The sequence below is a fragment of the Giraffa tippelskirchi genome, chromosome 13, assembly GCF_054371585.1.
Source record: "Giraffa tippelskirchi isolate mGirTip1 chromosome 13, T2T-mGirTip1v1.2.pri, whole genome shotgun sequence".
NCBI classification, from domain to species: domain Eukaryota; kingdom Metazoa; phylum Chordata; class Mammalia; order Artiodactyla; family Giraffidae; genus Giraffa; species Giraffa tippelskirchi.
The window spans coordinates 45,227,479-45,299,567 of record NC_137287.1 but is presented as its reverse complement, the minus strand read 5'-3'; the positions used below and the strand labels follow the sequence as shown (position 1 = coordinate 45,299,567).

Here is a 72,089-nt window from a genome sequence, read left to right as displayed (position 1 = left end):
AGAAGATCCCCTGTAGTAGGAAGTGGCAACCAGCTCCAGTGTTCTTGCCTGGAAAATCCTATGGACAGAGGAACCCGGTGGGCTCCAGTCCATGGGGTCACTAAGAGTCGGACATGGCTGGGAGACAGCATGCATGCATAGGATATATACAGAAAGGAGCACAAATCATATGTATACAACTCTATGAGTTTTCACAAAGTGATCACATCCAGGTAACCCCTCCACCATTTCAAGAACATTGAAATCCCCCAAAGCTCCTTGAGTCCCCTTCCAATTAATGCCCAAGATAGCCATTACTCTGATATCTAACAACAGGTCTTCATCGGTTTCTTGAAGTTGATAAAAAATGTGTTCTCATTTGTACCTGACTTCCTATCAGTTCTGTTCAGTTGCTCAGTCATGTCCAACTCTTCACAATGCCACGGATGGCAGCACACCAGGCCTCCCTGTCCATCACCAGCTCCCAGAGCTTGCTCCAACTCATGTCCATTGAGTAGGTGATGCCATCCAACCATCTCATCCTCTGTCATCCCCTTCTCGTCTGGCCTTCAATCTTGCCAAGCATCAGGGTCCTTTCCAAGGATTCAGTTCTTCACACCAGGTCACCAAAGTATTGGAGTTTCAGCTTCAGCATCAGTCCTTCCAATGAATATTCAGGACTGATTTCCTTTAGGGTAGACTTCTTTTAATTCCTTGCAGTCCAAGGACCACTCAAGAGTCTTCCCCAACACCACAGTTCAAAAGCATCAATTCTTCGGCGCTCAGCTTTCCAACTCTCACCTCCATACATGACTACTGGAAAAACCATAGATTTGACTAGATAGACCTTTGTCAGCAAAGTAGTGTCTCTGCTTTTTAATATGCTGTCTAGGTTGGTCATAGCTTTTCTTCCAGGGAGCAAGTGGCTTTTAATTTTAAGGCTGAAGTCACCACCTGCAGTGATTTTGGAGCCCCCCAAAATAAAGCCTGTCACTGTTTCCATTGTTTCCTCATCTATTTGCCATGAAGTGATTGGACCAGATGCCATGATCTCAATCTTTTGAATGTTGAGTTTTAAGCCAACTTTTTCACTCTCCTATTTCACTTTCATCAAGAGGCTCTTTAGTTCTTCACTCTCTGCCATAAGGATGATGTCATCTGCATTTCTGAGGTTATTGATATTTCTCCTAAAAATCTTGATTCTGGCTTGGGCTTCATCCAGCCCAGCATTTTGCATGATGTACTCTGTATAGAAGTTAAATAATCAGGGTGACAATATACAGCCTTGACGTACTCCTTTCCCAATTTGGACTTTCTATAGTTAACATTTTGCTTTTGAAATTCATCCATGTTGTTGCATGGAGCTGAAGTTCTTTCATTCTCATTAGCATGGAATATTTCATTGAATATTCCAATGGATAGATTGTAAGAGTACAATCAATCCATTTACTCTTTTGTTTTAATTGAAGTATAGTTGATTTACAATGCTGTGTTAGTTTCAGGTATACAAAAAGTGATCCATTTACTCTTGATGGACACTGGGTGTTCTGCTCTGAACAGTCACGTGCACATCTTTTTGTAAATATATGGAGCTCAGTTCAGTTCAATTGCTCAGTCATGTCCGACTCTTTGTGATAGGCAATTCCCGGAGTTTACTCAAACTCATGTCCATTGAGTAGGAAATGGCAATCCATTCCAATATTCTTGCCTGGGAAGTTCCATGGACAGAGAAGTCTGGCAGTCCATGGGGGTCACAAAGAGTGGGACACGACTAAGTTCACTCATGCACACACACACACATACACACACACAGTGCATTCAGTAAGTGCTGAATGTATATCCAGAAGGAAAGTTGCTGGGTCATAGGTCATATCTATCTATCTATATCATCTATCTATCTATATCATCTATCATGTCCTGTCTCTAGTAGAGACATTGCTAAAAACCTTTCCAAATGAATTGCACTAACTTTTGCTTTCACCAGCAATGTGCCAAAATATTTATCAAATCCACCCACGTTACAGAGCAGAGAAGCAGTGTCCTTGGTGCCAAGTGGTTAAAAAGATACTTGTGCTCATGGAGATCTGAGGACTTTTCCCAGTCAGTTACTTAGCTCCCTTGCCCCACCCACGTCTTGGTAAACTTTGGTGGAGAAAGCTCACAGAGTTTTGTAGCAGTGGGTTTCCAATGAGTTTCAAAAGGAATCACTGTTCTCTAGTGGGACTTGTAAAGACAGGTTCCTCCTCTGTCATCTCTATGTATTCTGTTAAGAGGCAAAAAACTTGTTTTCAGAAGATGAAAAGATAAAAAAAAGTAAACAGACTGAGAAGACAGACTCAAACGTGTATGTGATATTTCCCACAATTGTGAGGCTTTCTCTTCATTCTGTCTCTATTTTCATACAGATACTTCAACTCAATTTCTCTCACCTGGGCCAGGGACAGCCTGTGCTCCAGCGTGGCCTTCTTCTCCCATAGCAGGCTGTGAATCAACAGACTTCTGGCTAAAATGATGTTTACTGCCATCATCAGCAAGTTCTGTTTGCTGGCAGCCCATGTCAGCTGAGTTAAGATCATAGTCAGTTATTAAGGAAGAGGCTGATTGAGAAAAGAACAGATTGTGAATACTGGCTTTGTAGCCCTTGAATTTTTAGCCCATATATTTAGAATTCATATGTTTTCATAGTGCCTTATACACAGTAGAAACTCAGGAAGAACTAATCTCATTGAGGTCTTGCCCTTTGCACTTGGGAACCAGATTTATAACATGATGACTTGGGTAAGAGGCTACATGTTCCTCCCCTAGACTGTCAGCCTTCTGAAGGCAGTGCCCCATGACATTCTCAGCACATAGCAGAGTGCCTGGCAGAAGCTCTTTAGATATGCTTCACATCTTCAGTGACAGATGTAATTAATGTCAAGGAGCAGGGGAAAATATAAAATGGTCCAGGTAACTGATAGCTAAACAGAAACCCAACTGATGAGTTGTTTAAATGATCCTCTCTCATCCAACATAGCTGGCATTCAGCCCTTGGTTCTAACAGGGACACACAGTTTATCTCCATGTGTATGTCTTGAAATTGAAGCACAGTACAGCAGGCATTACATCTATCATAAAAGCCCCTTCTTAAAACAGTACTGTGTCAGGCAAGCCTATTTGAACTTCATATATGCCAATTAGACAGGCTTATATAAATCTTTGAAGGAAAGAATTTTCCCCTAATTAGTTTCTCTCCACTATCCAATAGAACCAACTTACTCATACTTCAAAATGATCGTAAACCAAGTCACCAAGCGTCCTTTGACATATTTAAAAGTGGTAACATAATCAAGTTCATTTCAAGTTTATTGCTAAGGGATACAAGGACTGGCCATGCTCCCCAGGCAGATTCTAAAGATTTTTGGTTTATGGGGAAAAAGAGCAAAAGCAAAGACAGCTTGGGATGTCATCTCTTGAAAAAACAAAATTAAAATGTGCCTTAATTTGGATTCCCATCTGAACATTCTATTGATATCCTTTTTTACCACCCAGATGTTCTGTAAGCAAATGTCATCAGTACTTGTTTAAAAGAGACTCAGAAGTATTTTTCATTTTCAATAATTAATGCTGTGTTTTCCCTTTAAGATGAATTGTAGACTGTGACGCTCAAATTATTCAATCTACCAGCACTTCAGAATAAAGACAGTTGTGATAATACTGCTCTAGAAGAACACAAGGGCTTTAACCCTCATGTCTCCTTATTGGTTTGTCATGAGCTATTGACCACCTCTTTTTCTAACCTTGTTTTGCAGAGTGATGTGTTCACATTTATTTATTAAAGATATTACATTATTTACAGCTTATTCATAGACAGTCTGTCTCCAAAAGTGACAAGGAAACAATATGATTTGCTATCCTTAGTAAATATCTAAGGGGAAAAAAAGAAGATATTATGCAAAGCTTCTTGAAATTCACAAATGAGGCAAGATAAAAAAACTCAGCAGAATTTATAACATCTGTACTATGCCTTGATCTTAATATATTACAGCCCCACCCCCACTCACCCATCACAGTGATGCCTTCAATATTTTACTGTGCTGGCCTAACACACAGCTCACAATTTTAAACTGATAAATCTGAGATCATAAATTTTAGATGCTTTTTGCAAAACAGCAAGGCTGAGGACAGACTGGACATTCAGAGGATTATAGCCTATTCTAATTCATGCCATTTCCACACTTTTCGTCCCTTTTGGAGACTTTCAGGGCATATTTCAAACAAATATCAGAGTTTTGTGTTTATGCCATGTTATAAAGAATATCTGAAGGACAGTGTCTGTTTTCCAAATCATCTCGGTTATGGAAAGAAAATGGATTCTACTTTGAGTCCAAATGTAAGAGTAGCCCCACAACTAAACATTTAAAATCTGTCTGGGATTTGCTGCAGGACTTCCCCAGCTGTTACTAACGTAGGCTCCATCCACAGGTGGATGTAATGTGATGGGGCATCCAGGGAAAGGTTGATTGCTTCCAGATATTCTATCCTCCTCTCTTCCCATTCCCCCTTACCTCTCCCCGCCCCCAGGGCTATGAGAGTCCATGACATTTAACTGACAGAAAAGGCAGTCCCACTCCCGGGCATATACCCTGAGAAACCATGATTCAAAAAGTCTCATGTACGTCAGTGTTCATTGTGGCACTATTTACAATAGCTGGGACATGGAAGCAACCTAGATGTCCATCAGCAGATGAACGGACAGAGTTGTGGTATGAATATACAGTGCAGTACTCAGTTCAGTTCAGTCGCTCGGTTGTGTCCAACTCTTTGCGACCCCACTTAGTCATAAAAAGGAAAGAAATTGAGCCATTTGTAGGGATGTGACTGAACCTAGAGTCAGTCATGCAGAGTGAAGTAAGTCAGAAGGAGGAAAACGAGTATCATATATTAATGCATACATATGGAATCTAGAAATAGTATACTGAAAGTGAAGTTGCTCAGTCGTGTCCGACTCTTTGAGACTCCATGGACTGTAGACTGCCACGCTTCTCTGTCCGTGGGATTTTCCAGGTAAGAACACTGGAGTGCATTGCCATTTCCTTCTCCAGAGGATCTTCCCAACCCAGGGATCAAACCCAGGTCTCCCGCATTGCAGGAAGACTCTTTACTGAGTCACCAAGAAAGTCCATAGAAATAGGGTACTGATGAACAGATTTGCATGGCAGGAATAGAGATGCAGATGTAGAGAGTGGACTACCTTCCTTCTGCATGGAAGGAGAGGGGGTGACAAACTGAGGGAGCATTGACATATATACACTGCCATGTGTAAAACAGACAGCTAGCAGAAAGCTGCTGGATAGCACAAGGAGCTCAGTTTGAGGCTCTGTGATGATCTAGAGGGGGTGGAATGGAGGGCGGGGAAGTGGGTGGGAGGCTGGAGAGGGAGGGGATATATGTATATATACAGCTGATTCATGTTGTTGTACAACAGAAACTAATGCAACATTGCAAACCAACTATATTCCAATTAAAATATAAATTTAAAAAAGAAAAGGTAGATGAGGGAAGACCATCTCTAGAGTTAATTCCCTATTATAAACTCAGCTCCCCTGGGAATTGTGCCCCACTCTTAGAAAAGGCAGAGGAACCAGAGATCAAATTGCCAACATCCGCTGGATCATCGAAAAAGCAGGAGAGTTCCAGAAAAACATCTATTTCTGCTTTATTGACTATGCCAAAGCCTTTGACTGTGTGGATCACAATAAACTGTGGAAAATTCTGAAAGAGATGGGAATACCAGACCATCTGACCTGTCTCTTGAGAAACCTGTATGCAGGTCAGGAAGCAATAGTTAGAACTGGACATGGAACAACAGACTGGTTCCAAATAGGAAAAGGAGTACGTCAAGGCTGTATATTGTCACCCTGCTTATTTAACTTATATGCAGAGTACATCATGAGAAATGCTGGGCTGGAAGAAACACAAGCTGGAATCAAGACTGCAGGGAGAAATATCAATAACCTCAGATATGCAGATGACACCACCCTTATGGCAGAAAGTGAAGAAGAACTAAAGAGCCTCTTGATGAAAGTGAAAGAGGAGAGTGAAAAATTTGGCTTAAAGCTCAACATTCAGAAAACTAAGATCATGGCATCTGGTCCCATCACTTCATGGGAAATAGATGGGGAAACAGTGCAAACAGTGTCAGACTTAAGTTTTTGGGGCTCCAAAATCACTGCAGATGGTGATTGCAGCCATGAAATTAAAAGACACTTACTCCTTGGAAGGAAGGTTATGACCAACCTAGATAGCATATTGAAAAGCAGAGACATTACTCTGCCAACAAAGTTCCATCTAGTCAAGGCTATAGTTTTTCCAGTAGTCATGTATGGATGTGAGAGTTGGATGGTGAAGAAAGCTGAGCGCCGCAGAATTGATGCTTTTGAACTGTGGTGTTGGGGAAGACTCTTGAGAGTCCCTTGAACTGCAAGAAGATCCAACCAGTCCATCCTAAAGGAGATCAGTCCTGAGTGTTCATTGGAAGGACTGATTTTGAAGCTGAAACTCCAATACTTTGGCCACCTCATGCGAAGAGTTGACTAATTGGAAAAGACCCTGATGCCGGGAGGGAGTGGGGGCAGGAGGAGAAGGGGACGACAGAGGATGAGATGGCTGGATGGCATCACTGACTCGATGGACATGGGTTTGGGTAGACTCCGGGAGTTGGTGATGGACAGGGAGGCCTGGCATACTGCAGTTCATGGGGTCGCAAAGAGTCGGACACGACCGAGTGACTGAACTGAACTGAAACTGAACTGAAATTAGTAGAAAAGTAGATTTCTTTTAAAGGAGATAGGAAGATCCAGAGCATAACTTGGGGGAAGGGGACAACCGAGAAGGACAGACTCAGTGATTGGAAGCCTCTGAGTTGTGGGCAGAAGACAGAAATGACAAATGTGACACCATGTTGCCACCCCCTCCCATGCTTATGGGAGACTTCCCAATCAACCACTGCACTCCTTCTCACCAAGTTTTCACATGGGCTCAGGATCTGCCAACACTTCAGACAGCCCCTATGGACCAGAGGCAGCTGCAGGTGTTTGAAATTATGTACCACTTCTGCTTATCAAAAAGGACAATTGGGATTAAGAGTGGCCTTAGAGGTTGAGGAGATGGGGAAAAGAGATTTGGAACTGGGCTTAAAGGCCAGCTTTGCCCTTTGGGCACTGTTAATAAGAACAGTGACCATCACAGTTACTAAAGGCTACCATGTATGAAGTCCTTACTATGTGCTTCATAACCTGCTGGATTCTTTACTTAGTGCAATGAAGTGTAGTTACTAAATTGGGATGCTTTAGAACCAAGTCTCAGAGTTGGAATCTTAGCATAAGAAGATACTAAAAGATTTCAAGCCTTAGTCTCTCATCTGTAAAAGGGGGATAAAGATGTCAGCATAATAAATTCCCTTGGCCTATTTCCTAGCTTACACTTGACACGTGATCAGCATTTTTTAAAAGATTGCTATGTAGCAACATCTTTCTTAAATTATAAATCAGGATATTTTCTGTGTTTTTATCCTTCCCCTCTCCTCTCATGGGTATTTTGAGAGCAGAGATTCCTTCCCCAGGTACACAAAACGGGAGCAAGCATTTAAAGACCTAAGGGCCTAGTGAATACCTTATTAGTCAGTTTTTCATCTCTCAGAGACAAAGTAAGCATGAGGTTGCTGGAAAGTCAGAGAAGTGAAGCATCTGTGGGTCTTCCTGAACCAGAAGAAAGATGGACCAGAAGGATGAGGCACACTCAAAGTGGGAAATAGAGAAAGAAACGTCCTTGTCCAGGACAAGGAGTAGAAGGGTTAATGTTGATGGTCTTCTCTTGATTCCCTAAATGTCCCTGAAGAGAGGGTGGGTGATGTGGAATTTTTTCCGAGGAGATGGGGATGTGAAGCCTCCCTCCCTTCCTCTGCTTCCTCTAGCGCCCTAACAGTAGAACAAGCAGAACCTGCTCCTCTCAGTGGGAGAGTGGTGAACTCACAGCCAAAGATATGGCTCTTGTAAGCCAAAACCTAAAGGATGCTGTCCAACAGAAATATATTATGAGCCACATACATAATTCATGGGCTTCCCAGGTGGCTCGGTGTTAAAGAATCTGCCTGCAATGCAGGAGACCTGTGTTTGATTCCTGGGTCGGGCAGATCCCCTGGAGGAGGAAATGGCAACCCACTCCAGTATTCTTGCCTGGGAAAATCCTATGGACAGAGATGCCTGGCAGGCTACATCCCATGGGGTTGCAAAGGGTCAGAAATGACTGAGTCACTGAGCACTCATATAATTTAAAATTTCTCGAATAGCTGTGTTTTAAAAAGTAAAAAGAAACAGATGATATGAAATTTAGTACTGTATTTTATTTAACACAATATATACAAAGTAGTATCTTTTCCACGTGTAACCCACATGAAACCAATGACACCAAGTCTTTAAAATCCAATACATTACTTAAACTTAAAGCACATCTCAGTTTGGATGTGCCGTGGGTGCTAGTGGCTGCCTTGTTTGTCAGTACAGATCCATAATCTTCAAAACCATCCCAAAGATTTATGGCATCATCTCTATTTCCACAGACAGGAAAAATAGAGAAGTCACACAACTTGATGAAGAATTAATATTTAAAACCAGTCCTGTCTCACTCCAGCCTCTATATGAGTTTGTAGACTTACATTGATTTCTTGGGCATCTTTATGAAGAAATGTGAATAATAACCTCTCGGAAGATCAACATGAGACCAGAGAAATTAAGGAAGCACAATTCCACACATATTCTACCACAATCACCACTCAAATTTCATTTTTTGCTAGGATCTTCTTTGCCCTTTTTAAAATAACCTATTAAGCAGGCGTCAATACTGTTGTAGATGCTTATTTTGGTAACAATATGGCAGAGGTCAGCTTATTCAAGTCAAGCAGGAAATAGCCAAGGCCACAAGGTAAAATGTTTAAGCAAGACTCTAGTGAAGCAGAACTCAGAAATGGTCATTATCATCGGGCATGTGAAGTAAATTTTCCCTAATGGGAATTCCTTCCAAAGTACAGAACTCTCAAAGCTAAATCCTAAATGGCTAGAGATTTAGAACAGGAGGAGGAAGAGAACAGGTTAGCATGTTTTGCAAAACTGCCACCTGTGTCCACTGTAGCCCTTTCCTTTCTCCTAATCCAGTTTGAGCCAGCTGAGAGGAGCCTCAAAATTTTAATTTACAATTGTATTCAACCATTGAGCCAGCTGAGAGGAGCCTCAAAATTTTAATTTACAATTGTGTTCAACCTTTGCAAAAGGATGTATGTAATACAGGCTCAAGAGAAAATTAAAAATCAAGAAATTGAAGTGCCATTTTACTGATTAGAACATTTTGATCAAGAAAATAAGTAAATATCCCAAGATCACAGAGCCTATAACCATAAGACTAGGACTAGGAATCTCCTGATTTTCAAAAGTTGTCAACCCAGAGAAGAAGAGAAGTTATTCGCAATATATGTATCTAATGGAGGACTCATGTTCAGGATCTATAACAACTCCTATTCATCAATTTGAAAAGGACAGATCACCCAATAAAAGAAAAATTGGTGAAAGGCTGAAACACACACTTCATATATGTAAATATACTAATTACCTGTTAACAATTGCATGGACTATGTTCACAGATAAAAATTCCATAGAAACTTTAAAAAAATATTTATTTGACTGTGCCAGTTGTTAGTTGTGGCATGTGAACACTTAGCTGTAGCATGTGGGGTATCACTCCCTGACCAAGAATTGAACCCAGGCTCCCTGCTTTGGAAATTCAGTCTTAGCCACTGAACCACCAGAAAAGTCCCGATAGAAGTCTTTTCTGATAAGTGGTAAAATCTGGAAACAAATCAAATGTCTATCAGCAATAGAATGGATTGAAAATCAATGCAATGTGTTCACACAGTGGCAATGAGAAGCAATGAGAATAAATGAACTACTGTCACATGCAACATAGATGAACCTCATAAACATAATATTGAGCAAGAGAAGCAAGAAACAATAAACAGATGCACAATTCTATTTATTTAATACTCCAAAACAGGCAAAACTAATCCGTAGTATTAGAAGTCAGAATAGTGGTTAGCCCGATGGGAGGACCAGGTGGGTAGCAACCAGAAGTGTGTGTGTGTGTGGTCCTAGAGGGCTGAAAATGCTGTTTTTCGGTTGTTGTTGTGTTTTTAAATCCAGGTGCTGGTTACGTGGGTGTGCTTGATTTCTGAAAGTATATCAAGCTATACACTTATAAGAAGTGTACCTTTCTGTGTGTATATTATAGTTCAATGAAAGATTTTATAAATTTGAACTAAAATTTCTAGAATTCTCCCCAAACTACATACTTGTCCTAGATAGTGGATTTGGGGAATGAATATTTCAACATTGCCCCACTTCCTTCACCCCCACCTCTGTCAGCCATGGCCATGATCCAGGAAAGTATCTTCTGGGTGATTAGAAGCTCAATTTAACCAAATGCTTCAGTGAAAATTTAGGATAGGAGTTAGATTGAGGTCACTCAAGCCTCAAAGTTCTTTTAAAATAGTATCAAGGTGATGTTTATATTTAGAACATTTTTTTCTTTCCTCTCCTATAACCCAGAGCTCTCCCCAGGGTTCTCAAGCTAAAGTTTGCACCAGGAATTCTGCACTAATAAACCAATAAAGATTACTTTTATCAATCAATTTTCTGTATCTTATATATAGAGGAATGTCAAAATGGCATTTAGAAAGGAAGCCAACTTATGCTTTGGGGATTTATAATTGTAGCAACGCTCCCATGACGTTGCAAACACAAACTGTCCTTTTGGCAAAATTTAGGAGAGCTCCCATCCCAGAGGAAGTTCAGTGGTGCTAAGGCAATTCGCAAGGGTCTAGTTCTGGAGGTTTCCAACAGTGACAGAGCCTTGATGTTGTTATTAAAGAAGGTTTAGCAGCTTTCCTCAACCTTGAGGAAAAAGTCAGTGGCAGAATAATATCATAAAAAAGAAACTGACTTCCTCCCCTTTTCTTTGCTCACCGTCTTCTTTTCCCCCATTCCTGGTACTTAAATCATTTCTTCCTCATCAGTATGACTGTAAAACAAGGCAACAAAAAGAGAAAAGGTAATTCTTAGTCTTTGTTTTTAAAAACAGAGCTTGGAGGAGAAGGTGGAGTGGAGGCAGGGAGTACCCTTCAGCTGCACATCAACCTAGAGCTGCTGGCACAAGTCTTCCAGGCTCCCATCTTAGAGGGGCTGTTGTTTCACTCCTCCACTTAGCCCCAGCTCCCAGGCGCTCCTGCTGCAGCCCAGGCTGCAAAATCTGTGTTCCCTCCACCTGCGTCTCCTCCAGAAACTCCCCAAGCCACCCTGCCTCACTTCCTACAGATTTTTTATCCGAAAACCTATTCTTTAAAAAACCTTTCTGGACAGTCTTAGAATTTCAACCTCAGCCAACACCAGCCCCCAAATCAATAGGTGTAGAGATGACTTATTCCAGGCTAGGATAATTCCCCCTGGTAGATTTCTTTTTGTTTTAATCACATTTTTAAAAGTTTTATTTTATATTGAAGTACAGTTGGTTAGAGGCTTCCCAGGTGGTCCAGTGGTAAAGAATCCACCTACCAATATAGGACACTCCAGTTTGATCACTGAGTTGGGAAGATCCCCTGGAGAAGAAAATGGCAACCCACTCCAGTATTCTTGCCTGGGAAATTCCATGGACAGAGAAGCCTGGCGGGCTACAGTCCATGGGGTCACAAAGAATCAGACACAACTGCACACATGCATAGCTGGTTAACAATGTAGTGTCAGATGTACAGCAAAGTGATTCAGTTATACATATATTTATTCTCTTTCAGATTCTTTTCCCATGTAGGTTATTAAAGAATATCGAACAGAGTTCCTTCCCTGTGCTATAACAGTTATGTCCCTGTTGGGTATCTATTTTAAAAATAGTAGTCTGTATATTTGGATATTATACTCATTTTCACTATATTAATTCTTCCAATCCATGAACACGGTATATTTCTCCATCTGTTTGTGTCCTCTTTGATTTCTTTCATCAGTGTTTTATAGTTTTCTATATATAAGTCTTTTGTTTCTTTAGGTAGATATATTCCTAAGTATTTTATTCTTTTTGTTGCAATGGTGAATGGTATTGTTTCCTTAATTTTTCTTTCTGTTTTCTCATTATTGGTGTATAGGAATGCAAGGGATTTCTGTGTGTTAATTTTATATCCTGCAACTTTACTATATTCATTGATTAGCTCTAGTAATTTTCTGGTAGAATCTTTAGGGTTTTCTATGTAGAGGATCATGTCATCTGCAGTGAGAGTTTTGCTTCTTCTTTTCCTATCTGTGTTCTTTTATTTCTTTTTCAGCTCTGATTGCTGTGGCCACAACTTCCAAAACTATGTTGAATAGTAGTGGTGAAAGTGGACATCCTTGCCTTGTTCCTGACTTTAGGGGAAATGCTTTCAATTTTTCACCATTTAGGATAATGTTTGCTGTGGATTTGTCATATATAGCTTTTATTATGTTGAGGTATGTTCCTTCTATTCCTGCTTTCTGGAGGGTTTTTATCATAAATGGATGTTGAATTTTGTCAAAGGCTTTTTCTGCATCTATTGAGATAATCATATGGTTTTTATCTTTCAATTTGTTAATGTGGTGTACTACATTGATTGATTTGCGGATGTTAAAGAAACCTTGCATTCCTGGGATAAAGCCCACTTGGTCATGATGTATGATCTTTTTAATATGATGTTGGATTCTGTTTGCTAGAATTTTATTAAGGATTTTTGCATCTATGTTCATCAGTGATATTGGCCTGTAGTTTTCTTTTTTTGTGGCTTCTTTGTCTGGTTTTGGAATTAGGGTGATGGTGGCCTCATGGAATGGGTTTGGAAGTTTACCATCTTCTTCAATTTTCTCTAAGAATTTGACTAGAATAGGTGTTAGCTCTTCTCTAAATTTTTGGTAGAATTCAGATGTGAAGCCATCTGGTCCTGGGCTTTTGTTTTCTGGAAGATTTCTGATTACAGTATATTTGGAGAAGGAAATGGCAACCCACTCCAGTATTCTTGCCTAGAGAATCCCATGGACAGCGGAGCCTGGTGGGCTGCTGTCCACAGGGTCACACCGAGTCAGACATGACTGAAGAGACTTAGCATGCATGCATGCATTGGAAAAGGAAATGGCAACCCACTCCAGTATTCCTGCCTGGAGAATCCCAGGGATGGGGAACCTGGTGAGCTGCTGTCTATGGGGTCTCAAAGAGTCGGACATGACTGAAGTGACTTAGCAGCAGCAGCAGCAGTGTGTATATTGGAGAATCCGTGATGGCTCAGCTGGTAAACAATTTACCTGCAAAGAACCTGCCTGTGATGCAAGAGACACAGGAGACTCAGTTTCAATCCCTGGGTCAGGAAGATCCCCTGGAGAAGGAAATGGCAATTCACTCCAGTATAATTGCCTGAAAAGTTCCAGGAGCAGAGAAGCCTGCAAGGCTAGAGTACAAAGAGTTCCAGAGAGTCTAATAGAAGTAAGTGACTAAGCAGGCAGTCAGTGTGTACATGGCAATCTCAAACTCCCAATTTATCTCTCCCCTCACCACCACTTGCCCCTAGTAACTATAAGTTCATTTTCTAAGTCTGTGAGTCTGTTTCTGTTTTACAGATAATTTCACTTGTATGATTTCTTTTTAGATTCCACATACAAGGAATGTAATATGATATTTCTGCTTCTCTGGCTTACTTCACTCAGCATGATAATCTCTAGGTCCACTGAAACCTCCAATGACAGACGAATGGATAAAGAAGATGTGGTATATATATATATTCAATGAAATATTACTCAGCCATTAAAAAGAATGAGATAATGCCATTTGCAGCAACATGGATGGACTTAGAGACTGTCATGCTGAGTGAAATCTTTTTCTGATATTTCTGCAATAGACCCTCTCTTCCCTGGTGGGTAAAGTCATTTTTTTAAATACATTTCTGTGTTTCATCAAGTTCTAGACAGATCTGGGGGCTCTGGATATCACTACAATGTCTGTATATCTCTGCCCCAGTCCACTATAATTAGAGTTTAATTCTGAAAATTCTATTAATTTTCAGCTTGAGGGGGAATATGACTGTAGCTCTAGAGAATATTTCCTTTCCCAAGACATATACTTGCAGGTGATGTAGGGAAGCAACTACTCGGGTTAATGAAAATATAATAATTGAATTTAATCATTCCAACCAAAGGTCAGAGAATACCTAGCCTTTTTACATACAGTAATTTCATTCAATAACCCTAAGGGATACATGCTATCATCCATCCCATTTTATAGAGTAGGAAACTACAGCATAATAATATTAGGCAACTCTCTAAAATTGTATAGGAACAAGTGATAGGCCTACTGTAGTATTATATAGAAAGTGATAACTCAAGGATAATATTTAAAAACTTAACAACCAGCACAGTAATATAAATTACATTGTAAATCTATCTATAAGTCAAAACATAAAGGAAAACATTTCTTTTTATTCTCTAAACTAAATAAATTATAAGCATAAAAATGATAGTTCAGTGATATAAATTATAACACAAATCATTCATCAAATTAACCTGATAGTTCCCTAATTGTGTGTTAATTCTAGAAAATGTTGTATAATCTTTTGCGGGAAGGGGCCATCCCCAGCTAAATCTCTTTGACTCTGAGTTGACAGGTTGCTGCATCAAGCTCTCCCAATGGTTTCCTTATTAAATCAAGAGTGAGGACTTCTCTGGTGCTCTAGTGGTTAAGAAGCACCTGCCAATGCAGGGGACATGGGTTCAATCCCTGGTCCAGGAAGATCCCACGTAGCAAAGCATGGATGCCTCAAGCCCCCAGGCCAACATGCCGCCACCAGCACCACCTGCTCCTGTTCTGTGGCTGCACAGTAGCAGGAGCGGGGATGAAGCAATACCCTGGGCGGGGGGGGGGGGTGTTCTGTAGATCACCATAGAAGAAAACACACAAGCAGAAAAACCTAGAAAGATCCACACAAAACTTGGTAACAACCTTTACCTCTGGAGGTTGGGGAAGGTGGACAAAAAAGAGATCAGACCCCATTAAAAACATTTAAAAGCAAATGCTTTCATGTGTTACTTTCACAAATAATATTTCATGAAATAAAAATTCCATTAAAATTAATTTTATAAAACTAACTAGTTAGCTGGAGGAAAATAGATTTAAAAAAAATCTACTATCCTGTCTTAAACATTAAATTCTTTCCATGTACCCACATTTTCCTCTGCTAATCTAATACACTTTAATCCAATCTAATATTAGATTATTATCTGGATAATGATTGAGCTTCAGCTCCCAGTTTTAGTGTGTAATGTTCTTTGCTATACTCAGTTATTAATTCATTTAAAAATATTATTTTAATGAGCACCCTCTTTCTGTCAGGTACTGTGGTAGGTCATCTGGATAAGGAATGAACACAGCACATACAGCCCCTGATCACAGCACTGCAGATGAATACAGAAATTGTAGAAGTGGAAAGGAATATATCTGATGCCTTCACTGGAGACTCACAAGCAAAATGAATAATGAAGTTAAGAATTAAGGGAAGAAGCCAGACCCAAACCTGCTGTTCATTGGTGGCAGGTAGAGGACTCTAGACTAATTCCAGGAGCAACCGAAATTAGTTGAACCTACTGATAAGTTTCCAATTGCTAAGCTTCCAGATCAGATTTGTGTTATTGAAAAAAGCAGTGGAGAAAATTGATTTGAAATGAGCAATAGACAGTTCATTGGAAGGACTGATGTTGAAGCTGAAACTCCAATACTTTGGCCACCTGATGCGAAGAGTTGATTCATGTGAAAAGACCCTGATGCTGGGAAAGATTGAGGGCAGGAGAAGGGGATGACAGAGGATGAGATGGTTGGATGGCATCACTGAGTCAATGGACATGAGTTTGGGTAAACTCCGGGAGTTGATGATGGACAGGGAGGCCTAGCGTGCTGCAGTTCATGGAGTTGCAAAGAGTCGGACACGACTGAGAGACTGAACTGAACTGAACACCTGGTTTTTCCAATAGTCATAAGATTAAAATGTAATCAAATGCAATCAGCATCAACCCTCCCCTGGAATGATTTAATGCCCAATAAATAGAAAATAATGAGCAAAGAACAACTTACATCCATAAGGAGCAAGTAAAGGAATCCACCAGTTTAACATGCAATCATAGTGTTACCAGGTGCAAGTCCATGTGTCCTATGCACAGTGAAACCAAAAATACTGAAATGTTGGAATTTGGAGCAGAGAAAGGTTTATTGGAGGGCCATGCAAGGAGAACAGATGGCTCATGCTCCCCAAACCCCAAACTCCCAGAAGGGTTTCAGCAAAACATTTTTAAAGGGAAGGTGAGGGAGTGGTATGGTTGGTTGTTGCAAACCTCTAGGTGTTGGAATCCTTTGTTCTTGCAGCTGTCCACCTAGGTCAGGTCACTATGTTCCTATAAACCTCCAACAGCACAAATGTTATTATCTGTTCTGAAACTTTTTATCTCTACATGAATGGAAAACTGTTACAACTTCAAAGGTCAGATCCTTGAGGATGGGCTATTCTGTGTATTTCAGGCTATAAGTCACATTCTTTTTTTTTAATTAATTTATTTTTTTAATGAAGGATAATTGCTTTACAGAATTTTATTGTTTTCTGTCAAACCTCGACATGAATCAGCCATAGGTATTCATATATCCCCTCCCTTTTGAAACTCCCTCTCATCTCCCTCCCCATTCCATTCCTCTAGGTTGATACAGAGCCCCTGTTTGAGTTTCCTGAGCCATACGGCAAATTCCAGTTGGCTATCTATTTTACATATGGTAACGTAAGTTTCCATGTTACTCTTTCCATACATCTCACCCTCCCTCCCCTCTCCCCATGACCATAAGTCTATTCTCTATGTCTGTTTCTCCACTGCTGCACTGTAAGTAAATTCTTCAGTACCATTTGTCTAGATTCCATATATATGCATTAGAATATGATATTTCTCTTTCTCTTTCTGACTTACTTCACTCTGCATAATAGGCTATAGGTTCATCCACCTCATTACAACTGACTCAAAGGTATTCCTTTTTATGGTTGAATAATATTCCATTGCGTATATGTATCACAACTTCTTTATCCACTCATCTCTCGATGGACATCTAGGTTGCTTCCATGTTCTAGCTATTGTAAATAGTGCTTCAATGAACAATGGGATACCTGTGTCTTTTTCAACTTTGGTTTCCTCAGGGTGTATGCCTAGGAGTGGGATTACTGGATCATGTGGTGGTTTTATTCCTAGTTTTTTAAGGACTCTGCATACTGTCTTCCCTAGTGGCTGTATCAAGTTACATTCCCACCAACAGTGCAAGAGCATTCCCTTTGCTCCACATCCTCTCCAGGATTTATAGGTTGTAGACTTTTTGATGATGGCCATTCTGACCAATGTGAGGTGATATCTCATTGTTGTTTTGATTTGCATTTCTCTAATAATGAACAATGTTGAGCATCTTTTTCACGTGTTTGTTAGCAATCTGTATGTCTTCTTTGGAGAAATGTCTCTTTAGGTCTTTTCCCCACTTTCTGATTGTGTTGTTTGTTTTTCTGGCATTGAGTTGTATGAGCTGTTTGTATATTTTGGAAATTAATCCTTTGTCAGTTGTTTCATTTCCTATTATTTTCTCCCATTCTGAGGTTTGTCTTTTCACCTTGCTTATAGTTTCCTTTGCTGTGCAAAAGATTTTAAGTTTAATCAGGTCCCACTTCTTTACTTTTGTTTTCATTACTGTTACTCTAGGAGATGGGTCATAGAGGATCTTGCTTTGATTTATGTCATTGAGTGTTCTGCCTATGTTTCCCTCTAAGAGTTTCACAGTTTCTGGTATTACATTTAGGTTTTTAATCCATTTTGAGTTTATCTTTGTGTATAGGGTTAGGAACTGTTCTAATTTCATTCTTTTACATGTAGCTGTCCAGTTTTCCCATCACCATTTAAGGAAAAGTCTTTCTTTTCCCCATTGTATATTTTTGGCTCATTTCTCAAAAATAAGCTACCCATAGGTGCATGGGTTTATTTCTGGGCTTTCTATCTTGTTCCATTGGTCTATATTTTTGCCTTTGTTCCAGTACCATACTGTCTCGATGACTATAGCTTTGTAGTATAATCTGAAGTCAGAAAGGTTGATTTCTCCAGCTCCATTCTTCTTTCTCAAGACTGCTTTGTCTATTCAGGGCCTTTTGTGTTTCCATTTGAATTGTGAAATTTTTGGTTCTAAGTCTTTGAAAAATATCATTGGTAATTTCATAGGGATCACATTGAATCCATATATTCTGTATATTCTGTTTGGTAGTATAGTCATTTTCACAATACTGATACTTCCTACCCAGGAACATAGAATATCCCTCCATCTGTATATGTCATCTTTGATTTCTTTCATTAGTGTCTTATAATTTTCTGTGTACAGTTCTTTTGTCTCCTTAGATAAGTTTACTCCTAGATATTTAATTCTTTCTGTTGCATTGGTGAATGGGATTGATTCCTTAATTGCTCTTTCTGATTTTTCATTGCTACTATATAGAAATAAAAGTGATTTCTGTGTATTGATTTTGTATCCTTCAACTTTGCTAAATTCACTGATTAGCTCTAGTAATTTTCTGATACTATCTTTAGGCTTTTCTATGTACAGTATCATATTATCTTCAAACAGTAAGAACTTTAGTTCCTCTTTTCTGATCTGGATTCCTTTTATTTCTTTTTCTTCTCTGATATCTGTATCTAGGACTTCCAAAACTATGTTGAATAATAGTGGTGAATGTGGACACCCTTGTCTTGTTCCTGATCGTAGGGGAAATGCTTTCAGCTTTTCACCATTGAGAATAATGTTTGCTCTAGACTTATCATATATGGCCTTTACTACATTGAAGTAGGCTCCTTCTATGCCCATTCTTTGAAGTTTTATTAATAAATGGGTGCAGAATTTTGTCAAAGGCATTTTCTGGATCTATTGAGATTATCATACGGTTTTTACCTTTCAATTTGTTAATATGGTGTATCACATTGATTGATTTGTGTATTTTGAAGAATCGTTACATCCCTGGAATAAACTCAATTTGATCATGGTGTATGAGTTTTTTGATGTGTTGCTGAATTCTGTTTGCTAAAATTTTGTTGAGGAATTTTGCATCTATGTTCAATGCAAAGAAATAGAGGAAAACAACAACATGGGAAAGACTAGAGATCTCTTCAACAAAATTAGAGATAACAAGGGAACATTTCATGCAAAGGTGGGCTCAATAAAGGATAGAAATGGTATGGACCTAACAGAAGCAGAAGATATTAAGAAGAGGTGGCAAGAATACACAGAAGAACTGTACAAAAAGATCTTCATGACCCAGATAATCACGATGGTGTGATCACTCACCTAGAGCCAGACATCCTGGAATGTGAAGTCAAGTGGGCCTTAGAAAGCATCACTATGAACAAAGCTAGTGGAGGTGATGGAATTCCAGTTGAGCTATTTCAAATCCTCAAAGATGATGCTGTGAAAGTGCTGCACTCCATATGCCAGCAAATTTGGAAAACTCAGCAGTGGCCACAGGACTGGAAAAGGTCAGTTATCGTTTCAATCCCAAAGAAAGGCAATGCCAACGAATGCTCGAACTACCGCACAATTGCACTCATCTCACATGCTAGTAAAGTAATGCTCAAAATTCTCCAAGCCAGGCTTCAGCAATACGTGAACTGTGAACTTCCCGGTGTTCAAGCTGGTTTTAGAAAAGGCAGAGGAACCAGGGGTCAAATTGCCAACATCCTCTGGATCATCAAAAAAGCAAGAGAGTTCCAGAAAAACATCTATTTCTGCTTTATTGACTATGCCAAAGCCTTTGACTGTGTGGATCACAATAAACTGTGGAAAATTCTGAAAGAGATGGGAATACCAGACCACCTGACCTGCCTCTTGAGAAACCTGTATGCATGTTAGGAAGCTACAGTTAGAACTGGACATGGAACAACAGACTGGTTCCAAATAGAAAAAGGAGTACGTCAAGGCTGTATATCGTCACCCTGCTTGTTTAACTTATATGCAGAGTACATTATGAGAAACGCTGGGCTGGAAGGAACACAAGCTGGAATCAAGCTTGCAGGGAGAAATATCAATAACCTCAGATATGCAGATGACACCACCCTTATGGCAGAAAGTGAAGAAGAACTAAAAAGTCTCTTGATGAAGGTGAAAGAGGAGAGTGGAAAAGTTAGCTTAAAGCTCAACATTCAGAAAATTAAGATCATGGCATCTGGTCCCATCACTTCATGGGAAATAGATGGGGAAACAGTGCAAACAGTGACAGACTTTATATTTTTAGGCTCCAAAATCACTGCAGATGGTGATTGCAGCCATGAAATTAAAAGACGGTTACTCCTTGGAAGGAAAGTTATGATGAACCTACATAGCATATTAAAAAGCAGAGACATTACTTTGCCAACAAAGGTCCATCTAGTCAAGGCTGTGCTTTTTCCAGTAGTCATTTATGGGTGTGAAAGTTGGACGGTGAAGAAAGCTGAGCACCGAAGAATTGATGCTTTTGAACTGTGGTGTTGGAGAAGACTCTTGAGAGTCCCTTGGACTGCAAGGAGATCCAACCAGTCCATCCTAAAGGAGATCAGTCCTAGGTGTTCGTGGAAGGACTGACGGTGAAGCTGAAACTCCAATACTTTGGCCACTTCATACAAAGAGTTGACTCATTGGAAAAGACCCTGATGTTGGGAAGGATTGAGGGCAGGAGAAGAGGATGACAGAGAATGAGATGGCTGGATGGCATCACTGACTCGACGGACATGAGTTTTGGTAAACTCCGGGAGTTGGCGATGGACAGTGAGGCCTGGAATGCTGTGATTCATGGAGTCACAAAGATTTGGACAGGAATGAGCGTCTTGACTGAACTTAACTCATCAATGATATTGGCCTGTAGTTTTCTTTTTTGTGTTGTCTTTGCCTGGTTTTGCTCTCAAGGTGATGGTGGCCTCATAGGATGAGTTTGGAACTGTTCCTTCCTCTGCAATTTTTTGAAAGACTTTTAGAAGGATAGGCATTGGCTCTTCTCTAAATGTTTGATAGAATTCTCCTATGAAGCTATCTGCTCCTGGGCTTTTGCTTTTTCGGAGATTTTTGATCACAGCTTCAATTTCAGTGCTTGTAATTGGGTTGCTCATAATTTCTATTTCTTCCTGGTTAAGTCTTAGAAGACTGAACTTTTCCAAGAAGTTGTCCATTTCTTCCAGGTTATCCATTTTATTTCAATATAGTTGTTCATAATAGTCTCTTATAATCCTTTGTATTTCTGCATTTTTTCTTGTAACCTCTCCTTTTTCATTTCTAATTTTGTTGATTTGATTCTTCTCTTTTTTTCTTCATGAGTCTGGATAAAGACTTGTCAACTTTGTTTATCTTCTCAAAGAACCAGCTTTTAGTTTTTATTAATCTTTAGTATTGTTTCTTTCATTTCTTTTTCATTTATTTTTGCTCTGATCGTTATGATTTCTTTCCTTTTACTAATTTTGGGGGTTTTTGTTCTTCTTTTTCCAGTTGTTTTAGGTGTAAAGTTAGTGGTCTATTCAATGTTTTTCCTATTTCTTGAGGTAGGATTGTATTGCTATAAACTTCCCTCTTAGAACTGCTTTTGCTGCATCCCATAGGTTTTGAGTTGTCGTGTTTTCATTGTCATTTGTTTCTAAAAATTTTTGATATCCCTTTTGATTTCCTCAGTAACTTGTTGGTTATTTAGAAATGTGTTGTTTAATCTCCATGTGTTTGTGTTTCTTACAGTTTTTTTCTTGTAATTGATATCTAGTCTCATAGCATTATGGTTGGAGAAGATACTTGATACGATTTCAATTTTCTTAAACTTACTGAGGTTTGATTTGTGGCCCAAGATGTGCTCTCTCCTGGAAAATGTTCCATGTACACTTGAGAAAAATGTGTATTCTTCTGCATTTGGATGGAATGTCCTGAAGATATCAATGAGATTCATCACATCTAATGTCTCATTTAAAACTTGTGTTTCCTTATTAATTTTCTGTTTTGATGATCTGTCCATTGGTGTGAGTGGGTGTGAAAATCTCCTACTATTACTGTGTTACTGTCAATTTCTCCTTTTATGTCTGTTAGCATTTGTTTTATGTATTGAGGTGCTCCCATGTTGGATGCATAGATATTGACAATTGTTATGTCTTCCTCTTGGATTTGATCCCTAGATCATTATGTAGTGTCCTTCCTTATCTCTTGTAATATTATTTATTTTAATGTGCATTTTGTCTGATATGAAGATTGTTACCCCAGCTTTCTTTTGCTTCCCATTTGCATGGAATATATTTTTCCATCCTCTCACTTTCAGTCTATATGGCTTGAGGTCTGAAGTGGGTTTCCTGTAGACAGCATGTATATTGTATCCATTCAGCCAGTCTGACTTTTGGTGGGAACATTTAATCTATTTACATTTAAAGTAATTATTGATATATATGTTCCTATTGCCATTTTCTTAATTGTTTGGGGTTGATTTTGTAGATATTTTTTCTTCTCCTGCATTTCTTGACTATATAGTCCCTTTAATATTTGTTGAAAAGCTGGTTTGGTGGTACTGAATTCTCTCAATATTTGCTTGTCTGAAAAGCTTTTTTATTTGTTCATCAATTTTGAATGAGACCCTTGCTGGGTACAGTAAACTTGGTTGTAGATTTTTCCCTTTCAGTTCTTTAAATGGTGGAGAGGTCTGACAGAATGTAGTCTGCTGGAGAAGGGCATGGCAAACCACTTCAGTATTCTGGCCTTGAGAACCCCATGAACAGCATAAAAAGACAAAAAGATAAGACACTGAAAGATGAACTCCCCAGGTCGGTAGGTGTCCAATATGCTACTGGAGATCAGTGGAGAAATAACTCCAGAAAGAATGATGGGGTGGAGCCAAAGCAAAAACAATACTCAGGTGTGGATGTGACTGGTGATAGAAGCAAAGTCCGATGCTGTAAAGAGCAATATTGCATAGGAACCTGGAATGTTAGGTCCATGAATCAAGGCAAATTGGAAGTGGTCAAACAGGAGATGGCAAGAGTGAACGTCGACATTCTAGGAATCAGCAAACTAAGATGGACTAGAAAGGGTGAATTTAACTCAGATGACCATTATATCTACTACTGTGGGCAAGAATCCCTTAGAAGAAATGGAGTAGCCATCATGGTCAACAAAAGAGTCCGAAATGCAGTACTTGGATGCAGTCTCAAAAATGACAGAATGATCTGTGTTCATTTCCAAGGCAAACCATTCAATATTAAGGTAATCCAAGTCTATGCCCTGATCAGTAACGCTGAAGAAGCTGAAGTTGAACGGTTCTATGAAGACCTACAAGACCTTTTAGAACTAACACCCAAAAAAGATGTACTTATCATTATAGGGGACTGGATTCCGAAAGTAGGAAGTCAGGAAACACCTGGCGTAACAGGCAAATTTGGCCTTAGAGTACAGAATGAAGCAGGGCAAAGGCAAATAAAGTTTTGCCAAGAGAATGCACTGGTCATAGCAAACACCCTCTTCCAACAACACAAGAGAAGACTCTACACATGGGCATCACCAGATGGTCAACACCGAAATCAGATTGATTATATTCTTTGCAGCCAAAGATGGAGAAACTCTATACAGTCAGCAAAAACAAGACCGGGAGCGGACTGTGGCTCAGATCATGAACTCTTTATTGGCAAATTCAGATTTAAATTGAAGAAAGTAAGGAAAACCACTAGACAATTCAGGTATGACCTAGATCAAATCCCTTATGAGTATACAGTGAAAGTGACAAATAGATTTAAGGGACTAGATCTGATAGACAGAGTGCCTGATGAACTATGAACAGACACTTGTGACATTGTACAGGAGACAGGGATCAAGACCATCCCCATGGAAAAGAAATGCAGAAAAGCAAAATGGCTGTCTGAGGAGGCCTTACAGATAGCTGTGAAAAGAAGAGAAGCTAAAAGCAAAGGAGAAAAGGAAAGATATTCCCATCTGAATGCAGAGTTACAAAGAATAGCAATAAGAGATAAGAAAGCCTTCCTCAGCGATCAGTGCAAAGAAATAGAGGAAAAAACAGATTGGGAAAGACTAGAGATCTCTTCAAGAAAATTAGAGATAACAAGGGAACATTTCATGCAAAGATGGGCTCGATAAAGGACAAAAATGGTATGGACCTAACAGAAGCAGAAGATATTAAGAAGAGGTGGCAAGAATACACAGAAGAACTGTACAAAAAGATCTTCATGACCCAGATAATCACGATGGTGTGATCACTCACCTAGAGCCAGACATCCTGGAATGTGAAGTCAAGTGGGCCTTAGAAAGCATCACTACAAACAAAGCTAGTGGAGGTGATGGAATTCCAATTGAGCTATCTCAAATCCTCAAAGATGATGCTGTGAAACTGCTGCACTCAATATGCCAGCAAATCTGGAAAACTCAGAAGTGGCCACAGGACTGGAAAAGGTCAGTTTTCATTCCAATCCCAAAGAAAGGCAATGCCAAAGAACGCTCGAACTACCGCACAATTGCACTCATCTCACACGCTAGTAAAGGAATTCTCAAAATTCTCCAAGCCAGGCTTCATCAATACGTGAACTGTGAACTTCCAGATGTTCAAGCTGGTTTTAGAAAAGGCAGAGGAACCAGAGATCAAATTGCCAGTATCTGCTGGATCATCGAAAAAGCAAGAGAGTTGCAGAAAATCATCTATTTCTGTTTTATTGACTATACCAAAGCCTTTGACTGTGTGGATCACAATAAACTGTGTAAAATTCTGAAAGAGATGGGAATACCAGACCATCTGACCTGTCTCTTGAGAAACCTGTATGCAGGTCAGGAAGCAACAGTTAGAACTGGACATGGAACAACAGACTGGTTCCAAATAGGAAAAGGAGTACGTCAAGGCTGTATATTGTCACCCTGCTTATTTAACTTAAGAGTACATCATGAGAAATGCTGGACTGGAATAAACACAAACTGGAATCAAGATTGCAGGGAGAAATACCGATAACCTCAGATATGCAGATGATATCACCCTTATGGCAGAAAGCGAAGAAGAACTAACGAGCCTCTTGATGAAAGCGAAAGAGGAGAGTGAAAAATTTGGCTTAAAGCTCAACATTCAGAAAACTAAGATCATGGCATCTGGTCCCATCACTTCATGGGAAATAGATGGGGAAACAGTGCAAACAGTGTCAGACTTTAGTTTTTTGGGCTCCAAAATTACTGCTGATGATGATTGCAGCCATGAAATTAAAAGACACTTACTCCTTAGAAGTAAAGTTATGACCAACCTAGATAGCATATTTAAAAGCAGAGACATTACTCTGCCAACAAACTTCCATGTAGTCAGTGCTATGCTTTTTCCAGTAGTCATGTTCGGATGTGAGAGTTGGACTGTGAAGAAAGCTGAGCGCCAAAGAATTGATGCTTTTGAAGTGTCGTGTTGGAGAAGACTCTTGAGAGTCCCTTGGACTGCAAGAAGATTCAACCAGTCCATCCTAAAGGAGATCAGTCCTGGATGTTCATTGGAAGGACTGATGTTGAAGCTGAAACTCCAATACTTTGGCCACCTCATGCGAAGAGTTGACTCATTCGCAACTCTTAGGAATAGACCCTAATGCTGGGAAGGATTGGGGGCAGGAGGAGAAGGGGACGACAGAGGATGAGATGGCTGGATGGCATCACTGACTCGATGGACATGTGTTTGGGTAGACTCTGGGAGTTGGTGATGGACAGGGAGGCCTGGCATGCTGCGATTCATGGGGTCGCAAAGAGTCAGACACGATTGAGTGACGGAACTGAACTAAGCTGAACTTTGAATATATCCTGCCATTCCCTTCTGGCCTGCAGGGTTTCTGCTGAAAGATCTGCTGTAAGTGTATGCGGTTTCCCTTGTACGTTACTTGTTTCTTTTCCCTTACTGCTTTTAATATTCTTTCTTTGTGTTTAGTCTTTGTTAGTTTGATTAGCATGCGTCTTGGCATGTTTCTCCTTGGGTTTATCCCATCTAGGACTCTTTCTGCCTCTTAGACTTGATTGACAATTTCCTTTTCCATGTTGGGGAAATTTTCAACTATAATCTCTTCGACATTTTTCTCATACACTTTTTTTGCTCTTCTTCTTCTGGGACCTCTATAATTTGAATTTTGGTGCATTTGATATTATACCAGAGATCTCTGAGACTATCCTCAGTTCTTTTCATTCTTTTTTTTTAATCTGCTTTTCAAAAATTATTTCCATCATTTTATCTTGCAGTTCACTGATTCGTTCTTCTGCTTCAGATATTCTGCTATTGATTCCTTCCAGATTATTTTTAATTTCAGTTACTGTGTTGTTTGTCTCTGTATGTTTATTCTTTAATTCTTCCAGATCTTTGTTAATTGATTCTTGCATTTTCTCCATTTTGTTTTCAAGGGTTTTGATCATCTTTTCTATCATTATTCTGAATTCTTTTTCAAGTAATTTGCCTATTTCCTCTTCATTTATTTGAACTTCTGGGTTTCTAATTTGTTCCTTCATTTGTGTAGTATTTCTCTGGCTTTTCATTTTTATTTTTTAACTTACTGTGTTCGAGGTCTCCTTTTCCCAGGCTTCATAGTTGAATTCTTTCTTCCTTTTGGTTTCTGCCCTCCTAAGGTTGGTCCAGTGGTTTGTGTAAGCTTTGAGTAGGGTGAGAGATATGTACTGAGTTTTTCTTTTTAGCTTGTTTGTTTGTTTTTCCTCTGATGTGCAAGGCTGAGTGAGGTGGTAACCCTGTCTGCTGATGTTTGGGTTTGTATTTTTGTTTTGTTTGTTGTTTAGATGAGGTGTCCTGCACAGGGTGCTACTGGTGGTTGGGTGATGCCGGGTCTTGTATTCAAGTGGTTTCCTTTGTATGAGTTCTCACTATTTGACACTCCCTAGGGTTAGCTCTCTGGTAGTGCAGGGTCTTAGAGTCACTGCTCCCACTCCAAAGGCTCAGGTCTTGATCTCGAGTTTTGTGTGGTTCTCTATATTCTTTTCCACTGGTCAGGTACTTCTGTCTACTCTCAGCTGGTGCTCTGCATGCACTTCTGTGTCTGAAGCTGTATTCCTGATGTATCCATGGAGAGAGATGTACTGCACATCCACCTGATCCTCCACCATCTTGTTCTCTCTCTCTTTTTTTAATTGGAGAACAATCAATTCACAACACTGTGGTGGCCCCTGCCACACATCAATACAGATATAAGCCACATTCTTGACTCAAAGCAAAAGAATATGAAAGTCACAGTAAAAGAAACAGATCCAACATGAAGTCAGAGCTGTTCTTTCCAATTACAGGAGCAGCACAACTCCACTCCAAACTTTCTTATATTAACCAAAACATAATTTAAAGGAAAATATGGATCTCATTTTAAGTAAGTCTTTGTTTTATTTGCTAGGATGTGGCTGATTGCTTCTCCTGGCACCCCCCAGAGTTTCCCTACTGCAATCCCTCACCTTCACTGAGATGGATCCTCTGCATGTTCTCATGGATGCTCATGTACATGTGTTTTTGTTGTTGAATCAAATTACTGTGATCTTTATTAGAAAATGTTTACCTGATGCAAGTTTCTGGTTCCTGGGGTCTTAACATTGCATGTCTTTATTTCCAATTCAGTAATTCAGCCAGTTGTCATTTCTCCAAGCTTTTTTAAATTTGTGAGTATTCTGACAAAGGACCTCAGAAGGCATCAACTCAGAATATCTTAATTGTTCCACATCTAGCTTATCAGGGGGTGCTACCCAGTGAGATGGAAGTAATGTGCTTTTATTCTGCAACTGGCAAGTGAAATATTGTATTTGTTTTACAGTAAATGTCATCCTTCAAACAAGAGGCATTTGCAGCTCTGAGGGGCAATGAATTCTCTTCCTTTAGATAAACCGTGGCGTTCATCTCACATGCTCCTCTGTAATAAGGAAGTTGATCAAAAGTTGATCAAAAGTGGCCCTGCCTTGCTAAATCAACTGGAACTGGAAAGCTGGGGTGAGCAAACATACTTTGGTATTTTATTGCTTATTCCCATTTTCATTTTACAATGTTTAAAAGAGATGAAAACAGTGCAAACAGGAAGGGCACTGAGTAACCATTGAAAACCCTACTTTTTTTTCCCCCCAGCTGGAGTTTCCAATAAAAGTGTATTTGAGTCTGATCCCAGCATTGTCTTGGTGGAATGCCTGGTTGGCAGCCACAGCAGTTCTGGAAGTTGCTTACAGAGGCAGCAGGTGGTCAGATGGCAGACCAGGGAGGGGTGTGCCCTAGAAGTGGACTGGCTACCTAATCCATGGTTCCTGTGCAAAATGAAAATGTGGGTCCCTGGATCAAAAATGATGAACATTCTCAAGAGAGTGATGGCTGAGCTACACATCAAGCTCGCGACCCTTGTAAGAATGGACTGCCACCCATCCTGGCCCCGCCTGGAACACAAGTCCAGCGGTGAATACACTGTGGGAGTCAAGGTTCCCCACAGTGTCAGAATGTAAGAGGCTGGGAACCCTCCATTGTACGAGGAGATTTACAACAAATGGGCTTGTTTAAACAGCCTGGTTAGCCTCAAAACCTTTATTTATTTATTTATTTTTGTCTTATTTTTCATTTATGGACAGAGAGGCAAAGATCAAAAATACATTAAAATATAAACAGAATTTCCATCTAAAGGTATTTATTTCTTGTAGAAACTAGAGAGGATTCAGCCAAATGGCTAAAACAATCCCATCTGGGTGGGGGGAGTGAGGGAAGAAGTGACTGTAAACAGCATATTTTCAGTTGATAGGAGTAAAGGGGATAAGCTTCTCTAGAAACAGCTGGTTGCCATGGTAAAATGGGGAGAGAGCAGTTTCTCCAGCTTTTCTCTTATGATTTAGAAACACAGCTTTGAGGAGAGGGGCTCAGGGGGAACTTTAAGGAAAAGAGTACCACTTGGCACTCTTGTAAATCTGTAGGAAATGACCTCAGAGAAGGGGTTAGCTGAGGTGTCAGCCTCCCTCCATTCATGCCTGGTAGAAAAAGCAAGCAAGAATGCAAGTCTCCCAGGAACCTCCAAATGTGGGGACAGGATTGTGCTGATTGAGCATGAATCCTGTACCCAGAGCTGTACCAGGCACCTTCTGGACATCATTTTCTTTAATTAGTATATTCCTCACAGCCCCCTGGCATGACAGTATTATCATCCTCATTTTGCAGGGGAAGAAACTGAGATTGAAAGGTCACATAATTTGGCTGAAGTCATTTTGCTGTTAAGTGACAGGCTCCAGATTTGAATCTTGACAGGATGTGGCCTGTAAAAAAACTGAACAAATACTATAAGATAAAGCCATATCACAAAAATCATAGATTTCATAGCAATAAAACCAGTGTCATAAATAATGAGTGTAATAAATTGGAAGATTAAAAGTTTAATTGGCAATAATGGTTTGGCATTAGTCCCTATGCTTTAAATATTTTGGGAGTGATATTTGGGTTTTCTTGTATCTTTTGGAAATGAGTTCTATAAGATGCTTAGTAAAAGCTCAGATCTCAGGTTTTCGTCAGAAGAGAAACTGTCCACTTTTTTGAATAAAAAAAAGAACAGGTGCTTGATATAATAGCATCTCAAACAGATGCTAAAGGTGTGTTATCCTTTTGACACTCAGGTGGCAGAATAAGGGAAGTATCCAGGGAGGCTAAGTGCCCTACAGTAAATGTTCAATAAATGCCTATGGAATGAATGACCACAAAATGGGGAGGGAGAGGGAAGGAAGGTGCATGTGAAAAGAAGATTAAAAAACTTCTTGTTTCTTCCATATTTGTTATTATTTAACTTCAATAATGCCAATTTGTACTCATAGGCAGGTCACAGTATGATAAGTAAAAGTTATGAACCTTCATACAATGATATATAAATATAATTATATATCATTAAGTAATTCTCCACCAAGGATAGATTTATAAGCCTACAATTGTCATGGGACTTGCATTTTTATGGTAGAAAGTGATTTAGTAACCTTGAACACTAACTGCAACTTCATTTTTATGAAGAATTTCAATTTACGTTGATTAAGAATTCTATGTGGTAAAGAAAGATTTTCCATCTTGCTATGTTCTGGGTTATTCTCCTACCTAAAAGTGAAGCAAGGGAAGTGAGTATCCATTCTTCCCCATTTTGGCCCAACAAGGAGCCTCAGAATCACATGGAGTGAAGCAATGCCCCTCTCCTCTTCCTGCCTCTTTATATCTTCAAGCTTGCCTCAGGAGCCCATCACAATGGCTGATCAGCATCCCTAGCACAGTCACTGGTCATGTCACCTGCCCAACAAAATTCCTTCCTTTAGAGCTATGGTCTTACACTTGCCCTTTTCACCACCATCTCCCTATCCATCACCTGAGCTTTGTGACTTATTCCCCTGTATTCTCAGGCACCTCTCATAGTTGAAAAAAGGTCCGTTAAGCTAACCTCCACTGAAATGTTAATTGTTGATAACTGCATAATGTGTCACCTGCTCAGAAATATTTGCATGTTGTGTGGGACTTAGAAACAGACAAGTCTTACCTGGCACATAACCCAGTCACTGTTTCATAAATGATATTCAATGAATTGTTTGAATTAAACTAACAAAGAAATAAATCTCTAATAGTAGAACTTTAGACACTAATATAGTCTAGTAGGGAATCCATTCTTGGACAAGGATGTTTTCCAAGCGTAACTTAAATCTCACATAGAGTAGACTTTAATTCTGACTCCCCGCATTAATCAGAAAAATCTCTGGCTTACATCTGGATGGAATTTCTTCTAGCAACATACAACCTAAATCCTTTCCTCCATGGTTCCATGGCAACTGAGCAAAGTGATTTGCTTTCCTCCACAAAAAACTTGTTCACATTTTTGAGGATTATAGTACTGGGGCAAAGTGGGTTTGGGAGAGACTGGCTTATTATCCAAGTGAAATGTTTATCCATCGGATTTTTTTCTATGAAGTTATGAGGCAATTCAAATGTATAAAGATAATATTGTTTCAAATTAAGTTGTACCACATATTTAATTGCTTATGCCTTTCCACTAATTAGCTCCTAGTAATTATACAAAAGAAAAATCTTCTAATCTTCATTACAGAATATGTCTCAAGAAGACGTGGGCACTTGGTTCCATTTTTTTTTAATTGATTGAAATGTAGCAAATATCACACTGTACTTGGATTTTCAGTTCTTAAGTGTCTCCATTATATGACCTTGGTCAGTAAACTTAAACTTTGCTTTAGTTTCTTGTTGGCAAGATGGGAATTTAATTATTTAACATTCTCTCACACCTGTTTTGAGCCAGGCGCTGGTCAGAGAGCTTTGCAAATGTGAACTCATTTAATCCTCTTGGCAACCTCAAGGAAAAGCACTATTAGGAGACAGGTTTTTCAGATGAGAGAATGGGGAAGAGAAAGGTTAGTAACATGCCCAGGGTCATACAACTGGCAAATCACAGTCAGAACTTGAACCCAGGTACCCTGGAGTCTAAGGTTTTAACCATTGCATGGCAGCCCGCCTCCATAAGCTGGAATCTTGAGTCCTGACGTAGCTAAGGGTTTGGGGCTGACCTGGCCGTGACTTAAATTGCATGGGGAATGGATCTGCTTGATACACAGAGGCCCTGAAAGACACGTGAGGGAGGAAGGGGTCTCTGTTACATGCCGATGCGTGTTTGGTTCATTTGGTTTCCCTGGGAAGTGGTCCATGAGACAGGAACACAGTTTACTTAAGAGGTGATCACAGGAAACTGGGCTCCCCTGGTAGCTCAGCTGGTAAAGAATCTGCCTGCAATCAATGCTGGAGACCTGAGTTCGATCCCTGGGTGGGGAAGATCCCCTGGAGGAGGGCATGGCAACCCACTCGAGTATTCTGGCCTGAAGAATCCCCATGGACAGAGGAGCCTGGCAGGCTACAGTCCATGGGGTCACAAAGGGTCGGACACGACTTGGCAACTAAGCACAGAACAGGAAACCATGATGACTGGAGGAGTGGTTGAGCAAGGCAGTGGGGAAGAAACACTGGAAAGGGATGGAAATCAGTAAAACAAAACATATATTTATGAGCAGGTCACCCAGGCAAAGGGAGCTCAAACCCACCACCGACCTCTGGGATCAGGGAAAACATGGTTGAAAATAGTCACCCCCAAGTGCAGGGGAGCTGGAGTGGTTAGCCATCAGCTCCCATTTATCATCATTCAGGGATATTCCTGGGGACATTAACTCCCTGGAACTTTGAGCTTATGCCTGCTCATGGGTCCTACCCATGCTGCTTTGGGCAGAGAAAGCATTCAAGCAGTGACACAGGTGCTGAAGCAGGAGGGCCAGCAAACACCAGGACCACATGCATGACAGAGTGCAAGGTACAGATATCCAATTACAACCATTTCATCCACTTAGGAACAGTGCGACCAGCTTCTCTGTGCACAGATGCTGTCAGCCTTCCAATACGGAGGTGTTCTCTCTTCCTGGGCTTTCCGTGCTGTCAGTTATGAGCATCACTGAAACCCAAGAACATGCCAAGTATGAAATAAGAGTTTTCAGGATTCGTTAATTCATTTCGCAAGTTTCTATCGAGCATCTCTCTGAAGCAGGAACTCTTCAGTCACTGAGGATACAACAGTAAAAAAAAAAAAAAAGGTGTATATAGACAAAGATTCTTGCCACGTGGAGCTTACCTTCTGTTAGGGGAAGATAAGAAAAAATATAATCCATACATGAATCGTATTATATGCTGGAAGTTCAGTGCTAGGGGACGTAGACAGCAGAATAAGGGGATTGGAAACCACTGTGAGATTGATACAATTTTAAATATCATAATCAGGGAAGACTTCATGGAGGAGGTGACATTTGCATAGAGATTAGAAGGAGGTGAGTGTGAGCCATTCAGATGTCTGGAGTGTGGTAGGAGTGAGTAAGGAGTGTGAAGAGCACTCCACTGGGGGGAAACAGTTGGTGTGTGGAGATGTGAGGAGGGACAATCAGGGAAAGAAGGATGGTTGTGCAACTGGATGGAAATAGTCATGTGGGAAGTGGTGGGTGGTGGAATCAGAGAGGCAAACCCAGGTCAGATCCTCGGGGTTGGGGGGCATTATAAAGACAGGGAGAAGATGGGAGACAGTGAATGGAGTGGTAGGTGGGATTTGAATGAGATCACTCTGCTGAGAATGAGCTGTGGAAGGCAGAAGAGAGAGTGATGGGTCAGTTTAGAGGCTACTGCTGTCAGGGATCCAAGCGAGAGGACTGGGAGGTGGCCCAGGTGGCAGGCACAGGGACGGTGAACAGAAATGTGTCGTGCTTTAATCACAGAAAGAATTTCCAGAAAGCCTACATAAGGCATACAAGAGAACCATAGAGTCACAGGGCACAAGATCTTGGGGCCTGGACTCAGGTCCTAGACTCTCATGTCGCAGTTGGAGAATCTGAACTCAGAAATTCAGAGAGCATGCGTTCCTTTCCCAGGGACACACAGCTGAGCGAGGAGGACATGCCAAGACTTGTACTTTCCATGTCTCCTGACCCCTGTGGAGCGCGTCCTGTGATAGGGGCCAGCCAGTCCCCCAGGGAGGGACCACAAGCAAATGACCTGCAAGTTGTGTTCCCCTGTCAGGCCTTATCCCTGCAACAGCTGTCCTTAGCCCTTCAGAGCAGTGACGCTGTTCTTGGATGAGGTACCTAGACCCAGCTAATAGTCCTATTCTCAAGGAAGGCTTGCACAATTCAAGGAGGGATAAGTCACCTCCTGGTAAAATCTTGGGGTCCTTTCGTGATGTCACAGCGCCTGTGCTGTTGGGAACTTGCTCATCACAATGAGTAACATGCTCCCTTCCCCTCTTTTTGTTATCACTTTGACATTTCTCACAAACACATCTCCTGCTCCTCTAAAAATGTCTATGGGGCTGTTTGGCTATCAGAGGCAAAGTTCCCTTGAAAAGTGAAAATGTTAGTCCCTCAGTCCTGTCTGACTCTGCAACCCCATGGACTGTAGCCTGCCAGGCTCCTCTGTCCATGAAGTCTCCAAGCAAGAATACTGGAGTGAGTAGTCCTTCTCTTCTCCAGGGGATCCTCCTGACCCAGTGATCAAACCCAGGTCTCCTACATTGCAGGAGAATTCTTTATCATCTGAGCCACTAGCTCCCTTGGGTGATCTCAAAACCATGGTTCCTTGCTCTTCTCATAGTCAATTTGGTATCAGTAGGGACCTTTGCAAATAACATCCCTGTTTTATATATGTATCATAAAAGAAGCCTCATAACAAATATCTAAAGACTGATTTTCCACTCATATGGGGCTGAATTAGGACACTGGCTCTGGAATGAAAGGTAAGTAATTTGGAAGAAAAGCCATTTCCACCGACAACCCCCACCCACCCCCGCCATGCTCTGAGACTGAGATACATGCCCTCCTCCCTTTTATTAGACATGTTTAACTAATGGGAGCACCAGTGGATCAAATTTGTCTTATATTTGCATACAGAGTGCAATGTGTACAATTGTCTTACAAAACATCTAGGTTACTGGTTGGCTTTTTCTTCATCTAGTAATAGAATCAGTTTGCATTCTCTGAGCATATATCCATCAGCTAGCAGGGAAGCCTCTAGAAGCCTGCTGAAAGACAGGAAGAAGTTTGTCTTGACACAGAGCCGGCTTGGTTCCTCCTATAAAACTGCTCATTCAGCTTTCATGGTGACTTTAATATGAGGCCCATCTATGCAAAGTATTATTTTGAATATCATGTTTCATTATAAAGACTAAGTCAAGCTCTCTCTCTCACCCAATACTGATAACAGAAAACAAACTTGAGCCTAACAGATTTTTCCAATTATTCTTTCCCATTCTTTCCTCTGACACCCTTGTCATCACATTCTTTTCTGAAAACTATGAAGTAACCAGTGTTTGTATTAAGTTATGGACACTGTTTCTAGTGCTCCTGAAATCTGAAGTCATATATGCTTCTTAAAACACAAATAATAAACTCCCATCATTGGAAGGACTGATGCTGAAGCTGAAACTCCAATATTTTGGCCACCTGATGCAAAGAACTGACTCATTGGAACTGACTCATTTCCTGATGCTGGGAAAGATTCAGGGCAGGAGGAGAAGAGGATGACAGAGGATGAGATGTTGGATGGCATCACCAACTCGATGGACGTGAATTTGAGTAAACTCTGGGGGATGGTGATGGACAGGGAGGCCTGGCGTGCTGCAGTCCATGGAGTCGCAGAGAGTCGGACATGACTGAGTGACTGAACTGAACTGAACTTTTCTTCCACCTTTGATTCAAGACCTAGAGATGGGGTACACATGGAGATGTTCAAGGCAGCTCACATTTTTATTTCTGCTGGCACTACTTACAATAGACAAAATGTGAAAACAACCTAAATGCCCATTGACAGATGAATGGATAAAGAAGATGTGATGCATATACAATGGAATATTATTCAGTCATAAAAAAAGAATGAGATAATGCCATTTGCAGCAACATGGATGAACCTAGAGGTTATCATACTAAGTGAAGTTAAGTCAGAAAGAGAAAGACAAATGCCATATGAAACCACTTGTATATAGAATCTCAAATATGGTCATAGAACTTATCTATGAAATAGAAACAGACCCACAGACACAGAGAACAGATTTGTGGTTGCCACGGGGGAGACAGAATGAGAGAGGGATGGACTGGAGTTTGGGATTAGCATAAGCAAACTCATATATAGAATGGATAAATAAGGTCATACTGTATTGCACAGGGAATGATATTCAGTATCCTGTAATAAACCATAATGGAAAAGAATATGTGTGTGTGTGTGTGTGTGTGTGTGTGTGTGTGTTTCCCAATGGCTTAGCAGGTAAAGAATCTGCCTGCGATGCAGGAGACGTGGGTTCAATCCTTGGGTCGGAAGATTCCCTGGAGAAAGTCATGGCAACCAATCCAGTATTCTTGCCGGGAAAATCCTATGGGTAGAGGGAACCTGATGGGCTATGGTCCATGGGGTTGCAAAGAGTCAGACACAACTGAAGAGACTGAGCACACACACACACACATAACTGAAGCACTTTTCTGTACACCAGAAACTAACACAACATTGCAAATTACACTTCAATTTAAAAATAAAAATTCACAGGCCTTCCCTGGTGGTCCAGTGGTTAAGACCATGCTTCCACTTCAAAGGATGCAGGTTTGATCCCTGGTTGCTGGTGCCTGTGCAACAGGGCCAAAAAGGAAAACACTAACGCCCACCCCCACCCCCCAAAAAAGATTTTACCTCTGCTGATAAGAAATGCTCCTGGGACAAAGTAAATGTTACCTCTGCTCGATTAACTCTTGTTTACAGGAAGAACACTGGAGAGATTCAGAGAGGATGTGCTTGAAAACAGGGGGCAGGCTCAGTCTCCACACAGAAAGGGATTTTGACAAGAGAAGTTTATGAATATGTGGGGGCAGAATCTGGATTTGAAAGTGACATGCTCACCCGAAGATGAGATGTTCACGCCTGCTTAAATCCTTCTGTGTGGTTATTAATAATCCCCAAACATAACAAACTCACAAGGCATCTGTTTCAGTTATAGTGAAACTGAGCCACCACATCATCAGGCGGAAAACAAACAAAGCTTACCTGCACCCCATGGCTCCGTCAGGCAGCAGGCAGCCCTGGATGTGGATGAGCAATGATGCTGCATCAGTTCCCGGCACTGGTACCCAGGAAGCTGGCACAGAGAAAAGGCAGTAAATTAGATCACAGCCCAGGTGGGACTGTCATCCTGTTGGAAAGCAGACAGGGGTGCAGAAGAGAGCATGTTCCATAATTCTGCTGAGCCCCTGAGGAGACAGGCTGTGATGCACTCAACGCTTTCAATAAGACAAAACTGTGATTCAAGAGCGGGGTAGGGGCGGTGCTGGTGGTGGTGTTTTGAGATGTTTGCTGTGTATCTGTCCCATTTGAAGCTGGTCACTTTACCTGTCTTTGCACTGGCTTCACACACTGTCCTCTCATCTCCCTATCAGTGATTCTGCTTTTGGCTTAGCTTCTTTTACTTCAGGAAGTCAGTTTAAAAGTAAGGATGTTATCTGAAAAAGAGTGGCGTATTCACCCATCTCTGCTTTCGGCAATTGTGACCTGCTAAAAGGTCATTTCTGTTGGGTGGAAGGATCTGGGCACTAATTATGACCCTTTGTTCTAGGTTTCTGCTACACTAAAGGTGATCCATTGCATGAGACAAATGCTCAGGGCTGGGGCAATGGGATGACCCAGAGGGATGGCATGGGAAGGGAGGTGGGAGGGGGTCCAGGATGGGGAACACATGTAAACCCATGGCTGATTCATGTCAGTGTATGACAAAAACCACTACAATATTGTAAAGTAATTAGCCCCCAACTAAAATAAATAAATTTATAAAAAAATAAATAAAATAAAATAAAGGTGATCCATCAAATAGCACCATCACAATCTCCTTGGAGCTTATTGGAAATGCAGGACCTCAGCTCTACCCCAGACCTGTTCAGTCAGAATCTGCATTTTTAAAATTTATTTTAATTTTTTGTCCATGCTGCACAGCATGTGGGACCCTAGGTCCCTGACCAGGGATTAAACTCACACCCCTACATTGGACATGTAGTGTCTTAACCATTGGACCACCAGGGAAATCCTACAATTTGCAATTTAACAAGGTCCCCAGGAGCTTCACGTGTACAGTAAAGGCTAAGAAGTTGCATTGTAGGTTCCCTGGGATCACCGGGTTCTAGAAAGCTGTCTTTGGAAACACAGTGTTGGAAGTTACAGAAAATAAAGTTTCCTTACTTGATTATTTGGCCTTGGGAGATACAATATGCTTATTTTGATTATTCCACTAAACAGTTGTATCTCTCAGGAATATTAGAATACAAAGGACAGGGGATAAAGGAAAAGAATGAAAGAATAAATGAAAGAGAAAAGGAATAGAAATAAGAGAAGAATTAAATTGGTTAAAGCAAAAGTAAGACTGTGCTAGATCATGTAATAAAATGTCCATGGCCATGTCCTTGGGTCTGGCTGAAGCAGAATCTGTCATTGGGTATTTGTCTCTTTCTTTCTGTTGAAACTTTGTTTGAAAACAAACTTTTTCAAAAGGTAATAAGAAATGTGGCCATTAGTGAGTCCAGGTTTGCAACCTGGCAGTTTTGCTATAGTATCAAAGGAAAAAAAAAACTTCTCTTCCAATTATTTTATATAAAAAAAAACCAAATCCAAAACTCACTTTAGTAAACCCAGTTGGGCCATGGATTCATAGCTGGAGCAATCACTCAGATTGGCCAGGTCAAGTCATATGCATGATCCTTGGCCAATGAGGTAAGGTCAGTCCCCACGACCTTTGAGTTAGGACGATGTGATTTCCAAAGGAAAATATACTTTCTCTTACTTGAAGGAGAGGGAATGATTGCTAGGCAGGCAACAACAACAGATACCCAGTACTTTGGTGTCTTACAAATTAATATTTCTATCGTCATTTACTGATGTCCCACTTTGTGTCAGAAACTATGCATTACATCAAGATAAATAGTGCCAGTCCTGGGAAAAGAAGAATAGAAAACCCCTAATTATTGTACAAATAATTACTGTGCAAAGCCAAGTGGAAGCACAAGTCCTGTGCTATGGTTTCTAGAGAAAGGAGTGTTTACATTCTGCATTAGACACATGGAATGGCTTTTTTGGGCTTCAAGAATGACTGGGCTTCCAAAACATGGAGCCAGAAGGAAAGCAAATACTAAGGTTTAGAGACATGTGACAAATTCTTAGAGTTTGGGAAGTAAATCAATGGGGAATTGGAGCCAGAGAGCAAAGGGCATCTTTGAATGTGAACTTGCTAAGAGTTTAAACTTTATTTATTAGAAAGGAATCTTAAAAAGGTCTAAGGAGGAGAATTACACCCAGAGTAAGTTTGGAAACAGTTGTGGGAGGATTACAGTCGTGGATGAGGGATGAATTTAAATGTGTTTAATGACCCTTCAGATGAAAAAAAAACCAAGGTTCCTTACCCTACATGCTGACATCTAAACTAACTTCAGCTGGCCATCAGTGGCCCCAAACAGTAACACACTGGTTAATGCATGTGTGCTAAGTCGCTTCAGTCATGTCTGATTCTTTGAAACCCCAGGGACTGCATCCCTCCAGGCTCCTCTGTCCATGGGATTCTCCACACAAGAATACTGGAGTGGGTTGCCATGCCCTTCTCCAGGGGATCTTCCTGACCCAGGGATCAAACCATGTGTCTTCTGTCTCTTGCATTGGCAGGCGGGTTCTTTACCACTAGTGTCACCTGGGAAGCCCACACTGGTTAATAGTTAAAGACTGTTCTCTATTGGGGAAGAACTAGGTGAGTTAGTTTAAAGTCAATCCTCAGTGCCCGTGGCTGTTGAATACATTCTGTAACAAATCTGAAGAGTAATCCTTCTCTAAAGAACTAGACATCCAGGGGGTTGGATTATATTTTAGGTGGGGGCTACCCTGTACTCTTCCTCCTGAAATATAATTCCATAGCTTTTCTGATCTTAATTTCAAAAGACAAAAAGACTACAGAGGGAGGAAAGGAGAATAGAAGAGAAGAGGAAGGAAGTGAGGGAGAGAGGATGAAAGGAAGGAAGGAGGGAAGAAGGGAGGAGAAAGAACAAGTAGGTAAGTAAGAATGGAAGAAAGCATCCATGGGGTACAGAGACCAAGGTGAGCAGGAAAGTCATTCACCTCGTCTGGTCGGGGTCTCAGTGTTTTACATGAATCGATTTCCCGTCAAAGCTGACTCTAGACAATCCTTAAACTTGTGAAGTCAGATGTCACTCTAAGTCCAGGACTGCTCTGCATTTGACCTTCATGCTCAGTTCTGACAGTGGTCTGCAGTGCATTTAGAACTTTTGCAGAAGGTGCTGCTGGGGAAAGGCTATTTGATTATAGAACGTGAGGCTGTGCTACGGCTCCTGAGGGGATGCCTGGCTGTCTGTCGAGGGGAGTCTCCCTTAGAGCATGTTGACACTTCTCTGAGCTTCCACGGGCACCGAGCTGGGCTCTGGGCTCCCCAGGGATCCACTGGCCATTCCCAGGAGTCAGAGCTCTTGGTCTCCCAATGAACAGTGTTCCTGAGCATGCAGGTCTCTCCAATAATGAGATGCCAGGAGTTTATGGATCATGCTCAGCACAGAAATGCCACCAAGTCAAGGTGTGCCTGAGAATGAGAGGCTCGTCCTTTCTGGAGGGTATTCCGGGGAGGATCGTCGCATCCTCCCCAGCAGCGGACAACTGCATCTTCAGAGCAATCTTTCTTCTCATAACACAAGGCATATCCCCCATACCTTCTGGAATCAATACTGCTCTCTGCCACTTCTCCATGAATATTGGTGTGTGTGTCTCAGTGTGTGTGCAGGCATGTGTGTTGTGGTCAAATACCTGGATTTCATTTTTGAAGTTTTGTTCTTGGTCATTGGTTTTACTTGAGAAGGACTGGATCTGAGGTGAGCACGAACAGCATATGACCAACAAAGGAAAACCGCTACTCGGCCCCCAAAATGAAAAGTGACATGCTGCCAGCTCTTTGTCTTGATCCTATAGGAACTAGGATTCTAGAATACAGGATTCTAGGGACTAGAGACCTGGGAGAAAAAGTGGACTGGGTCATGTAGCAGCCAGTCAGTGCCTCACTTGTACTGTCCTTGTCTTGTACCACTCTACTGCTTGCCTTCCAGCTTCCAGCATTGGAGAAACCCTCAATCTCCAGAGCCCACTTTGCTTACTAGTAAAGCTGGCCAGAAGTCCTGTGAAGTGGATACCACCCTACCCTAGCAGTCCTTAAGCAGTGAATGAGGGCAGCCCACCTGCACTCAAGCAGCAAACCTCTGGAGTATATTCCACACTGGCCCCCAGGGCTCCCTGATTGGATGGAGCTCCAGATGCCTATACTGGATATCTCTCTCTTTGGCCTCTTTTCCTTCCTTGTCTCCTTTCCCCACTCCCAACCTTGTTTCCCAGGAATCACCTGTTCCCCTGAAAATAAACCATTCACACTCACATCCTTATCTCAGAATCTGCTTCCAGGAAAATCAAGGATGTAGGTTTGCCAGGTTCCAGAATCCTCTAAATGAATAGATGTGGACCCCTTATATTCACGGCTGGTGTCACAAATGAAAGAGAAAACCAGAAGCAGAGATCAAGAAAGTATTGTCAGTGAGGGGAGTAACTGGCTGGACACTGGGTGAGTCCCAGCTGCAACTAGCTCCAGCCAGCTTGATGTCATTTGCCAATGGGACCCTTGGTTTGCCAGATATTCTAATAGGAAATCTGATTTTTAAATGTTCAAAACTCATTCGAGCTTTTCAAAACCTCAAAGCACAATACAAGTTTGGAAAACCATGACGTCTGTCAGTGAAAGCAGAGCATGTGCACATCCTCTGACAAAGCAATTTCACTCCTGGGTAGTTAAGAGAACTACATACTTGGAAGCATGAAAAGACATGTACTAGAATGTTCATGGAAGGACTAAGAATGTTCAAGCTATATTCATAACAACTCCAAACTGGAAAGGACACATATGATCATAAACAGTAGGGTAGACAGATATACTGTGCATATCCACATGAATCCATGTGAAGGAATACCATGTAGCAAGGGAATGAGTGAATCATTACAATAGGAATATTCTTAAACATCACATTGAACAAGTTAGAAACAGGAACACTCCCTGAATTATTCCAATATATAAACTACATAAATAAACAAAACTAGTCTATGCTGCTAAGTGTCAGAATAGGTTTCTGAGTTCCAAATCATTTCTCCTACTCACCTGACCTCATATCCTCATGCATACGGATGGAGACGTTCTTTGTAGTTAAATTCTTCCTGCCTCTTTTAAGTTGTAACTCTTCCTGGGATGGGTGGTAACATGAATCCAGAAGTCATTACACCTTCACATGAATTAGACCCCAACATTGACAGAAGACCTGCTGCAGAGCTCTTAGTTTTGCTAGGAACTGTAGACACAGAAATGGAAAAGTCAGATCCTCACTCTGCTGGATGGGCAATGCCTAGACAAGCTACCAAAGCCATATATTAGTACATAGGTCTTGGTTACTGCTCACCGCTAAATCAATTGATGATGACAGGGATCATGCTCATGCGGTCACACTCATTTACTTGTGTCATTCAGATGCTACCTTTGAAATGGAAATTGAAATTGGAAATTGGATGCAAACCTTTAAGACCACTTCTGTATTACTTTGGGTTCCCTTAGAAACATACTCTGAAAACAAATATTTAAATGTAAGTAGCCCATCTTGGGGGTTTCCCAAGTGGTTCAGAGGTAAAGAATCTACCTGCCAATGTAGGAGACATGGGTTCAATCCCTGGGTTGGGAAGACCCCAACCAAGGAAATGGCAACCCACTCTAGTGTTCTTGCCTGGGAAATCCCATGGGAAGAGGAGCCTGGCAGACTACAGTCCATGGGATTGCAAAGAGTCAGACACAATTGAGTGACTAAACACATCTTAGAGGGAATTCTGGAAAATGCTAGTAAAGGAGTGAAGAATGAGGCAGACAAGAAAGGTTGAAGGGCAAGGGGGCTGGGGTATTTATACACCCTTCCTATAAATATTAAATGAGAACTGATCCTAGAGGACATTGATTCTGTAATTTTCTGTATGGGAGAGAAAGCTCTAGAGGTTAAAGAAAGTTCTCAGAGTAAGAAAGGCAGGAACTGACAATTGGAGTCAGATGAAATGAAATGTTGGACAAAAGAAGCCAGAACCCAGAGTACATGCTACACATTATAGGGGTAGAGAATTTACAGCATCTGCTCTGACCACCCATTCGAGGCAGTTTTTCAAATGAAAATCTGGATGCAGTTAAAAGGAAAGAGACAAAATGAATGTTGGACATTCACCCAATAAGTGTCCACTACATACTCAAACCAGAAGTCCATCATTAAACAATAAAACAACCACATATGAAACTAGAATCCTTCTGTTTATCTTGAAGTCCTCTCCAAGGTCATCTTGCCTGCATGTCTACATTCATCCTTGGACAACTAGCTTCCTGATCACACAGTCAATGCTTAGAAGAAAAGTGACCCCAGAATCTGCCTCATCGTGGGATGTCAACTCAAAATAATCTTCACCAGTGCAGGAATCCAAACTTCAGTGCACCTTGCAGGTGGCCTCCAGCCTTGACCACCAGTAGGGAGTACATTCTCTCTCAAGGCAGCCTCTTCCATCAGTAGAAAGTCTTGCCTGTTCAGCCTTACATAACTCTGGTATGATAAATGAGTTCTGCATCCATATGACTCCCTCTGTGTTCTTCTCTGTGCTCTCTGACCCATCACCCTGCCTTATACTTGCCTTGGACTCTGTTTCCACCTCTGCAATGTCATCTCAGATCCATGCACAAGGGCCTTGGACTGGGCACTGTGTTCACAGCATGGACATGGTGGGTGTATTTCTCTTTCATTTGATCTTCATCGTGAAGATTTTCAGATGGGGCCAATGAGATTCAGAAAGGTTAAGTAACTTGGCTGGGATCCTACAAATGAGAGAAGTGAGGTTCAAACACAGAAGTATCTGATTCCAGTATAGCACTTCACTCAGAGTTCCTGGTGGGGAAAGAAGTGTGTGTGTGTGTGAATGTGTGTTCTCCCCACCACTCCCAAATCCAGTCACCAGCACTCTGTTTCCCACACCCATCACTGACTCCAGATCTACAATGAAACCAACCTCACATCAGCAGCACTGACTCTTCCTTTCCCATCCATCAATATGCTTTTTTGGTGGTCCCAGCCTCCAGAGCTGATGACCTGCCACCAAAAGAGCAGTGGGTTCTCCTACTCAAATATTTGGGGTCCTTAATTGCTGGATGATGCAGAGAGGGAGCTGGGGAGCCACAGGAGAATTAAGGTTCTCTGTGGGATTTGTGGTGGCACCCAATCACATCATATAAACAAACACAGGCCCATCCACTCAGCCTGTGGCTACACTCAGCCTCAGACTCCACCTACACTGAGACTGGTCTGCCCCAAGGAACCAAGACAGCTGGCCCACAATAAAGACCAGCATCGCCCTCAGTGTGCTGGGGGACACATCAGAGACCCCTGCCATGACTCCTGTTTGAGATTCTGCATGTCCTTCCCCTTTTATTCATTTTTTTAATATCTTTTAAAATTTATTTGACTATACCAGGTATCAGTTGTGGCATGGGGAATCTTTAATTGTAGCATGTGGGATCTAGTTCCCGGATCAGAGATTGAACCCAAGCCCCCAGCATTGAGAGTATGGAGTCTTAGCCACTAGACCACCAGAGAAGTGCCCCTTTCTTCCCCTTTTAGTGTCAATAAAATCGCAGCCCTGCCTTATGGATTCTGCAGACAGATGTGCTAACCAGGCTCTACAGTCCAGTTGTCTCCCTAGAGAGTTTTTATCCTCCCTGGAAAGCAATGGGACAATCAGAGCTATTTCTGGAAGAGGTTCTTCTTTTCAGGGTAACAGTAACAAATTTTAATCAGATGCTATGCACTCCAAAGTAGGATCTGTCTTAAACTATTGATGGGACAAAGGGCTTGTGTCTCAAACTCTCTGAGCATCAAGCCCCATGTGGAAGTGAGGATAACTTTCACCACTTTCTGGGCTGCCCTGAGGATTAAGTGTTATGATACCTGCAGAGGCTCCTTGCATACTCTGTATGATCACTTAAGTCATTTTTCTTCTCTTGTTATCAGCACAAGTCCCCATGATCATTCTAGCACAGAAAAAAGAATATGTTGAGATCAGTGTTCTCTCTCCCTCAATCTATCTTTCTGGCTTACATATTTTTCAAAAGTATTGTATGAGACAGTGATACAAAGCTTGCTCAGCAGAGTATGCGGGCAACAGGGATGTGTTTTATGGAAGACAGAGAACACCTCTGCTCCCCTTCCTTGTCCCCTGCGTTGGTCTCAGCCATTGCTCAAATATGTGCTGTATCTACCCATTCACGGTCTGTCAGACTCCGTTACAAAATCTGCCCTCGCCCCTGCCCAAAATGATCATTTTCCCTTTCCTTGCTCCCTTCTGGACTCTCCTTTTCTTTCCTGCTGTCAAATGAAGCCTTGTCTTTCCCTCCCCAATCTGTTTATCTTAAATGCAGTCTCCCACTGCTACAATTTTTCTTCAGCATCTAGGTTGTTTAACTTACTGCATGCCGTGGGAAAGGCAGACGTGCCGCAGATGTGAGGCTAAGTGGAAGGCATATTGTGTCAAATGGAAAATGCATCCCAGTTGTCATGTGGATGGTAGTGTTATTTTCCTGAAGACCTCTGGCCCCGAAACTTGGTTAGAAGTTAAGATTTTTTGAGCATCTTACTGAAGCAGGACACCCTAGAAGAAAAAGAAAAAAAGAAATGACTCATCAGGAACGTGTCGATGAAAGTCACAAACTGAACACACCTGGGTAATCAGAACCCAGATCAAGTAAGAGACCAGTGACAGAAGTCCACTTACTTGCCCATCATTACCCTCACAAAGGTTACCACTATCTGACTTCTGGCAGCATAAATTAGTTTTTGAATCTTGTATGAATTAAACCACACACTGATGTACTCTGTTCTGTCTACCTTCATTCCTTAAATACTGTTTACGAGATTTATTCATATCTGTTTTATGTCATCCCCTGGAGAAGGAAATGACAACCACACTCAGTCAACCTACAGACTGGGTGACTTCACTTTCACTTTTTTATGTCATAGTAGTTCATGTTTTCTCATTGCTGGACCATGTACCATTGTATAAATATACACCATTCATTATCTATTCTATTGTCAATGAGCCTTTGGAAAGCCTCCAAAGCAAGGCTTTTATGAGAAGTTATGTTGTGAAGATTCTTGTACATGTCCTCTGTACACATGTGTTTTCTTGGGCACACAACTAGCAGTGGAATCCTGGGTCCCGGGTCTCCACATATTCAGCTGTAGCAGACTACCAGTTTTCCAAAGTTGTTGGATCATTTTATCCCCCCATTGTCATGATATAAGGGTTCCAGTCACTCTGTATCCTGACTAACACTTGGTATTGTCTGGGGATGTTTTCTCGTTTTCCTTTTGCTTGGGTTTTTTTTTTTTTTTTTGGATTCTGCTGGATGTGTAGCTGCTCCTCATTATGGTTTTAATTTTCATTTTCCAAAAGAAAAATGAGATTGAGTACCTTTTCACATATTTATTAGGCACCTGGATATTCTCTCCTGTAAAGTGAAAGTGTTAGCTGCTCACTCGTATCTGACTCTTTGCAACCCCGTGGACTGCAGCCCAACCGGCTCCTCTGTCCGTGGAATTCTTTAGGCAAGAATACTGGAGTGGGTTGCCATTTTCTTCTGCAGGGGATCTTCCTGACCCAGAAATCGAACTCGGGTCTCCTACATTGCAGGCAGATCCTTTACTGGCTGAACCACCAGGTCTATTCAAATCTGTTGTATATTTTTTAAATATTGTTACTGTCTTTTTCTTAGTGATTCAAAGATTTAACATGAGACTAAAGTTAAAAGGGTTGGTCACACTTTTATCGGCTTTTCTATCACTCATCCTAACTTTACAATAACTATAGATGTCTTTAGCCATCTCTAATAGTGTCTCTCTAGTTGTTAGATGTTTCTAGAAGCAATTTAATTTTATTCAAAAAAGGTACTCTACAGCACTCTGAGAAGTATGGAGAATCAGAAAGCTGGCTTGGTTGCTTCCCTTACTAGCTCTGTGACCATGGGTAAATCTTTGTATCTCTATCTGAAAAAATAAAAAAATCTGGATTTGATATCTTTCAATTCAAGGAATCTATTAAATAGTAATAAGATTTATAGTTTTGAGGGGTGAGGAACAGGAGAAAAAGGAGACTAGAAACTTACAAAACTTCCACAAAATTGGTCAGTCCTGCTTTTAAGTTAAAAGGACACTAAACACTCTAACCTTAATAATAATTTCTTCCACGCTTTTGCATGTTTTAAATTTTACCAGAATTGTAAGCTTTCCATGTTAATGGAAGAGAAATTTTATATCAATATGCTCTGTTCACCTTTCTCCTCTTTTCTTTTACGGAAAATAGTACCTAGATCAGAATTGACTAAAAAAAAAGGTCAAAAAACCAAAATTCTGTTTTTTCAAGTGCGTGTCTGAAATGGAGTTAATAGAAAACACTCACTATCCCCCATTACTCAACGGCATGTACTCTCTTAAGACCAGCCTGCGGCATCTCACCTCCTTTCTCAACACTTTTCCTTCCACACTTTTACTTAAGACCCTTGTAAGCATCTAAACCACAAGCCTGAAACCTACATCTCCTTCCTCCCTCTTCTCACTAGCAGCTTAACTCCAGCTGCCATATGACAAGCTCTGTTTTGGCCTCACTCTAACCATCAGTGTATAGAAACTAATATTAAAAAATGTCTTCACAATCTCAGAGAAAAGAAAGGTTTCACACAATAAGACACAAAAAGCCCTAAGCATAGGGGAATTTACTAATAAATCAGACTATAAAATTAAGAACTTGGGTTTATCCAAAAACGTATTAAGAGAATGAAAAGGCAAGGCACAGTGTGAAGAAAGATATCTGATACATGTGTAACAAAGAAAGGGCTTGTATCCAGATTATAAAAGAAAAAAACTTTATAAATCAATGCTTTTTAACAGATAACTCAATGCAAAATGAGCAATAGCTTTGAACAAACACTGACAAAAAGAGGATAAGTAAATTCATATACTGATATGGCTTCATTAGTAATCAGAAAAGTGCTTATTAACACTTCAAAGAGACATAACGTGTACACCAGCCTAGTTAGTATTTAAATATATCACAGTACTGAATGTCGAAGAGGGTATAGAACAAAATAAAAATATCGTTCTTCGCTAGTGGAAGCACAAATCAGGACATCCACTAAAAAACAAACAAAACAGCCTGGGAGTATCTATTCCAGTTAAAGATTAAAGGTACATACATCACCCATGGGGGATCCATGTCAATGTATGACAAAACCACTACACTATTGTAAAGTAATTAGCCTACAATTAAAATAAATAAAAATAAATAAATAAATAAAGATACATACGATCTGTGACTGGGTAATTCTACTCAAACAGCCTATAGAACTGCATGCATATGTGCTCCAAAGCCTGTGCACCTGTTAATAGGGTTATCATTTACTATTCACTGCATTATTCTCTGCAGCAAAAGGTTAGAAACAGCTTAAATGCCTGTCATTAGTACAAGATAAACTATTCAATATTATGTATTCATACTGTAGAGTACTATACAGTAATGAAAATGAGTGGCTAAAGTTTTATGGGAGAAGATAGATGAATCTTTAAAATATGAGAGTAGCTAAAGAAAACAAATGAGGAAGAATACATATTACTTGATTCCACTGACATGAAATTCAAAAACAGGCAAAGTTTGACGATTTAGGGATTTAGTGACTGAATAACAACAAAATATTAACAAAATAACACCTGCTACAAAGACCCAACTGATTGGAAAAGACCCTGATGCTGGGAAAGATTGAGGGCAGGAGGAGAAGGAGGCAACAGAGAATGAGATGGTTGGATAGCATTATCGCCTCAGTGGAGATGAGTTTGAGCAAACTCCCAGAGACAGTGGAGGACAGGGAAGCCTGGCTTGCTGCAGTCCATGGGTTCACAAAGCGTTGGACATGACTTAGCTACTAAACAACAAAAACACTAAAACAGTGGCAACCTCTAGCCAGAGGAAGAGTTATGCAGGGCAGTTTCTGCACCCCTGGCAATGTTTTTATTCTTGACATGATGGTAACCTTCGCAATGAATTCTTACACTGTTTAACAGTATTGTAAGAACTTTTCTCTATATATTTTATTCCATTACATTATATAAATTAATCTTTTCATGTTTGGCATTTAGTAAGCATTCAGTTCCTCCCTCTGTAAAATGCAGCCATTCAGCTTACCTCCTGGAGACTGGGAGGAAAAACAAACTCATTTAGAGTTATGTATGGAAAGTATTTGGAGAAGGCAATGGCACCCCACTCCAGTACTCTTGCCTGGAGAATCTCAGAGATGGCAGAGCCTGGTGGGCTGCCATCTATGGGGTTGCACAGAGTCAGACACGAATGAAGCGACTTAGCAGCAGCAAGCATTCAGTAAATATCAATTACTATCATAAACTCATGACAATACTAACTTTATTTTTATCCTACTTTGTACTTTTTACAGTGTTTTTCATGAAAATCACCTCATTTAAACCCAGGCATTGTTATTATTGCTATTTAACACATGAGAAATCTAAGGCTTAATCTTCACACATGTGTACATGCACACACACACACACACACACACACACACAAACTACCAGGTTAGAGCACAGCTGGAACCACAACTCTGATCTTCTGGTTTCAAATCTGACCCCTGTTTTCTATGCCATGTTGGTTAATGGGAGAAAGATGAGTAGAGAGCTTGACAATCTAAACTCCACCAAGAGCTAGTACTTTTCAACTGTGTAACCTGAGTCAAAGACCTTGATGTGTATGTGTTGGTTTTCCCATCTGTCAAAGGGACATAAAGACTTCCTACTCTGCACAGAACTTCATGAGACACTGAGATGACAGAAATGCATTTGTGTTGCGATGTGTGTAAAAATGCTACACAAATGTAATGAGTATTATTTGGATGTACTCTGACCTATGCTTTGAGCCTGAGCTGAATTCACTGTCAATGCTAAATCAGCACTGATACAAGTATCTCTCTCTCCTCCTCTCAAGGCGTCCACCCATCCATCCACCAAAATAAATAAATAATGGAGAGATTAATCTAATTGGAAGGCTTGCACATTGGGCCCAATTGAAACCAAGCCATCCATGCCCAAGCCAGGCAAATGTAACTGGAAGCAGCAGAAAGCCTACATGATTTCTTTACTGAAAGTGGATACAAGGCATTTTCTCAATGCATCAGCCTGAGGTTAAAGTGCACAGTCTGAGAAATTAAGCTTATTCTCAGCCAGCTTTCATGGAAAACAATCTCTAGGACTATCTCATGTGTCTGCTGACAGAGGAGCATCAGTTGGGAAGATTATGTCTGTTATCAAGGGAAGCAATGAACTTTCCATTTACATTGAACTTTTATAATCTGATGAGAGAAAAGGTGCATTTATCTAGTCTTTTAAAAAGGAAAAGGAAACCCTACAGATTCATCCATTATACCTGCCAAGAATCTAAAGTGAGGTCGAGACAAAAGCAGATTACTTTTGAAAGTGTTAATAAGAGTTTATTGAGAGGCCTGCAAGCCAGATCTCCCTCTGCGGGTTTCTGAATGGCTTTGGGAGCTGGGCTATTCTTAGAGTAATGAGAAAGAGCCTTATCTCATGCCATAGGAAATTCAAAGACTCCTACAGCTTCAAAAGTCTTATCAATACACTTTAGTAGAACTAAAAGCCAGCGTGGTCACTAATCACAAAAACCTGTCCAGTGTGGGGCATAGGGGAGAAGCTTTAAGAGGCACAGACGTGCAATTTCCAATACAGCTTATTAACAGCACTGAAAAGGACCCTCGAACCGTTCCGTGACTAAATTGTGTTCTAAGGCAGTACCAGCAATATAAGTACTAGTGAGTTAGAGTTATGGGTTATAGGCATCAGACACTGACTCTGACTTATTTAAGTAATGGAGAATATATTGGAAAAATATTGGGGATTCAAAGAATGAGTGAGTGGTTGAGTTTTAGAGGATGTAGGAGCACAGTGCAGGAAGCAGGAAGCAAGAGGCACACCAATAGTTTCCAGTCTGGAAAACCCTAGTCAGAACACCACCTCATCATGTATGATCTGTCCTCACTGTGTTCTTGGGTCATTGCCTCAAGATTAGTCCCAGAAGAGAACAACTGATTGTTTGAGTCATAAGTAATCTCCCTCTTCCCTAAATAAACCTATATAGGGCACAAGAGAAATGGAATATGGCTCTACTCAGCTTAAAAAATAGACACCGGATACCTGAGCTTGCTCTCCCACTAAGACTATACATGGGCTCTTAGGGAAAGAAATGGATGCTGTATTGGTCAGGTTTTTGCTTCAATTATGATGAATAACAAGCATTCCAAACTTCAATGGCCTACAGCAACCAACACATCTTTTTCTTGCTCACGGGTCTGTGAGTAGACTAGGATGACTTTGCTTTAGGTAACAGACTGACGGGGGCTGCCTCCAAACCACAGAGCAGAGTCATATCTGCTCCACACCTTGGTATCCTCCTTGGACAAATGGCTACTCCAAGCATGTTACTTTCTCATATTAATAGAAAACCACAACAGCACAGAAGGGGAAGTTACTGCTTGCCTCATCTCTGCTCATATTCCTTTGGTCAAAGTCCATCAAATGCTCAAATCCAGATTCAGTAGGGCAGCCAAATCTACTCCACCCCAAGAGAGAACAGAAGGAAAGTGAATAATATTGGTAACAATAATGCAATCTCACACAGTTGCTAAATAAGCATCCTCTACAATATGTCTTAGTCACCTCACTAACAACTCCCCAAAGCTTCCATTCTGTATCTGATCCAAGTCATTGAGTAAATATTCATGAAAAAGATCTTGGTCACTGTTGCTGGAGGATACACTCTAACTGTCCCTACATGTGTCCTTCAGATCTCAGCCCTGTTTTCTTGGTTAATTATAAGCATGCTTTATTTTCCCTTTTAGATAATGAATGCCTTTAGGGCAAAGCATGCATCTTTGTGAGGATCTTGGAAGATGCTTGGCTTGTAGTTGTTTCCCTTGAATTGCTGGTGAATGAACCAGTGGGATTTTTGCCAGTAAAAATCCCTCAGTTTCAGGGAGTCCCTCAGCCTGAGAAAAGGGTGGCATCTATGACCCAGGGCAAAACCAGCGGTTTGGATAAAAGCTTGTTTAGACTTAACACCAAAGTTTCATAGCCAGCATGAAGGAAAGACAAGTCATTTACCCCCCTCAAATCTCATGTCTGGCTCCTTATCATCCCAAATCCTGACTCCACCCACTGCCAGTCAAGGTCAAGGGCACTTCAGTAAATGAAGGAAATGCACAAACCCATGTTTAAGGAGGTGCTTCAGGTTTCTCCTCCTTTGTACTCTGTCTCAACATCCTGTCATCACTAAATGGCTTTCTCCTTCTTGAAGTCATGTAGCATGCTTTCAGTTACTGTTTACCATAAATACTATCCCAGGCCAGATACTCACTTCTACACCATTTACCATATTTAGTTCTTACAACTTCTACATTAGGCAAGAACAATTGCCATTTTTGGCTGCTTCGCTTGGCAGCTCAGCCTGGACTTTACTTGTTCTGCACCTTACTTGTTCTGCACTACTTACATTGTTGGAGAGGCATATAAAAGTCTGAGTGTTAGTGCAAATTCAAAAAGCAGACAGCTTGAATTCAAATCCTATTCTCAACCTTTACTATATGTGTGAGCTTGGACATGGTTCTTAACTTTTGTGTGCCTCAGTTTCCTCTTCTACAAGGACACTGTAATAGTGCTGAACTTAGAACAGTGTTGTCAGTATGGAAAGGGCAAAAACACCCAGAACAGAACAATGCCTGGAACATTACAAGTGTTTGATAAATGTTTGGAAGACTCATTGACCCTTCATCCATCTGCTTGGTACCTTACCCCATGACCAGACTCCCCCTTTAAGGACTGACCCCCATAGCTGGGACTGAGACATAATTCTGGTCAGTGGCGACTAGATGGGCCCAGGCAGCTGGATCTGTACCATATCCAGAATGTCTGTGCTCCTTCCCACCTTGACCAAAAGAACAAAATCCTTAGTCTCTTCTGTTCGATTTTTCTCTCTCACATTGTAGCACTTTTTGTTCATTCCCCTTCAGCACCTCTCTAGAGGTTAGCTAGTTTTTGATTATGGATTTGATGGCTTAAGCCAATTTATTATTTTTATTATGAATTTGACAGCTTAGAATTTTTGTTCTTAATTTGGACATTTATATCTCATTTCCTTTATGAGAAAAATCTAGGAGTTATAGTTTTAACATCATAATAAGTAATATTAAAATAAATGTCAAGCCATGAATTTGGAATTAAAACACCTAATAATTGGATTGGAGAAATATAAAGATGCTGGGTTTGGTGAACCAGCACCAGTCTAATTTAAATGTCTAATTAAAAGTTACTGGAAGGCACAACATACACAAGCTGCATTGCAGTCTTCTAGGACTGGGAAGGAAGCTCAGTAACCAGAAGAAAAATCAGAATTGCATGAAGAAATGGGAATGGACTGTAATCTGTAAGCAGGGTGTTCCATTTTAATCAAGGCATGTCTACCCATTACCACTTCATTAAAATACACTGTCCCCGGTGCTGAAACTGCTGTTAGTTGTTTAACAGCAGAGTAACCATGCTTCAAGCCAGAAAGGGAGGTAGCAGTACCCGGCTGCAGGCAGGAGCTTTTGTTAGCTGAAGCACTGTTTATCCAGAATTGCCTGAGAGTTACAGAGGAAGAAAAAGAAGAAGGACTGTGATTAGGCAAGTTTAGATGAGAAGTGATTTGACAAGAACAAGCCTGCCAGTCTACAGGCTGATTCACAAAGAGGGCTATTCATAGCAGAAGGCCATTTAGCACATTGTCAAATATGACATTCTAAAAATGCAGCATGATCATTGGTACAAATAACTAATGAACAGTGACATATTTAGATTGCCTCTGTAAAGGTGGCTGGATGTGTGCAGTTAGGCAAAAAGAACTCCATCACCATATGAGGAGATTAAAAAAGAAGAAAAAAACTTGAAAATGTCCAAAATAAAATTCTAAAATTGGGTTTGTTTTTGGAAGTTACTGATTCTGACAATGTCAGTTTGTCACTGTCACCTTTGTCTCTCAGTTTTCTCATCTGTAGTATAGAATAATAATTGCACCTACAGCTTTCTAAGATTTAAACTGAGATTAAAGAGTAAATTCTCAATAAATATTGTCTACCATTATTAGTATTTTTATTGACAAATTTTTCACTCTTAAGAAAGTGTGAAGTGTAGTCATTTGTATCGATATCACTAAATTGAACCTACATTCTAAACTGAGCACCATTTATAGTTAAATGGTACCTCTGTTTTTGAAGGAGACAACTTCTTTCTCTAAAGATTTTTCCTATGCTTAAGAGATCAAAAATAGATTCCTACATTCCTTCAAAGATGTCTCACATTTTCTTTTCCTCCCATTTTCTTACTGTCATCTGTTTAGTTTACTCATTCATTCATTCATGCATTGTTTAAAATATACATTTATTTATTTATGTATGATGTGCTGGGTCTTCATTGCTGCATATGGGCTTCCTCTAGTTGTGTTAAGTGGGGCTACTCTCTAGTTGTGGTATGCAGGCTTCTCATTTCAGTGGCTTCTCTTGTTGCAGAGCATGGTCTTGAAGGCACTCAAGCTTTATTAGTTGCTGCATCTGGGCTCAGTAGTTGTGGTACATGGGCTTAGTTGCTCCTCCCCCTGTGGAACCTTCCCGGACCAGGAATCAAACTTGTGTCCCCTGCATTGGTAGGCAATTCTTAACCATTGGACAACCAGGGAAGTCCTTCATAGACGCATTTTTTAAAGCCATTTTTAATGTGTCAAGCTCTTTTAAGGAATCAGGCATTGTGCTAGCCTAGGTTGCCAAGAGACGTCAATCAAGGAGTTTAAAGATCTGTCATGAATGAAAAGAACTACATTAAATACAACAATCTCCAATATATCTCACATTAACAAGTGTACACACATGTTAAGAAGGTTTGTTATTATTTCTATGTTACAGGTGAGTAAACTGAGGCTTAGAGGAGGGAGGAGGAAGGATCTGCCTTAAGCATCTGCCTTCAGGACTCAGGACAGATACTGCAATGTCCAATCTGTGCTCACACCTCATTCAAGGGGTTCCCTTTTTCAGGACCCTACAAAGGGAACAGTTTGGGGAAACAGAGTAACTTTGAAACTTCGAGTTCCCAGTAAAAGACAAAATTCCAGCTCTTCCTCCTTCCCCACAAGACACTGCCAACAAAAAGAAAAATCTCTGCAGTCAAAACAGGGTGTACACAGCAGAAGAATTATCCCTTATCTTTAGTTCAGTTCCCTTCTTAATGAATAAATGAGTAAATCAATAAATCCCTGGGCCTTTGCCACCCCTTCTTACTCCATGCAAGTCTCGTTTTTGTTTTTTAAGCTGAGCAACCTAAACAAACAGAGGCCATTTTCATGGTTTACCATCTAACAAAACACAGCAGTGGTAATTAAAACAATCTGGGGGTAGGAAAAGGAAATCTGTCGCTGCTGAGACTATCAAGTCAAGAATAAAGTGCTCTGGGAGTGAAGCAGAAACACTGACAATTTGTTAGATCTAACTCCAGACCGACACACAATAAAAGGATGAGGCAGAGACTATTGCTGGCAAATGTCAGCTTTACATGAACAGCCCATGGAAAAACTCTGAAAAGGCGCCCATAGTTTTCATCTTCTGCCAAAGCCAGGAAGGAACCGGCTTCCCTTTGCACAAATAAGAATTAGCTACTTTGTAGTCACTGGTAAAGGTTAGCTTTGGAAAGAATGACCATATCCCCATGCCAACTTAAAATCAAGGGTTAATAAAAAAAAAAAAAAATCAAAAAACCTCATATCCTGACTTTAAAGTATTGTAACTTTTACTTTTACTAGATTTTAAGAATAGTGCAAGTCTTTCAGGGGCATAGTCTCCTTTTCCTTCTTCTAAGGTATTTCATCAAGTCCACATCCATTGGCTGAATCCTTTTAACCTTCCAACTGGGGTGAAATTGCTCAGTAGCTCCCACCTCCAAATTGCACCCCATAAAGGAAAATCAGCAAGAACTACCTGGCAAGACCCCCTACTGCTCTTGATTCATTTTGCAGGATAGATTTTCCCAATCAAGTATAAATCACGAAATCCAATGAATAATTTTTGGTCCTCCGTATCTCACACAGTTGTAATCTTATGGCAAGGAGATCACCAATGATTTGAGAATGCTCACACAATAGGAAAAATAATCATTGAATTTGGAGCAGTTCTTCTAATCTCATTTATTTTGTCACACAGTTTGGCTAAAGGACATAGATTGGACTAATTACAACAATAGCAACAGCAATAGTTGTAGGTAACCACTGTGAAAAAGGCTCTGCTATTTATGGTAAGTTTTGTCATTATTTTACCTCAAAGCACTCCTGTGAAGTAGGGACATTTATTACCTCTACTTCACTAATCAGGAAATACCCACATTGGTTTAAAATGATGGTGGCATTCAATGCACAAAAAAACTAAAATTAAAGCTTTAGTTTTACTGCCTTGACAAAATTTGAATCATTTGATTTACCATAACAAAAATATAAGCATAGTATCAATAGACAGTATAGGCTACTTGCATATACAGAGGAATAATTCCAGTATTTAGAAATAATAATGATACTAATTTAGAAATAATAATAATAATTCTAAATAATTCCAGTACTTAGAAATTCAATAGTTTTTAGCCAGATAAAACTACAGCAGTTAATTACCTTTGTCTAGTTCCATTTCGAATCATTTTTGAAGAACAGCAATTCTAGTCACAAGAAAACCTTCTCAACAGCATCATTAGATACAGACATTGGAGAACAAAAAATATTAAGGAATGGAGCTAGATAAATATTCATTGAAGAGGTAAAATTGGCAACTCTAGGGGAGTGGAAGGTGGAATTACATATGCTTCTTTTCCCACACATTTTCTAGATCTTTATTAAAAAAAAAAGACTAATAAAAATGCAAGAAGCTATTAACTTTGCCACAGAATTGCATCTATTTTTGCATAAGCAGTTTGTGCCTTTAAATTCAAGAGTCTAGAGTAAGTGCCTACCAAGACAGGCTTCTTAGATCTCTGCTTTCCCTCCTTAACTGTTCCTCCTGGTAATTTAGCACAATCTGTTGTTATTATTGGCACTGTCCAGCCAACCAGTCCAGAGTCAAAGGGGAACAATATCTTCAGAGAACACAAGGCAATTCTAGGCAGGACAACCCTGGAGATACATTTCAGAGTGAGAGGCCCCAGCCTGAGAGAGAACAATCCAAGGAGGAAGAAATGAGTCAAGATAAAAAGAAAGCAGCTCAAGACAGAGAGAAATGAGGTACAGAGTAGGGTAGAGGCAAGGAGGCACAAAGCTGTGGAACAAAAGTAGCTCAGAAGCAAACTTGTAATTATCAGAGTTTAATCATTAAGCCTTGTACAGACCTAGCTGGTCTCATAGTCATTGTGTGGACTATGAGTCATGCTGTCTGTGTAGGACCACCCAAGATGGACGGGTCATGATGGAGACAAAATGTGGCCCACTGGAGAAGGGAATGGTAAACCACTTCAGTATTCTTGCCTTGAGAATCCCATGAACAGCATGAAAGGGCAAAAAGATAGGACACTGAAAGATGAACTCCTCAGGTCAGTATATGCCCAATATGCTACTGGAGATCAGTGGAGAAATAACTCCAGAAAGAATGAAGAGATGGAGCCAAAGCAAAAACAACACCCAGTTGTGGATGTGACTGGTGATGGAAGTAAAGTCTGATGCTGTAAAGAGCAATATTGCATAGCAACCTGGAATGTTAGGTCCATGAATCAAGGCAAATTGGAAGTGGTCAAACAGGAGATGGCAAGAGTGAACATTGACCTTTTAAGAATCAGTGAACTAAAATGGACTGGAATGGGTGAATTTAACTCAGATGACCGTTATATCTACTACAGTGGGCAAGAACCCCTTAGAAGAAATGGAGTAGCCCTCAGAGGCACAAAAGAGTCTGAAATGCGGTACTTGGATGCAATCTTAAAAAAAAAATGACAGAATGATCTTTGTTCATTTCCAAGGCAAACCATTCAATATCACAGTAATCCAAGTCTATGCCCTGACCAGTAATGCTGAAGAAGCTGAAGTTGAACGGTTCTATGAAGACCTACAAGACCTTCTAGAACAAACACCAAAAAAAAAAAAAAATGTTCTTTTCATTATAGGGGACTGGAATTCAAAAGGGAGAAGTCAAGAGATACCTGGAGTAACAGGCAAATTTGGCCTTGGAGTACAAAATGAAGCAGGGCAAAGACTAACAGAGTTTTGCCAAGGAATGCACTAGTCATAGCAAACACTCTCTTCCAACAACACAAGAGAAGACTCTACACGTGGACATCACCAGATGGTCAATATCAAAATCAGACTGATTATATTCTTTGAGCCAAAGATGGAAAAGCTATACAGTCAGCATAAACAAGACCAGGAGCTGACTATGACTCAGATTATGAACTCATTATTGCCAAATTCAGATTTAAATTGCAGAATGTAGGAAAAATGACTAGACCATTCAGATATGACCTAAATCAAATCCCTTAGATTATACAGTGGAAGAGACAAATATTCAAGGGATTAAGTATGATAAACAAGTGCCTGAAGAACTATGGATGGAAGTTCATGACATGGTACAAGAGGCAGTGATCAAGACCATCCCCAAGAAAAAGAAACGCGAAAAAGGCAAAATGGTTGTCTGAGGAGGCCTTACAAATAGCTGAGAAAAGAAGAGAAGCTAAAGGCAAAGGAGAAAAGGAAAGATATATCCATTTCAATGTGGAGTTCCAAAGAATAGCAAGGAGAGAAAAGAAAGCCTTCCTCAGTGATCAATGCAAAGAAAAAGAGGAAAAAAATAGAATGGGAAAGACTAGAGACCTCTTCAAGAAAATTAGAGATACCAAGGGAAAATTTCATGAAAAGATGGGCGCAATAAAGGACAGAAATGGTATGGACCTAACAGAAGCAGAAGATATTAAGAAGAGGTGGCAAGAATACACAGAAGAACTATACAAAAAAGATCTTCATGACCCAGATAACCATGATGGTGTGATCACTCACCTAGAGCCAGACAACCTGGAATGTGAACTCAAGTGGGCCTTAGGAAGCATCACCATGAACAAAGCTAGTGGAGGTGATGGAATTCCAGTTGAGCTGTTTCAAATCCTAAAAGATGATGCTGTCAAAGTCCTGCACTCAATATGCCAGCAAATTTGGAAAACTCAGCAGTGGCCACAGGACTGAATGTCAGTATTCATTCCAATCCCAAAGAAAGGCAATGCCAAAGAATGCTCAAACTACCACACAATTGCACTCATCTCACACGTTAGTAAATTAATGCTCAAAATTCTCCAAGCTCGGCTTCAACGGTATGTGAACCATGAAATTCCAGATCTTCAAGCTGGATCTAGAAAAGACAGAGGAACAAGAGATCAACTTGTCAACATCCGTTGGACCATTGAAAAAGCAAGAGAGTTCCAGAAAAATATCTACTTTGGCTTTATTGACTACGCCAAAGCCTTTCACTGTGTGGATCACAGCAAACTGTGGAAATTTCTTAAAGAGATGGAAATACCAGACCACCTGACCTGCCTCCTGAGAAATCCGTATGCAGGTCAAGAAACAACAGTTAGAACTGGATATGGAAAAACAGACTGGCTCCAAATTGGGGAAGGAGTATGTCAAGGCTGTATATTGTCACCCTGCTTATTTAACTTATATGTAGACTACATCATGTGAAATGCCAGGCTGGATGAAGCACAAGCTGGAATCAAGATTGCTGGGAGAAATATCAATAACCTCAGATATGCATATGATACCACCTTTATGGCAGAAAGCAAAGAAGAACTAAAGAGCCTCTTGGTGAAAGTGAAAGAGGAGAGTGAAAAAGTTGGCTTAAAACTCAACATTCAGAAAACTAAGATCATGGCATCTGGTCCTATCACTTCTTGCAAATAGATGGGGAAATAATGGAAACAGTGGCTGACTTTGTTTTTCTGGGCTCCAAAATCACTGCAGATGGTAACTGCAGCCATAAAATTAAATGACACTTGTTCCTTGGAAGAAAAGTTATGACCAACCTAGATAGCATATTAAAAAGCAGAGACATCACTTTGCCAACAAAGGCCCATCTAGTCAAATCTATGGTTTTTCCAGTAGTCATGTATGGATGTGAGAGTTGGACTATAAAGAAAGCTGAGCACCAAAGAATTGATGTTTTTGAACTGTGGTGTTGGAGAAGACTCTTGAGAGTCCCTTAGACTGCAAGGATACTCAACCATTCCATCCTAAAGGAAATCGGTCCTGAATATGCTGAAGCTGAAACTCCAGTACTTTGGTAACCTGGTATGAAGAACTGACGCATTGGAAAAGGCCCTGACACTGGGAAAGATTGAAGGCAGGAGGAGAAGGGGATGACAGGGATGAGATGGCTGGATGGCATCACTGACTCAATGGACATCCTTTGCTCCAGGAGTTGGTGATGGACAGGTAAGCCTGGCATGATGGGATCCATGTGGTCACAAAGAGTCAGACATGACTGAGCTACTGAACTGAACTGAATCATTAAGTCTTGTGTAGACCTAGTTGGCCTCAAGGACAAATCACAGTCCTTGATCAAAGAGGCAAGAGGTCCTAACATCTTTACCACCCTCATTTCCCAAAGGGAATCATTTTGACCTCTGCACTGATTGCGATTATAGTAAACCATGTTCTGTGCTGGAAGTCAGTGAAGACTTTGCATTCACAGACAGAGTGACAAAGACAGGGCTTGTAAGTAGTAACAGTGGTAGTAATGATAATAATAGTAATAGTTTCAAAAGCAGTCATTGTAATTTTAATAATCATATTTAATGAGAGCTTATTGTGTGCTTTCACTGTGTTGCATGCTTTTACTAGCATAATTCATTTAATCCACACAACTCTGCTTCACCCATTTTGTAGAAAAGGAAATTGAGCCACAGAGTTAAGTTCCTTGTCTAAAAATCTAAAATTATCATAGGCTGGAGTCAAGATTAGAATCAAAAACCAAAGTCTGTCTAAGTATGGGGACTTTAAAATATATATATATGAGGACTTCCACCAGCAGGAAGAAGGATAAGACATACTATGTTCCATTTCTTATGCTAGATACAACTAAAATCCCTGGATGCTATACATTAAAATAATTTAAAAAATAAAAGTACTCTGAAATGCAGAGAGAATAAGGCAGATAAAAAGGAGGCAATCCAGAAATGTTCATGGACAGAGGCCAATAAAATCCTCTAATAAAATCCTACTCTTCTAGCCAGAGGACCAGGAAAAGAGAAGCCTAGTAAGACAGTAACCACATTCCTGCAGCCAAATAACCAAGAAAAAAAAAAAAAACACCTGTAAACCACTCATGGCAGTAAGTACATTGAAAGTAAGCAGTCCAAATATATCGACTAAAAGATGTAGGCTGGCAGAATGGATTAAAAGTATCAGCCAACTATATGATGCTCTCAGCAAGGAAAAAAAAAAGACACTTCAACATGTTTCACACTTGGCACAAAAATTAACTCAAAATGTGTAACTGACTTAAATATATAACATAAAACTATAAAACTTTTAAAACAATAAGAAGACAAAATCTTTCAAGTTTAGGGTTAGGAAAGAGTTCTTAAAATTTTGACAACAAAAGCATGATCAATAAAAGGAAAAATTGATGAATTATACCACATCATAATTAAAAATTGTCACTCTGTAAAGGACAATCAAGAAGACAAGCTATGGACTGAGAAAATACTTGCAATTCACATATCTGACAAAGGACTTTAACTAGACTTTAAAAGAACTCAGAAAAATCAACAGAAAAAAATCCAATTAGAAAATGGAAAAAAAAAAGACATAATAAGATGTATTTCTGAAAAAGATAAGTAGATGACAAATAAGCACATGTAAAGATGTTCAATATCATTAGCTTTTAGGGAAATGCAAATTAAAACCACAATGAGATACCACTATCCACACTGCAGAATGGCTTAAAAAATGACAATATATGCTAGTAAGAATGTAGGTATATTGAATCACTCATATACTGCTGGTACAGCTATGTTGAACAACAATTGGCCATCTCTTTAAAAAGTAAATATGCAACTTCCATGCAACCCAGATATTGTTCTCCTGGGCATTTTACTGCACAGAAATGAAAACATGTTCACACAAACAACTGTAAATGAATATATATAACATTTTTAATCATAGTACCTTAAAAATGAAGACAACTCTGGTATCCTTCAATGGGTGAATGGTTAAACTGTGGTACATCTATACAATAAATACAGCTCACTAATAAAAGGGAACAAACTATTGATATGCCCAGCAATCCAAATTAATTCCCAGAGAATTGTACTGATTGGAAAAAAAAAAAAACCCGATCCCAAAAGTTATATACTCTATGATTCTATTATACAAATGGAACACAAGATGTTCATTTTCAGAGATTAAGGAGTGGTTGGAGACTAGAAGAAAGTGGGCGTGTCTATAAAATGGCAAAATGAGGGATCCTTTGGTGTTAGAAATATTGTGTATCTTGACGGTATCAAAATCAATATCTTGACTGTGCTATTTTACTATAGTTTTTCAAGACATTGCCATTAGGGAAAACTGAGTAAAGGGTTTATTTACCTGTGGATTACTTCTATGTATTCTTATTATATGCACAAATTCATATGCATCTTATATCAAAATTAAAAGTTTAATTTAAAAAAACCTCAATATAGGCTGGTTAGAGTTCTGCAGCTAGTCATCGAAATGTGCACGCTCAATTCTACCATAACCTGTCAGGAGAAACTGCTCTTCTGCAAGCTTGCTTGGTATGTGAAGCCGATCTCCCATCATTTGTACAGACACCATCCTCCAGCCTGCCCACGTTCTCATCTTCCTTTGAGACACAGAAGGTTCTGACTCACCGCTCTATTTTGATATTCCAGTGATCCTAAGTATACATCCAAACACTACATCATGAATACATATGTATAAATGCTAAGTCATCACAATTCCTATTATCTACTCAAAGTTTAAGTCAGAATTATGACACTGCCAAACATTGAGCAGCTACAGCAGCACATATTCTACAACAGGTGGCTCACAAATCATGGCTTTTGTCCCCAAAGTTCTGCCTAGTAAACCTAGCAATAAGCATCTTACAAATAGGTACTGTATGGAATAGGAAGCAAAATACATCAAGTTTGCTTGGATAATAGGATCGCAGAAAACATTCCAAAACGTTCCAGTTATACAGCCTTCATTATATGGATTAATGAAGGTTAATCCATTAGATGGATTAATGAACGTTTAGGTTTAGTTTTGTTTGTTGTTATTGTTGTTCTTGTTGTCTGTGTGAAGGAATAGAATGAAAGTTTTTGGCCCTGTACCCTGCCCAAATACACATACACACTTTGGTCAATTGATCAAAAAAATAATCACTGCTGAAATTATTTTCTCTAACCTGTAATAAAGAATGCTTAAACATTTAAGATATGTTACTATCCAAACTGCAAATGTCAAATGCATGTCTCAAATCCTTGAGCCTGTGATTACCAGATTTAGTGTAAGGTTTCCCTGGTGGCGCACATGGTAAAGCATCTGCTTGCAATATGGGAGACCTGGGTCCGATCCCTGGGTTGGGAAGGTCCTCTGAAGAAGGAAATGGCAACCCACTCCAGTACTCTTGCATGGAAAACCCCATGGATGGAGGAGCCTGGTCAGCTACAGTCCATGGGATGGCAAAGAGTCGGACACGACTGAGCGACTTCACTTTCTTTAGAGATACCTGTTAACTATAAACAGCTCCACTTTATTGTACTGTTTTATTCTTATATTCAAATTGCTAATATTCCTTATCTAATTGTTAGTCTTTCAGTCGTGTCCAACTCTTTGCAACCCCACGCACTGTAGCTCACCAGGCTCCTCTGTCCATGTAATTCACCAGGCAAGAATACTGGAGTGGGTTGCCATTCCCTTCTCCAGGGGATCTTCTTGACCCAGGGATCAAAGCCATCTCTTCCGCATTGCAGGCAGATTCTTTACTGTCTAGGCCACCAGGGAAACCCCATTCTTTGTGAGCTCATGGATTGTAACCTGCCAGGCTCCTCTGTCCTCCACTATCTCCCAGAGTTTGCTCAAATTCATGTCTATTGTGCCAGTGATGCTATCTACCATCTCATCCTCTGCCACCCCCTTCTCCTTTTGCCTTCAATCTTTCACAGCATCAGAGTTTTTTTCCAATGGGTCAGCTCTTCACCTCAGGTGGCCAAAGTATTAGAACTTCATCATCAGTCCTTCAAATGAATGTTCAGGGTTTATTTCCTTTAGAATTGACTGGTTTGATATCCTTGCAGTCCAAGGTCCTCTCAAGAGCCTTCTCCAGCACGACAATTTGAAAACATCAATTTTTTGGCACTCAGGCTTCTTTATAGTCCAATTCTCACATCCGTACATGACCACTGGAAAAACCACATTCAAATACCTAAACCAACAGGTCAAAAAGTATTGCTAAAACTAAGATCAATTTTTCTGATGTATGACTTAGAGCATGATTTATCAGCTTTGGCATTACTGTTGTTTTAGACGGTATAATTCTTTGGCAGACGACCTGTTTTGTGCATTGCAGGATGATTAGCACATCCCTGGCCCCTAACCAATAGACACCAACAACATCCCCAAGTTATGAAAATCAAAAAAAGATTCCAAACATTGCTAAATATTCCCTTGGGATCAAAATTCCCAGCTTTAGAACTACTATTGCAGACAAATAGTTAGACATTCAAGGCATGGTAAACACTATAACACAGCCTTGTCTATCTCAAAGAAACTAAGCCATGCCGTGGGGGGCCACCCAAGACGGATGGGTCATGGTGGAGAGGTCTGACAGAATGTGGTCCACTGGAGAAGGGCATGGCAAACCACTTCAGTATTCTTGCCTTGAGAACCCCATGAACAGTATGAAAAGGCAAAAAGATCAGACACTGAAAGATGAACTCCCCAGGTCAGTAAGTGCCCAATATGCTACTGGAGATCAGTGGAGAAATAACTCCAGAAAGAATGATGGGATGGAGCCAAAGCAAAAACGATACCCAGCTGTGGATGTGACTGGTGATAGAAGCAAAGTCCAATGCTGTAAAGAGCAATATTGCATAGGAACCTGGAATGTTAGGTCCATGAATCAAGGCAAATTGGAAGTGGTCAAATGGGAGATGGCAAGAGTGAACGTCGACCTTCTAGGAATCAGCAAACTAAGATGGACTGGAATGGGTGAATTTAACTCAGATGACCATTATATCTATTACCGTGGGCAAGAATCCCTTAAAAGAAATGGAGTAGCCATCATGGTCAACAAAAGAGTCTGAAATGCAGTACTTGCATGCGATCTCAAAAACGACAGAATGATTTCTGTTCATTTCCAAGGCAAACCATTCAATATCACAGTAATCCAAGTCTATGCCCTGACCAGTAACGCCGAAGAAGCTGAAGTTGAATGGTTCTATGAAGACCTACAAGACCTTCTAGAACTAACACCCAAAAACATGTCCTATTCATTATAGGAGACTGGAATGCAAAAGTAGGAATTCAAGAAACACCTGGTGTAACAGGCAAATTTAGCCTTGGAGTACAGAATGAAGCAGGGCAAAGGCTAATAGAGTCTTGCCAAGAGAACGCACTGGTCATAGCAAACACCCTCTTCCAACAACACAAGAGAAGACTCTACACGTGGACATCACCAGATGGTCAACACCAAAATCAAATTGATTATATTCTTTGCAGCCAAAGATGGAGAAGCTCTATACAGTCAGCAAAAACAAGACCGGAAGCTGAATGTGGCTCAGATCATGAACTCCTTATTGCCAAATTCAGACTTCAATTGAAGAAAGTAGCGAAAACCACTACTCCATTCAGGTATGACCTAGATCAAATCCCTTATGAATATAGAATAGAAGTGACAAATAGATTTAAGGGACTAGATCTGATAGACAGAGTGCCTGATGAACTATGGACAGAGGTCCGTAACATTGTACAGGAGACAGGGATCAAGACCATCCCCATGGAAAAGAAATGCAAAAAAGCAAAATGGCTGTCTGAGGAGGCCTTACAGATAGCTGGGAAGAGAAGAGAAGCAAAAAGCAAAGGAGAAAAGGAAAGATATTCCCATCTGAATGCAGAGTTCCAAAGAATAGCAAGGAGAGATAAGAAAGCCGTCCTCAGCGATCAATGCAAAGAAATAGAGGAAAACAACAGATTGGGAAAGACTAGAGATCTCTTCAAGAAAATTAGAGATACCAAAGGAATATTTCATGCAAATATAGGCTCGATAAAGGACAGAAATGGTATGGACCTAACAGAAGCAGAAGATATTAAGAAGAGGTGGCAAGAATACACAGAAGAACTGTACAAAAAAGATCTTCATGACCCAGATAATCACGATGATATGATCACTCACCTGAAGCCAGACATCCTGGAATGTGAAGTCAAGTGGGCCTTAGAAAGCATCACTATGAACAAAGCTAGTGGAGGTGATGGAATTCCAGTTGAGCTATTTCAAATTCTGAAAGATGATGCTGTGAAAGTGCTGCACTCGATATGCCAGCAAATCTGGAAAACTCAGCAGTGGCCACAGGACTGGAAAAGGTCAGTTTTCGTTCCAATCCCAAAGAAAGGCAATGTCAAAGAATGCTCAAACTACCGCACAGTTGCACTCATCTCACATGCTAGTAAAGTAATGCTCAAAACTCTCCAAGCCAGGCTTCAGCAATACGTGAACCATGAACTTCCAGATCTTCAAGCTGGTTTTAGAAAAGGCAGAGGAACCAGAGATCAATTTGCCAATATCCACTGGATCATCGAAAAAGCACGAGCGTTCCAGAAAAACATCTATTTCTGCTTTATTGACTATGCCAAAGCCTTTGACTGTGTGGATCACAATAAACTGTGGAAAATTCTGAAAGAGATGGGAATACCAGACCATCTGACCTGTCTCTTGAGAAACCTGTATGCAGGTCAGGAAGCAACAGTTAGAACTGGACATGGAATGACAGACTGTTTCCAAATAGGAAAAGGAGTACGTCAAGGCTGTATGTTGTCACCCTGCTTATTTAACTTATATGCCGAGTACATCATGAGAAACGCTGGGCTGGAAGAAACACAAGCTGAAATCAAGATTGCCGGGAGAAATATCAATAACCTCAGATATGCAGATGACACAGTGAAGAAGAACTAAAGAGCCTCTTGATGAAAGTGAAAGAGGAGAGTGAAAAAGTTGGCTTAAAGCTCAACATTCAGAAAACTAATATCATGGCATCTGGTCCCATCACTTCATGGGAAATAGATGGGGAAACAGTGGGAACAGTGTCAGACTTTATTTTTGGGGGCTCCAAAGTCACTGCAGATGGTGATTGCAGCCATGAAATTAAAAGACACTTACTCCTTGGAAGGAAGGTTATGGCCAACCTAGATAGCATATTTAAAAGCAGAAACATTACTTTGCCAACAAAAGTCCATCTAGTCAAGGCTATGGTTTTTCCAGTGGTCATGTATGGATGTGAGAGTTGGACGGTGAAGAAAGCTGAGCGCAGAAGAATTGATGCTTTTGAACTGTGGTGTTGGAGAAGACCCTTGAGAGTCCCTTGGACTGCAAAGAGATCCAATCAATCCATCCTAAAGGAGATCAATCCTGGGTGTTCATTGGAAGGACTGATGTTGAAGCTGAAACTCCAATACTTTGGCCACCTCATGCGAAGGGTTGACTCATTGGAAAAGACCCTGATGTTGGGAAGGATTGAGGGCAGGAGGAGAAGGGGATGACAGAGGATGAGATGGTTGGATGGCATCACTAACTCGATGGGCATGTGTTTGGGTTGACTCTGGATGTTGGTGATGGACAGGAGGCCTGGCGTGCTGCAATTCATCGGGTCGCAAAGAGTCGGACACAACTGAGCCACTGAACTGAACTGATGGCCAATTAGTAAATATCAGTAATATAATATTTTCTATATTGATATAAATAAATTTGCACTCAAATAAATTCAATTTCATCCTTTTATACAGTAGACATTAGCTAATCACGCTCTAATTCTTAGAATTACTCTGCCAGGTAGGTATCATTCTTTCATGCAAACTGATGTTGAAATCGGGCTGCAGTTAAGTGAATTGTTCAAAGGCTCAAAGATAAAAAGACACAAAATTGATTTTTTTTAGTTAGCTGGATCTTTACCTACTGTTCTCTGTTTTGAAAAGCAGTTGAAAATCTTATTATATTGTGCTTTGTTTTTGTGTGTGTGTGTGTTTTTGGATACACCCTTGAAGCCATCAAAACAATCTATTCCATAAACATATCCATCAGTTCTAAAACTTTCCCACTGTCCTTTTTATTTATTATTACTATTGTTTATCTTTCTTTCTAGTAATCTTCTGTACATCATAGTGCCTATAGTAAATAATACCATGTTGTATACTTAAAATTTTCCTAAGAAGGCGTTTATTGTTGTTGTTCAGTCTCTAAGTCATGTCCGACTCTGTGACCCCATCGACTGCAGCATGCCAAGCTCCTCTGTCCTTCACTATCTCCTGGATTTTGCTGGAATTCATATCTATTGAGTCGGTGATGCTATCTACCCATCTCATCCTCTGCCATTCCCTTCTCCTTTTGCCTTCAGTCTTTCCTTGCATCAGGGTCTTTTCCAAGAAATTATATCTTATATTAAAACTGAGATTTTAACTGAAGTTCTCCAACTTATAATTAACCTTGAGTATTAACACATATGCATCACCGACTCGATGGACATGGGTTTGGGTAGACTCCGGGAGTTGGTGATGGACAGGGAGGCCTGGCATGCTGCGGTTCATGGGGTCGCAAAGAGTCGGACACGACTGAGTGACTGAACTGAACTGAACTGATTAACACATATCTTTATAGCAACTATGCTGCTGCTGCTGCTAAGTCGCTCAGTCATGTCTGACTCTGTGCGACCCCCATAGATGGCAGCCCACCAGGCTCCCCCATCCCTGGCATTCTCCAGGCAAGAACACTGGAGTGGGTTGCCATTTCCTTCTCCAATGCATGAAAGGGAAAAGTGAAAGTGAAGTCACTCAGTCGTGTCCAACTCTTCGCGACCCCATGGACTGCAGCCTACCAGGCCCCTCCGTCCATCGGATTTTCCAGGCAAGAGTACTGGAGTGGGGTGCCATTGCCTTCTCCAATAGCAACTATAAAGATTCCTAATTATTGTAATCATTCCCATCCTGCTTTATTAGGTATTTGTTTTACATATAAACTTGTGAAAACCAGACTTAATAGAAATACATCAACATTTATGTAATATTTTAACTGAGGACACTTTATTATTCATAACACAAACATTAAATAAAAAATTACTCAGAAAATCTTTGACTTCTAAAAGAAGTACTTAGATCCTGTATACATTGTAAAAGTAATTTTTTATTGAATTATAGTTGATTTACAAAGAGTTAGATTCACATATGCAAATTCAGTTATACATACAAATATATCTATTTTTTCAGATTATTTTCCCTTATAGCTTATTACATAATACTGAGTATAGTTCCCTGTGCTATATTGCAGGTCCTTGTTGGTAATCTACTTGATCTAGAAAGTACTTTTGATTTTGTAAACTACATCCTGAATCATCACCATCATGAAAAGTATAATTTTCAAGTGAAAATCATGTCAATTTACCTTTTTCAGTGACTTATAGAATCATCTCAAATCAAAACTCCCACCCAAGTGATTCTCATTGTATGACACTTGGCCCTGGGGAGCTGCAGAGCTGTGCTGGATTTCTCTACTGAGTCCTGCCGAATCACCTTCACAGCAGAGCCTGGGTCAGACAATGTCTCACTGTTTCCTCCCTCACGATCTTAGCTCAGGCCACAGTCTGTCTCCTAGACAATGACAGTAGACCTAGCCCATCCCCTTCTCCACCTTTGCTCCACACAGACTATGCTCTTGTGGCAGCTAGAGGAAGACTTAAGAAAGGTTAATCTATTGAAAGAGATGCTCATCACACTCAGGATTAAACTCAAGAGATCTTTCTGAGAGCTGCAGAGCTGTAACAAGTTGGCCCAGAGCCCTGTCTTTGCCCTCATCTACAGCCCCTCTCCCCCAACTCCGGGCCTTGCAGCCACCCTGGTCTAGCTGCTCTTCTTCAGACACATCAAGCAAACTCCCAACTCAGGACTTTTAGTTCTGGCTGTTTCGCTGGCTCTTCCCCTAGTATGCTCCTCCCCAGATCTTCTCTTCAGGCTCTGCTCTAGTACTACTTCCTCTGAGAAGCCTTTCCTGTCCACCCTGTGTGAAATATAAGGGGGTCACATCTCCTAAGTCTGGACTCATTTCCCTTGCTTTATGTCACGTGACACTTCTTAATAATTGATATTATATTGCATCTGCTTTTTGCTCTTTTATTGAACTGCCTTTCCCTCTAGAATGTAAGCTCTACACCGACAGGGAACATGGCTTGTTCTTTACTCTGGCTCTGGGATCTAAGTTTATTCTTTGTCTTCAATAAATATCTGGTGAGTAAGTGAATGAATGAAACCTGAATATTAACAGGGGCCTCAAAGTCTTCTGAGATTTAGGTAAGGCTTTCTTAAGTGCCCCTACTACCCCACCACCAGCTACACGTACTCTCTATGGTGCAGAGCTCTCCTCAAGACTTCCAGGAATTTCCAAAGCCTTTGGTTGTCAGGGCACCTCTAGTTCCAACTGCTTGCTTTCTTGGTTTGTGAATCATCTTGCCATCTTGTGTGCTCCATCTCTGCACCACGAAAAGCCTTCTCCCTTAAGCCAACTTGGGTGTTTGGTAAACTATACTGAAGTTTTGTGGATAGTAAAAGGCAAGGTTTTTACAGAGACTTTGTAAAGAAAAACTTTGAAGTACACGTTAGAGTGAAGTGTGAAAGTGTTAGCTGTTCAGTCTGACTCTTTTGCATCCCCATGGACTGTACCCCACCAGGCTCCTGTGTCCATGGAATTCTCCAGGCAAAATATTGTAGTGGTTGCTGTTCCTTTTCAGGGGATCTTCCCAACTCAGGGATCAAATCCAGGTCTCCTGCATTGCAGGCAGACTCTTTACTGTCTGAGCCACCAGGGAAGCTGACCCACCATCTTCTTTAAAATCCTTCAGTCACTACCCCCTACAAAGGAGTTTTTCATAAGCACACTAGCTTGTAAGTTTTCCTAACCCCACACCGACCTCCCTGTCCCTATTTCACTTCATCGCTCCCTCATGTCACACTCTCCAGAGTAAAAACAAACTCTTCTCATTTCACACAGAAAGCTCATTCCTCTCTTTTCTTGCCTTTGATCTTTATGGCTTCATGCTTTAGGATCTCTCCTTCCATCCCCCAGAGCTCTTAAAGGCATTTTCCAAAAGAATGTCAAGTCAGCTGTTAAGATGATACACCTATGGCTTCTTAAGCTATCAGAGGCTCTATTATTCCACATGAAAACGAAATATTGCCACCTGAATAAATATATCTCATCCTTATATACACTAACAATCTTTCATATATACATACACATGTGTATATGTGTACATAAACACAAGCATACATATAAACACATATGTACATATATACTATAATTTAAATATATACGTATCTATATCACCATGATTCATAAAAAAAAGATTATCAGAAAGTATTAGTAAATTCACATGAATTCATAGAAACTACCACTCATCTGATATTTTTGTCAATCAGTTCAAAAAAGAATAATTTTAATCAGGCAGATGTCTGTAAGCCTTTCTGATGTTAAAAACAGTTTCCTCATACTCGAAAAGACTGAGAGTTTATCGCCTATCCAATATCTATTTTTGGAAACAACATTTAGAGTGAAAAGGGGCAAAGGTAGCCAACCTTATAGATTCCCTTCAGGCCTGTCAAGTATTTTCACCAGCAATTTCCACAGGGATAGAGAAAACACAAACACTGCTCATATCTAAATTACATGACATATCATTAAATGAAAAAAAGCAATATTTAGTGTGTCATTTAAAGTAAGAACATGTTGCTTTATCATTTTATTGTGAGACAGGGTCTCACTTACTGGAGAGAAGAAACCCACAGTCTTGTTGGATGAGAATTACCTGCAACCTCAGGTAGTTGAAGTAATGCTGGTGGTGAAAAGACTGGTGCCCACCAATTGTAGTACCTGAACCCTCTGGTAGGATTG

General features: G+C 40.4%; 1 long non-coding RNA gene across 1 annotated transcript; it reads right to left on the bottom strand.

Moving 5' to 3' along the window:
- Positions 1-32,105: 32,105 nt before the first annotated feature.
- Positions 32,106-62,861, bottom strand: LOC145532085 (uncharacterized). Its single transcript, XR_014072975.1, has 7 exons — positions 62,812-62,861; positions 45,246-45,427; positions 44,728-44,810; positions 43,421-43,601; positions 41,871-42,057; positions 36,686-36,776; positions 32,106-32,573 (listed from the first exon to the last, which is right to left on the bottom strand). It is a non-coding gene; the product is annotated as an uncharacterized LOC145532085 (long non-coding RNA).
- Positions 62,862-72,089: the final 9,228 nt, after the last annotated feature.